This window comes from Astatotilapia calliptera, chromosome 13, assembly GCF_964374335.1.
Source record: "Astatotilapia calliptera chromosome 13, fAstCal68.1, whole genome shotgun sequence".
NCBI lineage: Eukaryota > Metazoa > Chordata > Actinopteri > Cichliformes > Cichlidae > Astatotilapia > Astatotilapia calliptera.
This window is the reverse complement of record NC_137434.1, coordinates 3,330,419-3,396,799: the sequence shown is the minus strand read 5'-3', so window position 1 is coordinate 3,396,799 and position 66,381 is coordinate 3,330,419. Positions and strand designations below refer to the sequence as shown.

Here is a 66,381-nt window from a genome sequence, read left to right as displayed (position 1 = left end):
TTTCTCTCTCATCCACCCTTATTCTGTACTGGACTATAAACAGAGCAAAGAGATGATAGTTCATGGTCATTCCTCCTTTTAGTTTTATTTACCTTTTCCTTACATTTGAAACCCTAGGTTTTCTAACGGTATGTGAAAATATTTAAATAATATTTATTTTAACAGTCAGTCGTTTTTTGAGGTGATTTCATAGAAAAAAAGAGTATTGTTCTCATAAATATATATTGACTGGTGCAACATGAAATATATTTGTCCCTGACAATTTTAAACTTTAAACTTTATACATTCTCTCATGTTTATTCCGATAGCTTCAGCAATGTCCCTCCAGGAATTTGCTGACATTTGTGAATCTTTATAGTGATTCTATGATTATTATTCCCTATTTTAAGAAAATCATTGTTATTGTCTTAATGATATTCAAAAACTGAGAAGAAAAAGTTTCCAGGAATGCATTTGCAGGCTATGTCAACTCAATGTGTAGATAATTTCTCAGGAGGTACATGTCCAGTTACACCGTAGGTTGCAGCTTAGGTTTTAATCGCAGAATTTCAGAAGGGTTTGCAGTTATGAGGTAGCTATGGTGCAGATTTCCCCCTAAAGCATAAAATCCCATTTATTCCTGATACTGTTCGCAATTACTTCTTGTCAGCACTAACTGAAACAGCTGACAGTGAGCTAGTTAAAAAAAAAAGAAGACAACAACAGCTAACAGCTTATAAGCTCATCTTACGCCAGTGAATCTAATGTTCACTTCGAAGAATGTTTCAATAATACTGAATAGCAGCTAACAAGGCTAACAGCAGCATTTAAGTTCATGATATCCTCAACAACTCACCTCAGTATTGTTGTCATTAGACAGAAGTGAGCTTCGCTGACTCATCAACTTCTGAGAATCCTGTCAGGCTGGAGGAGGAGGTTTACAGGCTCTTCCAGATGTGGACACGTATTGATAGCTGAGAAAACAGCAGACTGATTATAAGGCCTTTAGCTTATAATATAAAGTGCTTTGAGGTGACTGTTGTTGTGATTTGGTGCTATATAAATAAAGCTGTATTGAAATTGAATTGCCAGCTTATACACACTGCAACATACAAGAAGTGCCATGGTTAAGACGAAAACATCCTATATCATACTGGTGATTTTCAGTAGGTACAATCAACACTCTTAATTCTCCCTCCTATACACCTGAAGTTCCTTAAATTCATAAGTAATATTGACTGCAGTTTAAAAGAGGTGTGGTTTTCAAATCAGACAGAATAGTTTAAATGTGTTACTTGAAAAACATGTAGTTGTACAAGAAGTACAATAATTTAACAGTCATGACACATCAGTCTGTTATCACTTCCCAGGGCGTCAATGAATCCCGTTTGGTCAGCCTTTAATCTGGCTCATTTTCACAATGTATGCTTTTGTGTTGTTGCATGATGCGCAGGGTGATAGCATTGAGACTTTTCAGTCACCCAACCCCAGCTCAAACTCAAGTATGAAAATGAGGCCAAAAACGTTTAAAACACAAGGGCCTCAACAGGACACAAACCCTTCTCTCCCGGCTGAGAAACCCTAAATATTGAGTATTGATCTGTTATTAGTTTTATTGTTTGCCGTTTATAGATTTATAGATTGTCACCATCACAATCTCCTAAAGCACCTACTGACAGAGATATGCAGGCAGCATCTAACAAAGTGGCAGGACACGTTAGACACATGGGATAGTAGAGGATGAAATAATTTCCCATATTTAAGATTTGTAAGTAGGATGTCCAGTCTGTTACTGTGTTATCTTGGTTCACAATAGTGCCAATAGTGATCAATAATAAATTTTGAAATTTCACAGTAGTGTCTGTTTATTATTACCAGACACAGTAAATACAAGACACACGATAACCTAACTTGAGACTAACAGAAAAAATATGGTATTCATGTAATGATAAAATATTTATCATCTAGGTTTAACCTCTTTAATTCAAATGTATAGTTTTTCAGTCTTTTGCAGATGTATAAATGTACGTGTGTAACCTGTGGGTTGCATTTGTGTCCACACAGTGTTGAGATCTGCAGTGGGGTGAAACATTGCTGCTTGTGTTTTATTGAGCTGTCAGTGTGTCGGAGTTGAATCGACTACTCACACCAGCGCTGTGGACCAAAGCTCTCTGAATATGTAATTAGCTGCAGCAGTACAAGTATCTCATGAATATTCATGATCTTTTTAATTAGGCGCCTCTCTTCACAGCTAGCCGCCACTAAAAGTTACCTCCTCGTCACACACTCTGTGTGTGTGTGTGTGAGGCTGTGTACTAGGTGTATATGTATGATAGCATTTTGGAGTGTGTATGCCTTCTCAGCCCTTTAACTGTTCATGTAGTGAATAAGGAAAAATGAGGAAACTGGGAAAAAAATGAGAACTACAAGAATAAAAGAGAGGTGTTGGAATAATTTCTGTCATTGTATCTACGTACATATGTAGGAATAGTTGTGAGAAATATGTTGGTGAAATTGTTGGATTGTTTTATGTAAGAAAAACATTTGATACTCTTTGAAATATGCCTGCAGATAAAGGTGATATACCTTAATTAACAAAATGTCAATAGATAAAATAATTTGATTAATTTGATTAAAAAAACAAAACACCTTTCAGCTCAGGAACTAACATTCAGCCAATTAGCAGAACACTTCGGTTTGCTGAACATTCTAATTACACATCCGTGGAAAATTCCTTTGCAAGGTATTTGAAGATTTTCTTCAACGTGCTGCCCATTGCAAATTCCCCCTTTAACATTCCAGTGGGATTCAGATCTGGGCTTTTTCTCTTGACTTTCTATTTCTTATTTCTGAGACATTCCTTGGCTCATTTGCTGGTGTGCCTGGGAATATTATCCTGTTGAAAGACTCACTTCGTGTTCATCTTAAAGTTTCAGACAGATGGCCTTACATTTTCTTTGAGAATTCATTAATATAACACAAAAGTCATAGTCAAATTACACAGCAAAAAAAAACAACAACAACAAAAAAAAAAACAAAGAAGCAAAATGCAAAAGCTCCATCACTGTAGTTCATAGTTGGTATGAGGTTCTACTCTGGAAAAGCTGTCTTTACCTTGTACTATTTGTAACATTTGCCAAAGGTACAGATAAATAGAATAAAATAAAATAGAATAGCCCTTTATTGTCATTGTACATGTGCAACAAAATTATGGGGTATTTTTTTTAGAGTTGAATTCAGAGAAGAATCCAAGAATATAAATATGAGGTAGGTAAATCTTAAGGTAGTGATAGGAATCTAGCTTCAGATGGCTGTTAATGCATGACAAATAAATATGTTGTCTAATTAATTAGTGAACTTTTGAGTTTAGTAGGTTGTTGCACTTTTTCACTTTGGAGGTAACCAGGCTGTCTTGTTCCGTCTTTGCTGACATGAAACGATAAGACTATTTGCATCTCACCCTTATAAAGAACACAAAGTGTCTAAAATGCATGGCTCCTTCACTGCAGCAATATCAGAGAGTCGTGCTAGAGCTCCCAAGTGAAACATTTATGGCAGTGCTTGAAGAGTCCCTTTGACTGAAGGGAAAAGGTCAAACTATAAAAAATATTTATGTAAAGTTGGCTTATTTAGTAAAGTGGCCAGTTGAGAGGATGAAGGCTAAATCTAGAGGTCTGATGGTAGTTTGTTACAACAGCCAAGCCATTATCTAGTGACTGATATGTTTATGACTGTCACATGTAAGCAATGCTATTAGATATTGCCAACATTCAATCTCATAAGTGATCCATAATGGTAAGAATGATATCAGCATACAGTTTGGAAAAGTGACTTTTTATAGGCGGAGTTGGTGAGGTGTACAGCATGTGGAGTGACACTGCTGTCCACAAAGTAGCGGAGGTTTATTAAGAAATGGTTGTCTCTACATCAGATGCAAAAGCAGCCAGATTTATTGAGCTTTAAATTATTCTAATGTTTCTCTGAGAATGACTTTTATATGAAAATCAGTCCCAGCATTTCCCCAGTACCAAGATATTACTCCATGTTCTCAAAATTTGTTCTAGAGCAAGATGTTTTATTGGTGGAAATTCACTTTCAGTGTAGCTCAGTTGGATTACTCAGTTTTAAAATTGTTTAATTGTGTATTGATCATCATAGTAGTTTTTTTTATTTGATTGCCCCTTTGAATGTGTCCGTTCTTTATTATTCTACTGCTTGCTGTGTGATTAAAAGCAGCAAGTGTCTAATTCTAATTTTAGTGGGGTTTTTTTTTATTTACTTTTTAATTTATTTATTTTACTCGTCCAGGCAATTAGAGTACTCCTGGGTGCAGATTCTGCATTTTAATATTGACAGTTTTGTCATTCCACCCGTGCAAGGCCCCATTACTTTTCCTCGGGCTCACTGGTCTCTCTTGAAACTCTGCAGTTAAAGCATAAAAAGCACAAACGCTCTGTGCCCGATGCCCCAGTCAATGGTAAAGAAGTGCAGAAGATCCCGTCCAAATGCAGAGCAAGAGCGATCTCTTCTGGACATTCAGTGTCAATACAAGAAGCTGTAGGAGCAGGAGAGGAAGGAGTGGACAGTACATGACACACATTATAATTTTATCAGAAGAAGCTAATGATCTAGTGTGATATTAAACTGAAAATGAGTACCATGAGTTCTAGTGAAACTGTGGATGATACAGGGATCACTGCAACCCCCCCCCCAAAAAAAAAAAAAACAACACAAAAAAGCAAGGCCTGACCCTGACCCAGGATATTGTTATTGATTTTGATCCTAAAGATCTCAGAAACACAGCACCTAACTAAGTAGTGTAAATAGCATTACCTCGGTCTCTCGTACTACTGTTAGGTGTCTTTTTTGACCAGGATATGTCCTTCAGTGTGCACATTAAATTCGTTGGATTTCTTTCTTTCATCTGGGTAGTATTGTAAAAAGTAGAAAGATCAGTGTGATGCTGAAAATCTAGTCTGCACATTTTTTATTTCAAGTCTTATTGTAATTATTTATTATAAGGAAAAGCCTTAATTTCATGCAAAACAGGAACTGAAGTTTTCCCGTTCTCCTATTAAATCTAGAATAAAATCCTTCTTTTTGCATACAAAGTCCTGAATGATCAAGCCCCATAGTATAATTCACCCCAATAGAGCTCTTCACACGTAGACTGCAGGCTCTCTTGTAGTTTGTAGACATTTCTAGAGAGTTTGGGTTTGGGTGACAGTCACTACTCTACTGCTTGGATTCACCTTCAAACTTTACTTTTTGATTAAGCTTAGAGGTGGATTGGGTGACCTGGAACTAAATGGTAAATTGCCTGCATTTGTATAGCGCTTTACTAGTCCCTAAGGACCCCAAAGCGCTTTACACAACCAGTCATCCACCCATTCACACACACATTGGTGATGGCAAGCTACACTGTAGCCACAGCCACCCTGGGGCGCACTGACAGAAGCGAGGCTGCCACCGGGCCCTCTGACCACCACCAGTAGGCAACGGGTGAAGTGTCTTGCCCAAGGAAACAACGACAAAGACTGTCCAAGCTGGGGCTTGAACCCTTTAATTCCCAAAAGGATACGGCAGATGGCTGGCTGTTCCCGTGCTTGGCTCTGAGATCTTGCCTTCAAAATGGAGTTATTCTTCTTCAGTGTCACCAAGTGCTTGCTTATCACTGGGATGCTCCAATACTGTAGGACTTAGAACCCTTGATAATATATTTAAAACAAAGAAAGATTAACTAGACTGATCTGTAACTCTGGCAGATTTTCTGGCCACTCACACATTTGCCTTACCTCTCCCTCCAACCTTTAGTGTTAGTTTTATGGTTGATACATAAGTCAAGTCTCAACCACAGCAGTAGCATATCAGAAAATAGAGTTAGATCTATCTACCAATACTAGACGTAGCCACTAGTGATATTCTTTGGACATTTTGGGGTTATATATATATTTTTTAATGGATTGTATTTCCCATTGTATTTCTCTATGAATCTACACTCAACACATAGAATATGTTTTCATACATATTTCATTTACAAAAGTGTTGAATACTGCACAGTCTCTGCTCAAAGCTCCTTTCCAGCCGTTCCAGGGCAGTTTCTGATCCTTCCTGGCACATCCTCTCATGCTTCATTACATACATGAGTCTGAACTGTCATCCTCAGGTCACTACACAACTCCTGTGGGGTTTAAGACTTTGGCTGGCTATTCAAGAACTTCTCATTCAGTCATTTCTTAGTTGACTTGGGTGTGTGCCTCAGCTTATAAGTCTTGGTAAAAAGCAGATCAGATTGCTGCACCCTGGCATAGTTTCATTTTCAAGACCCTTTCTAGATTTGGCAGCATTCCTCTTTCCATCAATCCTGACAAGTTCAGCTCTGATACAGCTTTGGAAAAGGTCAGTGCATTCCTGATCACCTCCCTGCTCATAGACCTTTTTTCTCAGTTAGGCCAAATGACCAACTCTAGAACTTGATTCCAAATGTTTCCACTAAAACAGCGGTCCCCAACCTTTTTTTACGCCACGGACCGGTTTATGCCCGACAATATTTTCACAGACCGGCCTTTAAGGTGTCGCGGATAAATACAACAAAATAAAACTAGTACTGGTACCAAAAAAAGAAGATTCATTCATAACACATGTGAAAAGACCCAGGAAAACCGAGTCAACGATAAAAACGATAACAAAATAACGCTGAAAACCGATAAAAATCCTGAAAACCAAACATTTCACACCTGAGCCTCAACTCTCGCGGCCCGGTACCAAACGACTCACGGACCGGTACCCGTCCGAGGCCCGGGGGTTGGGGACCGCTGCACTAAAAGACTTGGAAATGGCTCTATGCACTTAAACCAACCCGTGTCTCATCAAATTTCTTTGAAAAACAAAGCAAGGCTTTACAAAAGATTTTTTTTCACATCACAACACATAGGAAATGCACTGTTCCACAATATGCTTCTTTTTTCACTTTTACATGTGTAATTGGAGTCAAAAATGAACTGTTTGGTAATCAAAGCTCACTGAGACTTCACATCCTTTCCTAGTCTCAGAAGTGCAACCTCTCAGGAGAATCTCAATGATAGGTTTTAAATTTTGGCTCAGACATGAATTATTTAGACTCAGATATGAAGGGATTCAACTTTTGGTGACCTTAAGAATTGAAGCAAACAGGATACTCCTAACCCAAGTTTGGCCCAAAGTAAATTGTTAATGACATCGTTTAAAAAAAAAAAGTTTTATTTTATTTTTCTCATTAAGATGATAGATGGGGGAAAAATAGTTTCATCTATTTCAAAATGATATTTCCAACATTTTTTAAAAAGGAAATGCTTTTTAAGTGACTTTATATTAATTTTCTTATCATATGATTGTAACTATGTAGTCATTTTCGGAGAATGGAAGTGATAGTCAGAGCTTTACATACACTCACTGTGGGCACTCACCCATTTTTCTTAGCATTGGTCAGTCCATTGAGCACTGTCAGAAAAGTCCCACGAGAAGTTAATTTTTAAGTTGGCAGAATCTTCACTTATCAAATGAGTGGATAGTAAGAGTATGCATACATATGAGCCTGCAAAGAATTTAAAAGCCCCAAATTACCATCACATTCATGCTCAAATTTCATACAAGGATGTGAATGGCTTCAACCAATTTGTGATGTCATAAATTTCGATTATGATACATATAACTTGAGTAGGTTGCCTCAACAGGAGTGCGACTTTTGTGAAGTCCCATTATTTCTACTGGAGTCAGATTACTATCCCTCCTCCCTCCCCCTTTCACTGTCTAATCATCTGGCCTCATTAGGCCCCGGTTTCTCCATTAGGGGCCTGTGGCTTGGCACAAAATGGCCGCCCTCAGGCCCTCCTGCTGCCTGGCAAGGAGCTGCAAAATAGTGAAACTGCTGTGTGATGTCTCCACCGCCCCAGCAGATCTATCCATCACCTCACCGTTTATCACACTCGTCCACTGGCAGGACTATCCATCAGAACCTAAAGTGTCAGGACCCACTGGAAAACTCAGCAGCTCCGATGGTAAATAAAGGAGAGACACAGCAGGAGAGCAGAGGAGGAGATGGTAGGAGGGAGGGAACAAGAGGGAAGACAGAAAAAAACAGGAAAGGATCAAGAAAGGTGTCAGGGGAGAGAGCGAGCGGGAAACAAGGAAAAAGAGGAGCAAATAGGAAGGAAGAGAGAGAGCTTGAAATAAGGGAGGGTGGGATCAAGGAAGGTTAAAAATTAAAGGCAAACCTGGAAGAATGGAAGACGAGCAGGAGAGAGGAGGAAGGGGGAAAAGAGAAAAGCAAAGACAGACAAATACTGTCCTGAGCACAAACAATCAAGTATGTCTTTGTTAAAAACGTACAAAATGATATATGTATGTGTGTACAGATAAAAATGCACTTACAGGCTACGAACTTTTTATTAATTTCTGAATGACTGAACAAAGATGACACGCCCGATTTACAGCTTCTACGTACAAATGTGTGTAAATCACACATGTGGCAGTTTTATTATTATTACCATTGTTCATTATATACAGCTTATCACAACACTGCGGTAAGGCTGATTTCTGCATGTAAAGAAAATAAAATAATAAATCAGAATGTGTAATGTGTGTAAACCTTTAATTTAAATATATTCCAATATTCCTTATTCTGTCTTAAATGATAATATATTTCTATGACAGGGACTTGTGTCATTGCTGGATGTCAGCACTTACGTTCTAGTTTCTTGTTACTAGAGGAGACTGGAGAACCTGAAATCTGGATTGTTTGTTCCAGTGGAGTGAGTTTGACCGACCATATGCGGCTTGAACTCCGCCTATCTTTTTCTTTTTCTTGTATCTGTTATTTATTTCATATAAGCTGTGACAAAGTGGGTGAAAACACCATTTGCCCAGAGTTTAGGCCTGTTATTCTTGTTTCTATTTAGCCGTTCCTTATCTTTATTCTGTAGTTTACAAACATTTACTATCCTGGGTTTGTTTATGTTTTGCACTTTTACAGATTGCAAACTTTGACAAGTTTGTTAACATTGTATTTATTTTAGCTGTTAGTTGTCCAGTTTACTTTGTTTGAACTCACCTTACTTACCTGTGGCTGTATCGCAATTCAGGGTCTGCAGCCTTAAAGACAGCATTTCAAGAGGGGCGGCTGAAGAGTAAACTTTTAAAAGTAAGTACTGAATATTATGTCACTTATTTATGTGCAAATGTTTAATAATGAAGAACATTAAAACGTTACTGTTGGCCACATGTCGGCAAAGTTATGTGACATTAGTGATGTCTGTACTAATTTGGTTTTAAATCATTTACTTTAAAATATACGCTGTTCAATAGTCGGCCTTAATCTTACAGAGAATGTGATGATTTTATTAATTAGAGTCAGTTAAAGTCAGTCATATATCCAGAAACACAACAGGCTGAAAGTCAGTGATGCTGCTCGTTTTGCAGTCCTGAATATCACGGCACAAGCAGGATTCACTGCACTGTTAATGTTAGCTATGTTATATTGCTGCCTCTCTGCATTGAATCATATCTGTTATTAACCTCTGTCTCTCTTCCACAGCATGTCTTTTATCCTGTCTTCCTTCTCTCACACCAACCAATCACAGCAGATGGCCCCGCCCCTCCCTGAGCCTGGTTCCGCCGGAGGTTTCTTCCTGTTAAAAGGGAGTTTTTCCTTCCCACTGTCGCCAAAGTGCTTGCTCATAGGGGTCATATGATTGTTGGGTTTTTCTCTGTATCTATGAAGCGCCTTGAGGCGACTTTTGTTGTGATTTGGCGCTATATAAATAAAATTGAATTGAATTGAATTGCCTCTGTTCGGTGGTGTCGAGCCAAACGGACTTTAACGTGTGTTTGAACGAGCTGACGGTTCACTCGTTAAGCTGAAAGAAAGATGCTTTAATCACAGGACTCACACATGTATTGTTATATTTTAAAGGCTTTAAAATCAAGTAAACGCTGAAAGTACAAACATCGCTAATGGCAAATAACTTTGCCAACATGTGGCCAACAGTAATGTTTTAATGTTCCTCATTATTAAACATTTTCACATAGATTGTGACATAATATTCAGTACTTACTTTTAACAATTTACTCTTCGGCCGCTCCGCTTCTGCCGTCTGCAGCAAAGTTATCCACACCGACTGCCGCGCTATGAATTGTGGGATATGTTGGGCCACGAAGTCTACACCGCCACAGCCTTAAAATTCAGGGAAATGAAGGACGCATTTGAGGGCCGTATTTCGAGCAGCCTTTGAATTGGGACAGCCTTCGTCGCTTCGCTGTGATGTAATCGGCCTTAAAATGCAGTCTTTAAGGCTGCAGACCCTGAATTGGGATACAGCCCTTGAGTACCATTAAGGCTGCGTACTGTAAGGCTGCACTGTGTTCCACGAGCAAAAGGAGGAAGTGCTGTTTCACTTCCTGCATTTATAGCATCCTGTTTAGTGCTGATGTCACAGGAAGGGAGCGGTTGAAGAGGCGGAAGAAAACTGTTGTAATTTAATAAAGTCAATTTTAGGGGTTTCTTTGCTTGGGAGTTATATGCATTGTTGTAAAATGTAGTGGCTGCACCTTAGAACAAACAAACAAAAAAAAACCTGTTGTCAGTTCAGTATAATTTTGGCACTCACAGAGCCGACAATGAGTGGTTCCTGTAACTCATCCAGTCTGAGGAAGCGCTGGTTGAAGTGTTTGTGTATTTATTAATTTCTTGTAAGTAATTGTGCATTTTTATGTATATTATAGTTTTATATTGTAACAAATATTTTATATTTTTTTTACTAAGGTTTGTGTGCTGTGCTCTGTTTTTTTTTAAATTTTAATCGTAATTTTATAAACTATGGACGTAAAGTCTATCAATAAAGAGTGATTGATTGTTCAGTGGAAACACGTTGGAAAGCTGTGCCTTTTATGCTTCTTCAGCTAGACTTTCCAATGCCTTCTTGCCTTAGAGGTGCAGGCTTCTCTCAACTCTGAAAATGTTTGTCTTTACAGTGATGGCAGTATTAAGGTGGTATTTAGCCTGTATTCAGATTGCACGATCATTTGTTTAGAATGATTCTGACTGAATATAAAACACTTGTAAGAACAAAGCAGGCCAATGTGCACATTTCTTAAATCCAATTGTAATTTTGCATATGCAGTTGATTTTTGTGGAATGTAAGAACATTTCCACATACTTATTATTATAATGATTGAAGTACATATATGCATATACAGTATCTCTCAGCAGAGAACATTGCAAAAATATTGTATAGCTACACATACAGCAATTATTAACATTATTAACATCTAAACAACCCATTGAACAGATTAAGTTTTATGAGTATTTCATGAATGGCCGTGAGACCAAGTTGACATATATTGCCTACACTGTAAAATATAACTTGTTCTTTCAACTTAAAAATATGATGTAAAGGGCTGCCTTAAAATTTTAAGTTAAGTCAAGAAATAGAGTTTGTCCTTGTAACACAACCAAATGGTATCTTGATGAAAAATCACACGTTGTCTAAACTTTTGTCTTAGTTTAGTTGACTGAGGTTTTTTAGTCAGTTCAACTGCTTTAATAGTCTTGTAAACTTGTGAACTTGTAAATCAGTTTTATTTTAATTATCAGAGTTGATTGACTGGATTTAAGTATTTCTTTGAGCTTTTCATCATCCATTTCAGCGAAACTACCTGTTAGGTTTATCTCTGATCTCAGGTTTAAATGTCTACATTCATTTAAATTAATTTTCTGTTGTTTACAAAAAAAATAAAAACCCAATTAACACCCAATTAAAGTGTATCAGATCATTTCATACAGAAAGCTTGTTTTAAGAACATGACAAGACAATAACTCATGAGCACCAAACATTCAACATTTATTGTGCCGTCTTACTCATCTGAGAAACAGAAGAATCAGTGATGTAGCTCATCAGGCTTAGTCACACCTGTTAGCATAAAACGTGAAATATTAAAATAGTACAACACCTGTACTGTTAATTGACAGTAGAGATCAGTTTATAACAATTAAGACTTCAAACTCTTGTATTTGTCTTCATTTACAACTGCAACAAATCCACAGAACCAACTGCTCTGAAAATGAGTGCTGCATGCTTCTGAAACATTTGATAATATGTAAGTTTCAGAAACATCAGTTTCAGTCGGCTCAATTGCAAAACAAAGGAAAAACTACAGACTTGCATGAGATAAGCATTTGCAGAGTCCACCATTATATTGTTGTTCACAGAAGTACGTTTCTTCAACCATGAACAAATGAGTGATTGTCTAATCAGGAATGTAAAGTCTAGTCATTTAGTGACATACAAAAGTGAAATATGAGAGCTTGCAAGTATGTAAAGACAAACAGTAAAATAAAAACTGTCTTTAACGCCGTCTTTAATGCTGTGAGCATACAATTACAGTTCTGCATGGCTTTCCGCAAGAGTCTGTTTCTTAGACCATGCACAAGTGAGGAGCACTGCCTTCCACCAGTGTTCACGAGGACCTTCTGAATTACTTCAAAGGTGTACTTAAGTTCATTTGGATAGTCTATGTTGAGAGCAAAAAGAAGGCCCATCAGCATGGAAATAGCACTTGAGACATCCCTCAGATTAGACAGGATTACTGACGCATCAAGGACAACCAACACATGGATGATGTCTTCTTCTTTCACCAACACAATGCCAACTTTCATCCTCTTAGTAAATGTGTCTTCAATATCAGTGGGCTATAAAAGGGTTCAAAGACAAAAAACAAACAAACAATCATCTAACATACTTGATTTCAAAAAATTACACACTATTCCCTGTGCTTTAGGATTCCTGTCTTTCCATAGAAGAGCCTTGGATGATGGTCATTGGCTTTGGGTAACACTTATTAGTTCTTGAAGTTTTTTCAGAATGAGATTGGCACCCCCATGTTACAAATCCATTTCTTGCTTTAAACAAAGACCATTTTCATAAATAACAGAGCATATCTTCAATTGCAGAATGTGAACAAAAATTAAAATTTACTTGGGCTAAGGGCTCTGAGTCAAATGTGACTGAGAATACATGAAATGTGCAAACTGGAGCTAAACTACAGGATCAGATTGTGGCTCCACAGACCATGCTTCTTTAATTAATAACAGTTTATTTTTTCCTCTTATATTAACAGCATGAAAAAAGAGCATATAGACATGGCTGGACACGTTGCATAACTGGCACTGAATGACAACATCTGCTTTTATCCAGCTGTCTCTGACTCTGGGCCAGTAACCTTTAATTGCTTACCCAGTCCACACAGTCTCTTTTCCAGGGTCCAAGACATTTCACCAAAGTATTGCCCCCCACAGCTCAAATCAAATCAAATCACTTTTATTGTCACATCACATGTGCAGGTACACTGGTACAGTACATGCAGTGTTGGGTAAGTTACTTTAAATTAGTAACTTAGTTACATTACTAGTTACTTCAAGTTACTCGTTACTTTCAAAGTAACTAGTTACTAGGGAAAGTAACTTTGGTTTTACTCAGAATTCTCTTGTTAATGTGTTTCTTCCATAACTTTGCCAGTTTTCTAGCTTGCTTACTTGCCACAAGTGCACTGTGCCACCTACCAAAGGAAAAAATAATGCGCATATTTCCACGAGAGAAATCCCACGCCTGGACTGTCGTTGACCACCGCCATGATTCTAGCCTACGTTACAGCGTCATGTGCGCTTTCTATATCCAACACAAAAACTGCAGATGTGGTGCTTTTGATTGTAGTCAGAACTCAGAAATTCTGCCTTCCGAATAGGAAGATGTAGGTAACACCAGACTGCAGATGAGCTGCATACGGGGCTGGACTGGGACAAAACCACCACATATCCAGCTTTACAGCTGTGGCTCCAGCAAACATCAGCTGATACTAGAAAGTAATATTAAATAAATTCTAACAACAGCTGATCAAACGTGCTGCTGTTGTTTAACGTGACATCCGGTGGTTTCCTCTTTCTGGCGCAAAGCGGACGATAAATAAATAAGAGGGAAAAGCCGATCAGCTGATCATTGATCAGTTTCATGATTAAAGTAGCAACAGGAGAGGGAGGGGAGAGAATGAGAGAAGAAGAGGCAGCTGTGCAGCAAAGACACAGAATAACTCCAGCTTTGTGTCTTTTTCATTGTAGCTGCAGTCCGGGACAAACTGTTCCTTTTCACCTAAATACGAAACGCGTAATAATTTCTCTGAATACGAGACGATTCTGTTTTTTACAGGACGGTTGGCAACTCTAATAATTAACTGTATGAACAAAATAAAGTTCAACATCAGTAACATAGCACCCACCCAGCTGTATAGAAACCCCGTCATGCTAGCTAGTACCCAGTACGAAAAAGTCAGCACAACGAAAATAAACTCCACCTAAACTTGTTTTATATCTGACCCAGATGGACTGCAGGTCATAACTTCTTACCTGAACTTCAGTTCACTTGAAACTCGGACGGGCAGCCGCTTCGGGTCTCTCCTCTTGCCTCCCCTTTCTCTCATCCACCTGCTGGCCTCCACCACTTGCTAATGTTACTGAATCTGTGGAAGCTCCGCGATAGCCACTATCAACTCCTTTGTCTTTGCGACGTTGAGAGTAAGATGGTTGTCTTGACACTAGTGGGTCAGTTCGCTGACCTCCTCCCTCATCACCTTTGGTGATAAGACCCACCACTGTAGTGTCGTCCGCAAACTTCACAATGATGTTGGAGTTGTTAGTGGCCGTGCAGTCGTAGGTGTAGAGAGAGTACAGGAGAGGGCTCAGTACACACCCCTGTGGAGCACCAGTGTTCAGTGTGATGGGGGATGAGGTGATGGGCGTCAGGGCTGTAGCAGCCACTGCAACCCCTTATATATCCTAATATCTCTGCCATTACTATATACAATGTCAGAAATCAAACGCAAAGCTGTAGTGAACAGTACAGCAGCGAAATGTCAAAGACCCTGGGGAAGACATGACTAAACACAAGAAACTAACAATATCAATGCTAGCTTCCCAGTTAGTTTTTCTGAAACCCAGACCAAATCCAGTGTCACAGAAGTCGTAATAATACATTTGGTGAGGAAAAGTATACATGTTGTCATGTGGCATTTACAGGGAGGAGGGAGTTAACCCTTTGAGTTAAGGCTGAAAGTCTGCACTTCACTCACATCTGGATTGTTTGATTTAAAATCCACTGTGGTGCTGTAAATATAGAATTAACTAAAAGTAACAATGCTAACTTTCACAGTCTTGAAAGTGTTTGAGGGATCTTTCTTGAGAAAATGAGGTCCTCTGTCTTCTTCCTTTGTGTAGAGCTCTGGTCAAAGAAGTGAAAAAGAAAACAAAATACTTTTTAAACAGTGTTTATGAAGCATGTAGGCAGCTCCAAATTCACAGCTTCTTGCTACATAATTTCATCAATATATGAGTATCAATGGAGATAACTGGGTCAGTTACACCTGCCTTTTAATGTTTTAATATCTTTTAATTTGAGTCAGGCTGATCAGCGCATTCAAGTAGAATATGATATCCAAAGCAAATTTGCTGCAAAAAATTTGGGGTCTGCCTGGACTTGTATGAAAACCATAGCAGGGTTTCAAAATCCCCAGAGCAGCAGTCAGGTCATTTTAGATGGTTTTAATTCAGACAGAGATTTTGCAAATCCTTTAAACATGTTTTATGCTCGTTTTAGTTCTTCTGATTTTAGCGAGGATATTTTGGAACTGAAACAGAAACTGAGAGATACTCAGCACTTTATCATTGAACTCAGTGATGTTAAAAAGGCCTTTCATACAGTCAATGTGAATAAGAGCCAGGGTCCTGATAATATTAGTGGCCGCCTAATTAAATCTTGTGCTGATGAACTCAGTCCTATATTTCAGGTTATTTTTAACAAATCCTTGCAAACACAACATGTGCCCTCTCTTTGGAAAGAAGCAGTCGTGGTTCCTGTCCCTAAATCTAGTCGTCCAAAAATTCTAAACGACTTCAGGCCTGTTGCCTCACTTCAGTTGTCATGAAAGTCTTTGAAAAAATCATCAGAAATGTGATTATGAAAGAGACTGAAGGTCAGCTGGATCCAATGCAGTTTGCATACAGGCCCAACAGAGGAGTGGAGGACGCACTTTTGACTTTACTAAATCTAATTCTTAAACATGTAGAGAGTAAAGGGACTTTTGCAAGACTTCTTTTCATTGATTTTTCTTCGGCTTTTAATACAATACAGCCCCATATTTTAATTAAAAGACTTTTAGAACAGTTTGAAATCAGGAAAAACCTGGTGGGCTGGATTTTAGATTTTCTAACTGACAGGTCACACAGAGTGAGAATAAATGGGGTTCTGTCTGACCCAGTGTTCTCCTCCACAGGTTCTCCTCAAGGGTGCGTCCTATCGCCCTTATTATTCACTCTCTATACAAATATGTGTCAGAGCAGACATGAAAACAGGGCCATCATTAAATATGCAGATGACTCTGTTATTGTCAGCTTACTGAAAGAGGGTGAAACTAACCACGGTCCAGTCATTGATGACTTTGTTCAGTGGTGTGAGGAGTCTTATCCCCAGCTGAACATATCTAAAACAAAAGACATGGTTGTTGATTTTAGGAAACAACAAAATGGGCACGGAGTCACTTTAATTAAAGGTCAGAAAATAGAGCAAGTACAATCATATAAATATCTTGGGACCATAATAAATGAAAAACTGAACTTTGATCAAAATTGCAAATCAGTTTGTAAAAAGGGTCACCAGCACCTTTATTGCCTTAGGAAACTTGTTCATTTCCACATTGACCAAAAAATTTTAACTTTGTTTTATCGTTCTTTTATTGAGTCTGTTTTATCCTTTTGTTTGGTGGCATGGTTTGGTCAGACCTCTGTCACAGAGAAAAACTCTCTAAATCAGATAGTGAGATGGTCCAGTCGTCTGATAGGTGAGCCACAGTCTTGTTTAGCCTCCCTGTACTCTAAGCAGGTACAGAGGATGGCTTTATCAATCCTTAAAAATGGTTCCCATCCTCTAAGGGGTGAATTTCAGCTTCTTCCCTCAGGACGGAGGTTTCTATTTCCGAGATGCAGGACAAAGCGTTATAAAAATAGCTGAATTAAATAAGAACTGTTTTTGATTCGAAATATTAAAGTATGTGTCACAGTGAGTTTTATATATTTACTAGGTATGTGTGTTTTTAAAGGGATGTCAAATGCTGTCATTTTTCTGTAAAGCAAATTTACCTTGCCTTTAGGTATAAATAAAGTTACCTTACCTTACCTTACCTTCCACCAATATACACAGATTCTGTAAACGTTAACACACTAAATGTCCAGTTGTGAAATATGATGACAGACTTATCAGCTTTCTTTGAATGAGTTCATCAGTTGAAATGGATAACCTAAAACTTGAAGGAGAACATTTAGCAGTTGAACACTTACATCATCATCGAGGCATTTTATGAGCCTAGTTGCTATGCCACTCTCGGTTTTGTACAGCTCCATGAAACTCTCCATATTGGTCAAGCCCAGCAAAGAGGGACCCTTTCAGGTCAACAGATGTAAAACGGCCAAATTCTGCTTCAGCCTGAGCAATGAAAGAAGAGGCGTGGGGAGTACAGGCAGAATTTTTTTAAAATGCTTTGAGACCTAAATTTAAGCAAACCGTCATCTGAGAACCATTAGAGAAAACGCACACACATACAAAAGCAAACAAACAAAAAGACGCATTTTACCTGTCATTCAGAGAACAATATCTCTATCTATCTTGAAATATTTTAAAGCAGAATGAGTGTGAAAACAACTCTAATGTGATGTAAAACTGGAGTAAATGTGGATGTAAAAGAACACTGATCAAAAGGACAAGTAACAATTTCCTTATTCCTCAGATGTTTACCTTGATGAACAACATATTGCTTTAGTCCAACTGCCTCACTAAAGTTACACAACAGGCTTTTTACAATAAAGCCAGCAAGTCCATTACATACTCCTTCTGTGACCCCATGAGCTCTTAAATTAACCTCTAAGGCATTTTTTAGATCTGAAATACTGTGCACATTCTGTGTATATGCAATGTTTGGAAGTCCACCTCATTTAAATGACAAAAACAGATGTGATCATCTAGACCTGTGAAAATAAATTAATGACAAACCTTCAGTTATAGATGCTATTACAACCACAAGAGCCTAAACAGTCTGCTCCATTGCTTTTGTTAATGAATCATTTGTTTGTATCACATCTGAATATTTAGTTTATGTGATCATCAATAGCGCTATATTACTTCTTAAGAAGTACCCTGACACTACAATCTTTATATAATTTGTTCTACAGAGCTATTAAATTACAATATAATCTTTGGTGTTTCCGGTATGAAAAAAATACACAAAAGGTAACTTACCTTACATTTGACTCCACTGACAAAAATAAATACCCAGCCTCAAGTTTGGCTTCACAGACCTAAAAGAAGAAAAAATATATATATATATATATTATAATTATATTGTTCTCGCCATATATGCGCGTGTTTGCATATCATTTTCTGACACCTATAAACAATTTTATTTTTGTTACAACATGGGGAATGCAGTTAAATTAAAAGCTAAATTATCCCACCACCACCAAAAAAAAAGAAAGAAAGAAAAATAAAAATAAAAATCAGAAACAACCTGAGGGATTTGGACAAAAATATTCGTCTATGATGCCAATTATTTTATCACTACAGCTCTTTTAGTACGGAAACTCACACACAATTTCGTTATACTGATCACAAGAGTTCAAAAATAAGTCAAAATGGAGCTGATGTTAAGCATAACGGAAAGAAATAATTGCAGAATATCATTACTGCAAGAAATAAACGCGCTGGATGACTATCTGATAAAAACTAATATAACGCTGGTTTGTAGTCTATATTTTGTCTCAATCATCAGTGCACTCTTGCAGCTTAGCATGCAGCAGTAAATAAACAATAAGTAAACTTAAGTGATTACATAGAGGTAAACAGATGACAACAAGCATAGCAGCCCTGCCAAAAGGTTTTTTGAACCCACTCACTTATTGTAAATATTGCCAAAATGAACTTCCACCAAAATACAACAGCCTGTGAACTTGAAAGAAATTTACAAGTACAGAGACAATATGAAATAAGCTTTATTAATTAGCTGAGTTATCTTACTAATATCGCAACAGTGGTTGAATGTGCAACCTTAAAGCTAGCGGAACAATACTTTTGATTTGGTCTGTGCTACATTAAAACCACAAAAAATGCCATATTTCAGTTTATTAGGTTAAGTTTGGTCATGACACACAAGCTGGACCTCATTAGCTAAAGCAGACCTTCCCAAAGTGTGGGGCCCTCCCCCTAGGGGGGGTGCAGAGCCATTGCAGGCGGGGGGGGAGGGGGGGGGTGTGAAAAGGGAAAAAAAAAAAACAACGCTTGGACACTGCTAGCACGGGGCTCCCACACAAACGCAAAGCAGGAGATGAAGCATCGCTAAATATGTTTCCAAACCAACTTCATTTTAAGCCAAAGACGAGAAAATATGGTGAAGCAAATCTACCCTTTAGTTTCTCCTGCACAAGTGCCAAGGTAGGTCTCCCTGCAGAATTGGTTTTCCCTTCGTCGGGAGCACCGCTGGGCTGTTCAAATCACAGACAAACAGGATCCCACATTCTTGATTTTTAGTTCACAAACACTTCTTGTAATGACTAACTACTCCTGACATTTTGGAGATGTTAGCTCTTTATACAGTAAAGTTACAGCGGGATACAAATAATATCAGACTGATCCTGCCACGATTTGTTCCCCCTGTCTAAATCATGGACAAACAGTATCCCACAGTTGTTTATGTTTTTGAACCCATTTTACACAGAGAGACATTTTTTGAAAAATGTATTGATAGTAATGTTGAATATTATTACACAGGAAAAAAACAACTACATGTAAAATAATTACACCTTGACGCCTCTGCCTTTCTAAATAGAGGGACAGTAACTGCATGTGTGTATGTAAGCGTGTAAAACCTGAAGATAGAGACAAAATACTGTTAATCTGACTATCTGCCATTCTGCAATTCATCTCATGTAAACAATAACGTGGCGCACAGCGTGACGTGAAAAAACCCATATGGAAAAGAAATAGTAAAAACTTATATGTGATTACTCATGAAAGTGGCCACTTTCTCATTACTTTCATACATTGTTTTAGTAAGTATCCAAAACATACAAGTTTCATTATATAATTTTTCAAGGGATCTTATATCTGTTTTCACTCTTATATGCTTTTCATACAAGTTTCACACAAGACAGATACAAACTTTATAAGATTTATATATATCTTTTCCATATGGGAAGGCACATACCTTTGATGTTGTGTGGCAAACTCTGTATTCCTCGTCCACACGTTAAACGCAAAAAAGGAGTTTAAAAAAATCTCAGTTTTTGGTGATTCAAAACGCCGTTTATTGTGTGGACGACACAGCTGCGTTTTCAAAAATACCCGTGTAGGTGTGGACGTAGCGTAAAAGAGTTAGTAGTTTATTTTCGTACTACCTGTAATTTATTGCAGATTACATGTATTTAATTAATTGTTTACTAAATGTTTGAGGTGTGAAATAAACCGCAATAGTGCAAAATATGGGTGTGTGTGGTTGGAGGATGTGTTTGTGCGTGTGTGCGCGCGGCGGGGGGTTGGCGCGAACATTTTTCATGTAAAACAAAGGGGGCCAGCAAAAAAAGTTTTTGAACCACTGGGCTACAGTAACATCTGCTAAAGCAAACATTTCGGTAAAAGAGAAAAACACACATCACGCCATAGATTTAAAACTTATTTTAACTTTTGTAGCTCTCTTTTCTTATAGTTATAATCAATGTTACTCACCTTGAAAGTAGATTCCAATGAAGATGATTAGAAAACGTCCAAGTAAAGTGAACATGTTGTTAACCGCCAATTTCCCATGATGCACCTGGATAGCAGTCACGTGAAGCAGTTTTGAACCCTGCTGTGCTCAACTTCACTGCATTGTCAAGTTCACATAAGTTGCTGATTTAGCTCCACGTGAGTTTTTAAGTTAGCTTTTTTTGGTGTAATTGGGACGTTTTCCACTTGTAATTCTGTGCTATAACAACAACTTCAGTCATCTATTGTCAAACTGATATAGAATAATATGTTATAATATCAAACATCTAGAATTACATGTTACATTGTATACGTAACTTAATGGTCACCAAAAACGTATTGGTCGAGTCACATATATCCTTTGTTGCTTCACTTAGTTGCGTCAGATCCAGCATGTTGAAGCTTTTGATGTCTGTCTGTTCTTCAGCTATCTTGACAGCTGTTCATGCGATCTGCCTCAAATTTTGCAACTATTCACTGGGACCTGAGTGCAGCTCTGAACTTGAGGTTTAGAAAGAGCGGGGATGGTTGCGTGGGGCTAATTTGTGGGGCATACACAATGTTAGAAGGTCTGCACGGTGACCAAGGAGTGTGTGGGCACAAGTTTAGCTCACCGGTTGAGTAGGCGACTGTGCCTTAAGGCTAAATACAAAAGCCTGGGTTTGACTATGACCTGAGGTTTCTTTGTTGTGTGTCTTTCAATCTCTGTCTCCTCTGACTGCATTATATAATAAAGAAAAATAAGGTCTACAACAGCAGATACTGCTGAAATAACTCAACACCTGCACAATGAATTAGCACATTTTGTTCACTCATTCACTGTCCCCAGAGGATAGTTCCCAATCATTAGCTAATTCTAATTGTAGCGATCCCTGAGTGTCTTCCTAATAAAAGTTGTAAAAATCATGTGAAAAAACTATTAGCACTTTTTCTTATGAACAAGTAGGCTTTTCTGCAAATATCTTGACTAATTAGCAAATCTCAGTCAACTACCAGACTAATCCAGTGTAAACAAGTTAATATAAATATTAACATTATTATCACAAGATATTACATTACTTTTATGAGCTATAAGGACCCTGATGTTAGCTTTTAGCCAACAAAAGACTTTTAGAAGTACACAGATAGCAAACTATTTTTGGCTTTGTTTGATTCAAATGTGTGTGTTGCTTCTAACTTCCTTAATACCACTAGTGCATTCTTAAAAGTACAGTAAGTCATTTAAAAGAAAAGGAATGTTGTACTTATAAATATAGACTGATTAGTGTGTAATTACATCTTCCAACAAAAATGGTTCAATTAACTTCAATTAAAAAGATTGGCCAAGATGTACATTGCTATTTTGAACTAATCGTATTTTCTATACGTGTCTAGAGAATGTCCACAATACACCTTAAAAGTTACTTTTAATTTAAAGACTACAAATAGCTCTCTCAGACTATATTTGACCATTTAACAGGTTTTATGTATACATGTTATCATCTTCACCTCATTATGTCTTTTCTCTTCTTCCCAACCACAAGTCTCGTATCCGGAACCATATTCAGAGTTCCAACACATGAAAACGTGCAACACCGTGTTTATTTATTCACGATATTGTCAGCAGATTAAACACAGCACCCTCCTTTCTCCGGATAGCTGACAAGGAGCTGGTTAAACAACAGAAGCTTGTTGTAAACTAAGATTATGCAAGCTAATGACAGGACAGAAGCGAGCTTCACTGACTAATTGATGGCTATCAAACTCCTTTCACAGAGTTTTACAGTTTCCTCTAGAGTAACTGGACGTGGACACCTGGTCTGTACTCACTAATGCTCAATGGTCACCAGAGCTGTTTCTCCTACAGTGGCCAGCTAGGATTATGCGCTTGAATTGGGAGATGTAAGAAAACTGAATTCAGTTGACTGCAATCTGCCATATCCTGACATCTAATGATGAAATGAAAGTAGTGCTTCTAAACAGCGTTTATCAAGTGTTCTCTGAACTATCTTTGGACTTCACAGAGGAAATGTCTGTTTTCTTTCTTAAACTTGACACAGTTGCAGTAAACACACAATTACAGGCTTCTTTCTCATAATACGTCTAAAGCCAAACAATTTCAGACATATGATGAAGAATAAAATAGTGAAATAACAGTACTTCAAAATGATACTTCATGCAGCACTTAAGGACATTTTTCTTGATTACATTCAACCACTGTAATTACTTTCCAGTCTCTTTCATCCATTGTGAATCCAACTGTGTCTTCTCTCTCTCTCTGTCTCTCTTTAAAATTACTGCTGGTTTATGCTGCCACACCAGCAAAGGTGGCCTCTCTCCCAGTGGACTCACTTGGAACTGTTTCCAGAGTGGCACAGATGGGCTGTGAGACACTTACTGATCCTGACCCAAATCTAACACCCCTCAAGGTCACTGGGACCACATGTGTGTGTATAAGTGTAAGTGTGTACGTAAGGCTTGCTCAATGCAGATGTTTGGAAAAGCCATTCATTATGCTCTTAATCACCATTTCGACGTACGTAAAAATACAGAGATTCTTCGTTGGGGTCAGAGTTTATGACCTTCTGCTGACAGGACAGCAGTGCTGACCTTTACTAGCGATGGAAGCTGACATCCTTCTGAAATGTCAAGCTTAATGTCAGAGCGTGAACCTGGGCCAGGGATCAGCATGTCACTCTCCAAGCACTGGACTGTGGCTAAAAAAAGCTGCATTTGACATTCGTCAGCCAGGAAGACACAGTCCACCTTTTGACAGTCAGTTAGGTACTTATCAGTGACCACTGCGTGTTTTTACTTGATTGTGTAAGCTGCAGTGTTAGCTCGTCTAAGCCTTTATTGCTTATGATGACATGCTAACAAAACCACAGTAGGTAAATGCTAGATTCTTCTTCACCTTGTTGCTGAGTGATAGATTGTGTTGTCCAGAAGCAATCAGTTTACCTTAGTATGAAGACTGGAGGCAGGAGGTATCTGCATTCTCCGAGGGCAAATTAAAAACAGACTACACAGAGAAATTCTATTTTATTTAGTGAAAATAGAAAAAACATTGTCATCAGTGCCTTGATATTGTGCTGTGATATTTATGGTCAGCAGAAGGGATGGGCTGCTTGCTAAAGCTTCTTTAAATTCCTTGTTTTCTTCTAACTGTGTGTTGTGTTCATACGATATGGTAAAAAATACATTTAGCTACTTTGGAAATTCTTTTAATACAGTAGCTGAAATAATAATAATGATAATAATAGGATTTAAACTGATAATAAACAATATATATCATTACTACCTGACCCTACTGATTCTCTTCCAGATGCAAGAGAGTCTTATAGAGAGTGATAGCTTTTGTATCTATCCACCTGGCAGTGGAGCTGAATCACTCTGTTGGGCTGTTTAAAGGAAAACTCTACCAGAAGCCAACAAATTTCAATTTATTTCACTCTGCAACTTCACCACTAAAATATTTTGAAGCCACTGCAGCCATGTTCAACTTTCTTCCTGCTTGAATGCCAGTTTTCTCTCACCACTGTTTCCAAGCGGTTTCTCAGAGTATCAATGAGAAAGATTTAAAAGCCTAGAGTGTGAATCGCATGTAACCTTGCCTGAAAGTTATTCATGATATCATAAAGTATTCTCAATATTTACCACATAACTGTCCGATCAATATTCAATATTTGAGGAGACAGTCACTCTAGGCTCGATGTTTACAAGGGAGGTGATGGAAAAAGTTGCTGATACAACATCAACACAACATTATACATTTTTCTTGAAATGTTTGCCAAATAAATAAATAATCTGTTAAACGTTCTTAAAGTCTGAAAAGTAAAAGTAAGGATTTAAAAATAAAATAAAGTATTGATTCAAAAACATTTCACGTGTTTCTGTTTTTTTTTCTTTTTGTCTTCATCTGCTCCCTGTTATTCCTCCCAAGACACAGAACAGCTGCTCAAGGTCATCCTCACAGTCTCCTCCCTTCTTTCTCCTGCCAAAATTCTCCTCTGAAAAAAGGAGAAGACGGAGAGAATTAAAGAGAGACAGGAGTAAAAGTCCTGAGTAAGCGTCGCCTGCTGAGGGAAGTTTTTCCCCTCTATCAATCCTCTGTCGGCGCCTGGCTCCCTCACCTCGTTAGCTAATTGAATAAATGAAAGATTGCTCTGTGCTCCTTGTGTCCCTTTGGTTTTGTGTTTTTTCTTAACTTCTCAATGTTCCTTTCTGTCTTTTCTGTTCTCCCCCGCCAATTTTATGTTGAATTCGCATAAAAATAACATTACAGTAATGTCACTAGAAGTAATGTGTGTCCATGCTGATCTGTGTGTGTGTGTGAGAGAGTGTGTGTACTCCTGAAGGAACAGGGTTTTTTTAATGACACCTCCAGATGTTCTCATGACGAGTGGGGTCGAGAGGGAATGAGGGAAAGAGGGGCGGAAGAAGAGTATAAAAAAGGATATTTTAGAGAACATTATGAGGAAGAAGGAACCAAGACTGGGCAGGAGAGATGAGGCGGAGAAAAGAAAAGCAGAAGAACAGGAGCACAGAGAAAAAGTGGAAGGAGACTAAAAATAAATTCCTGTTTTGTCCTAATTCAAACCTCTCCGGGGAGCATTGAGGGAATCAAGAGAACTTCTTTAACTCTAGCTGCAAATGATACTCTGCGTGTGTGTGTGTCTGTAATGCTTTAACAATAATAAAACAGTACTAAACACTGATGCTGAGAGTCTATTAAAGTGCTCTCACCTCAGTCCTGGACTCCACACTGATTACAACCAGCCACAATAGTGCAGCATAAAGCACCGCCATCCATTAATTTGAATCTTAATGGCGCGTTCACACCAAATGCAAAGGGAATTTTCGCATGTTTTTATTTGGGTAAATTCAGTCCACTGGGACATGAAGAAGTGCTGATAACTGGAAAAAAGTTATAGTGACAGATTTCCACAACTTACCAGAACTTTTCTCCAAGCTCTCTCCTTTTTCTTGTCTTTCTTTAAAAGCAAATTTGAACCAAACACCTCCAAATGCCCTCAAATAGCATCAACAAGCTTGTCCTCTGTTTCTGATTATCAGTGGCATCCAAAGGGAATCCACAGTCTGTGGGAGAATTTCAGCCAGTGGGTTTTTATTTTTATTTTACGATGGGCAATACATGTTAATGATCATCAATATTAAGCAGTAATCAAACATGTAAAGTGTGAAAATGCAATGTTTTACTGAAGCTGCTAATTTTCATCCGCAGTGCCAAGCCACGTCACATAAAACTTTATAATAAGCAAATAAACAAATATAAATGACAAATCACAGAGCAATGACCTAAAGTCCCTGCAGCCATGTTTTTTTTTTCATACTGTGTTTTTAAAATAATCTTTGCTGGCTTTTAATTCACATTTCTCTCGTTCCCAGTGAACTGTCCCAGTCCCTTCCCTATTCTGGTCCACCAATCCCATTTCCCCTGACACATACGGCATCTGCATCCTGCGACATTCAGTTGTGATTTTGGAGGAATCCACTGGAGTACATTTGCAGTGGGTGAAAACCTCTTTCTGTTCCCTCTCCTAACAGAAGAGTGGATGTAAATATTTGTGGGGCCATAAATTGACGATGTTGCCACCTTCCATGGCAAACATAGCTGGACTGGCCATCGGGCATACCGGGCATTTGCCCGGTGGGCCGCTGGCGATTTTTTGTTTTTATGGGCCGATGTTTTTTTTTTTTTTTTTTAGGAAGGGTATATATAATGAAAGGTGTTGGATTGGCCAATTGGTCATGATCGACTCTGGGCTGGACCAATTACAGCCGAGGAGGCTGAATGCACCCGCCCCCTTGTTTAGCAATCACGTGATTTTCGCGCATTGCATGCCGGGAACTCGTGGCAAAACAATCCAAGTACCGCATCAAATGCAAGCATTTGCAGCACCGCAAAACGTTCATTCTTCGATTCCAATAAATTCTTGTTTTTTCTTTGCCGCACAAAAAAGGTATGTACAAAACAAAAGGAGAACAATGCTGGTCCGTACAAAGACAGACTCGACGAAAAGACAAAGAAAAGATACGAGGAAAAAAATCAAAGGTGTGAAAGGGTTACCCTTACGAGCACGCAGAGGGACAAAAGACGTTAGCGTGCTGCCCAACTTTCACCACGCTCAGATTTATAATCATACGGTTCTTGGAGTGAGTGCATACACTCATGAAGTTTAGTAACTTCAGGTCACTGCAACAAGCCCAGGTACAGTTTACCGCCGGATGGGTGCAGGACCTTGAAATGACCGTGTAGAACGAAAGACCATCGTACGAACAAAGGTAAGTTTACCAGTCTCACAAATCGTCGTCATAAATACACATTCGTTAACAGTTTATTAATAGGACCTTTGAGCTCAACGGTAATTAATTAGTAGTGGAAATAATTTCTGGTTCATCACAGAAATGTAGCAGTGACAATAATATTGTATGCTGTAATCGTACTGGACAATTAGTGATACAAAACAACTGTTTTATCCTGTGAATAAAAGTATATGTTTTTGTCAATGTACCATAATAACAGAAGCGAAACGCAATATTGTGTCAGGACAATTCACTATTTATGCACAATAAACAAAGGATCATAGCGCGACAATTTCTGTTCAGCGCCAAACTTGCTTGTAACCTATATCACCAATTATGTTAAGAAAAATGACGCATTAACGACTAAAAAACTCTGACCTTTGTGGGAATGCTTGGAGCAGACTAACATGTGAGCTGGAGTGTTCTGGGACGTTATATTTGGTATATCCAGACCATCCGTCGTCGGCTCTTACTTCGGAAACATGGCTTAAAAAAATTTCTCTTCAACGACGTAATCCGATAAAAAAAAACGATCGGCTTCCCGTGGCTGTTATGCGACCGGCTGTTGCAGTTAATAATACAACAGCTTCTTGACATTTTTTGTGTTTCTTTTTAATCGCTGTGTAACTGAGTTCAATTGAAAGCCTGCGTGCGCTAGTACCTCTTGCCACAAGTTCCCAGAATCCTTTGCGGTTTTACCCCTGAATGACATCACATTTTCAATCTTTATCCTGGTGGGCCGGTCTCTAGTCAAAATGCCCGGGCCGATTTTTTGTCCCAGTCCAGCCTTGATGGCAAATAAGAAAGAGGACTATTTATAAATATGAAGCTCCATTCCTAAACTGAAACACTACAACATCTTACTGTATGTATGAACCACATTTGGATTTTTCTTTTAATTTGTGGTTCTTAGAAACACGACTACATGAAAACTCCACAGCTGACATATTAAATGTGCAAGGTTGCAATATGTTCTGATGGTCAGGGCAGGCTGTGCTTTTCTATGTTAAGAATAGCTGTAAACAGATTAATTAGTCATGTGTTACTGACTCAAATTAACACTCTCAGCTCAAATGGCCTCCACTATAATTGGAACATATAGACTACCATCTGCAGTGTTTTATGACAAAGTGAATATTAAAGACCGTGGTAACAATAATTAGGCCATTTTATTTGGGGACTGCAATTTACATTAGAAATAATACACTAAAGTGAAAAGCATTAAAAAGGGTAACAAGCAACTTTTATTTCCAACAGGTTATTGAAGGATCAACTAGAATCTCAGAAACTCTCGTTGACTTGGCTTTTACAGTCTGGAAATCAATGAAATAAACTGTAGTGATTTTTTTGCAAAAAGCCTGGATAATAGCTATAATGCTTTCATGTACTTCAGAGAACTATACATAGATTTTTATTTTTTTTTTGAAAAATGAAAAGTAAAACAGGCCAAAAAGACTTTTTGCCTTGCTTTAATGGAAATGTACTTTCACTTATAAAACCAAAGGACCATGCTCTAAGGTACCTCTTTAGAATAAAGCACAAAATGGTAGGCTTTTATTTATTATACTGAGAAATAAGGTTGTGAAAGAGCTCAGAATTTATTATTCATGTCAACTGCAAAGCAAAAGGGAAATGCTTAAGAAGTTTGTCAGAATTAACAGGGAAAAACAATTCAATTTATAAATCCATAGAACTAAATACATGCTGGAGATATGGGCTAGACTGGTGATCTGGCATGCTGGGCACTTTTCATTTTTGGGCCAATGGGCCGGCCTGAAGGGTTGCTGCGCATTCGTTTATTTTCATAACTGAAGCTGCACTGCCCAGTCAGATCTCTTAACGGGAGTGGGCCCTCCATTACCTCATGCAGCTTGTAGAAAAAGTGTGCAGAATTAAAACTGTGCAGAAAAGTACTGGAATCAGTACTCATCACCAGGCAGAATACTTGGTTTAATGTGTTTTGCATGTTTATTTTGTTGATTTTAGTGGTTTAGGTTTTCTGCTTGTTTTATTTCATTTTTTCTTTGTATAAAAAATTGATTGGTATGTTTACCCTGCTAGATTTAATTATTGAATAATTTGGCTTTCTGAGTAGCATGACAAAAGGCTGCAAGAACTAACTAGGACATTTTGGTGGCTGTAATTTGGAGCTTCAGGCCTGAAATACAAGTAACATAAGAGAGACGAGCACAATGGACACCAGAAAGACACCAGAGCGGTATGCCAGAGGATCAGCTGTGCTGCCATGGCTGCCGACTAGAAAAAGAGGTCCAAAGCTTCAGCCAGCTCTTGATTAACCTGTTCTGTCTACTTGCACTGCAACTAGTGTCAGGACAACAAGAGTTGCAAAGGGCCATTCCAGATAATTGGAATACTTTTAAAATATTTTTTCCTAAGGTTGGGTTTGAACGCATTCAACTGTTTTTGTTGGTTTTTGTCGCTTCTTTTTTATTTGAAGGTACTTCTGTTTTAATTGGTTATTCTTTTATTTACTGTGGGGTAAATGAAATACATTTTTTCCTAAAACATACCAAAAATCAGGCTGCACTCACACTAGTCACAGATATTTAATCTGTTACAATGACTTTGATGTGTTTTTATTGGACCTGCAATGCCCGTGTTTCATAACCGTGTTGTTTTGTACAGACTGTAGAAACATGGACAAACTAGTCCATGTTTCTACTTCACTACGGAGGTTGAAAAATATAAAAGCTTACCAGCCTGAAAGTGACATTAATAGGACTGGTGTCCACTCATTTTCTCCCTCTGCTGAAGAGATGATCCACATGTCTTTATTAAGGATTTCAGCAATTCTGAAGTCAAATTAATTAGCAATAATCCTGAAGACTGGCTACAGCAACGTCCAATTTGGTGACAGAGCCAATGCACAACAAATTACATAGACTTCACATGTATTTTAATCACATGAATATGGATAATTATCTTCCTTTGTGCAGCACTTTTATAACTAAAGTAAAGAAGAAAAAAACTCCCTTCACTCAAGAAACCCCCCCACCCCCCCACGACTATAGCAAGCACACTTTTATAAAACTGTGTTTAATAGATGTTTCCATTACATTTTTTGTGTGTTCAAAACATATGTATTAGCAAAGTTATGGTATATTATGGGAAACAGAATACATGTTTCCCATAATAGTACAAACACAATAGTACAAACACAATCGTACAAAAAAGTGGTACAAAACATGTTGTTTTGTACCACTTTCCAGTCATCCCGATAAGTGACATGGCTGCAAAGGAAGCATTAAGGAATTTAAGCAGATGTTATTATGGTGGCCATGCTGGTGTGTCTGGGTCACTTCCCTCAATTAGAGAGTTACAAGTGGACTACTCAACCATAAGCCTGGTTTTACACTTGTTTAATCCAGCAAAAAGGAGATAACTAATACTAAATACACAAACTAGTCTGACCACAGTGTGTTCGATCCACAAAAACATATATGCTGTAATGTACTCACACGTTTTCTTACTGACCACTCAAAGCAAGGCTGGACTGGGACAAAAAATCGGCCCGGGCATTTTGACTAGAGACCGGCCCACCAGGATAAAGATTGAAAATGTGACGTCATTCAGGGGTAAAACCGCAAAGGATTCTGGGAACTTGTGGCAAGAGGTACTAGTGCACGCAGGCTTTCAATTGAACTCAGTTACACAGCGATTAAAAAGAAACACAAAAAATGGCAAGAAGCTGTTGTATTATTAACTGCAACAGCCGGTCGCATGACAGCCACGGGAAGCCGATCGTTTTTTTTTTATCGGATTACGTCGTTGAAGAGAAATTTTTTTAAGCCATGTTTCCGAAGTAAGAGCCGACGACGGATAGTCTGGATATACCAAATATAACGTCCCAGAACACTCCAGCTCACATGTTAGTCTGCTCCAAGCATTCCCACAAAGGTCAGAGTTTTTTAGTCGTTAATGCGTCATTTTTCTTAACATAATTGGTGATATAGGTTACAAGCAAGTTTGGCGCTGAACAGAAATTGTCGCGCTATGATCCTTTGTTTATTGTGCATAAATAGTGAATTGTCCTGACACAATATTGCGTTTCGCTTCTGTTATTATGGTACATTGACAAAAACATATACTTTTATTCACAGGATAAAACAGTTGTTTTGTATCACTAATTGCCCAGTACGATTACAGCATACAATATTATTGTCACTGCTACATTTCTGTGATGAACCAGAAATTATTTCCACTACTAATTAATTACCGTTGAGCTCAAAGGTTACATTCATAAACTGTTAACGAATGTGTATTTATGACGACGATTTGTGAGACTGGTAAACTTACCTTTGTTCGTACGATGGTCTTTCGTTCTACACGGTGCGTTTCAAGGTCCTGCACCCATCCGTCGGTAAACTGTACCTGGGCTTGTTGCAGTGACCTGAAGTTACTAAACTTCATGAGTGTATGCACTCACTCCAAGAACCGTATGATTATAAATCTGAGCGTGGTGAAAGTTGGGCAGCACGCTAACGTCTTTTGTCCCTCTGCGTGCTCGTAAGGGTAACCCTTTCACACCTTTGATTTTTTTCCTCGTATCTTTTCTTTGTCTTTTCGTCGAGTCTGTCTTTGTACGGACCGGCATTGTTCTCCTTTTGTTTTGTACATACCTTTTTTGTGCGGCAAAGAAAAAACAAGAATTTATTGGAATCGAAGAATGAACGTTTTGCGGTGCTGCAAATGCTTGCATTTGATGCGGTACTTGGATTGTTTTGCCACGAGTTCCCGGCATGCAATGCGCGAAAATCACGTGATTGCTAAACAAGGGGGCGGGTGCATTCAGCCTCCTCGGCTGTAATTGGTCCAGCCCAGAGTCGATCATGACCAATTGGCCAATCCAACACCTTTCATTATATATACCCTTCCTAAAAAAAAACAAAAAACATCGGTCCATAAAAACAAAAAATCGCCAGCGGCCCACCGGGCAAATGCCCGGTATGCCCGATGGCCAGTCCAGCTATGACTCAAAGTACTAGTTACATTTACCCATACATTCATTCATACTGTGCACTGTAAACCAAATCTGCCAGTCTGTACATGTAAATGTGCTGATTTGAGCTGCCCTCAAAAACAGAGTGTTCCTCTCTGCTGCCATTTTCAACCAACTGTGTCAAAAACATGAATGCATTTCCCTTCCATGATAAAGCAATGCCCTCTACAGGAAAAGCAACAGTACCTCATCCTTCTCTCTGTCCTTCTACTTACAATCCGCTTAGATTTTACACACACACCTCCGATTTAGATGAATAGAGCCATCATTGCAGCAGAAAACCTTTTTTTAAATTGCAAATTAGTAGTTTGTGGCCTCAAAAACATTGAGTTACAACAGTGTCCAATATAGTCAATGTTAATCCTGTTCACATCTTTTAAAGATTGCTTCATTTGCCAACTACCAAGTTACTTCAAGTATTACAGGAGATGTTAGTCCTAGCAAATGAGCCTGCATACATTTAAATCACCATGCGTTGGCTGTTATTTTCATTAGAGTCTACAATAAAACAGTATCCCCATGATGAGTAGCCAGAGTCCGTCCATTCCTCCTGTAATACTCCTGCAGTAATTCCAGGCTGACTGCAGCCACAGAGATGACACCTTAACCCGAGAAGTGACTTGGTAATACAGACAAGACATCATTTGCTTCGAGGCTTTTACCTTGAAGGAAAGAAAACATATTTTGAAAATAACCCTTCACTCTAGTTTCTGCCTCTAAGTGGTAAATGTAAGACCTTTATACGAGTCTCGAGATGGAAATGATTTGCAAAACACATGCTGTTTCTGCTTTCAAATGATGTACTTGAAGTTACAGAGCACCTTAATGGTTTTCGGGAAATGCCACTTTTGTGTTGGAGTGCTGTGAAATGTGTACGCGCTTCTTGTTAAAGGATAACCTTCTCTCCTCGCTCCTGCGCATTAGAGGAAAAATGTGTGTTGCCTATAGCTGTGTCGGCACATCGGGGGAATGTCGCACGCATGTGTGTGTGAGAGTCTGCTCTGATAGCGTGTCAGACTGAATTAGCCTCCGTTTGGCGTGAGCCTGGCACACACTGCTGCCTGCCCTCTGCCCACCACCCCACATATGTGGCCCAGATTAGAATTAATAACCAGCACTGCCAATCATGCTTTAATCACAATAGCTTTGCATTTAGGGGGCAGTGGGAGGTCACAGACATCTGGGCTTTAGGATGGCCAATCTGGAGCAGCTAATAAGGCAAGTTTGCACAAGTGTGTGTGTCGGTGCTCCCCTGATGGACTCATTTTGAGTGTTGGTGGTGGCAGCTGCTCAGGTGAGCCCCAGAGACTGACAGGAGGACTGCAGGGTGTTTTAAAGTGCAGAACCAAAAAAAACAACAACACACCAGCTGGAAAATATAAGACAGATTAGTGTATAAACTTTATGTTTTTGTCTATCTGAATGGATCAGTATTATGAGTAATATGTGGACCAATGACAGGACATCAGTTAGCGCAAAAGACCAGCATTGTTATTAGCAGCCAGTAATATTATGTACATACAGCATTCTCAAGTCCAAATGTCATGGGAGGTATTTCACTTCCAACATTATTTAATTGACCTTTCCTAGATGACGGTCCTTCGGACGGAGGATAGCATCTGGGAGCAGACAGGTAATCTGTACAGATGGAAGGATTTAGAACACTTAAGGCCCATCAGAGGCCAAGAAGTTTCTTCAAAACAGCTTCTTGAAAAAGCACTACATACCATAGACTGTATGTAAAGATTGTTGTAGCCCCTATGGCACAACCCTCTATTTTCAGACTCGGACTTCAAAGCCTTAGTGACAGAGTTTTGACCAGTATTATGGAGTTGTGGAGTAAGTAGATGAGATTTAGATTAGTGGGTGCAGTGCAAGTTATCAGGTAATCCTGATATCAGCAAGCTGAATTCATAAACTGTATGGAGAGCAAAAAAATGCTATGCCAACTCCACTCAGTGGTCAATGGTGGAAGAACTCCTGAAAACAAAGTGAATATCGGGGCCAGTTGCATAAATTCATGAGCCAAGCTTCGTGTAACAGTCGGTGAATATTTTAATTTGGATGTACAGTTTTGACATTTTCATTTTACTGTATTGAAGTTTTGTTTGATGCTTGAAAAGTTCTGTGGTGGATGGATAACAAAAGATCACTGTTCATCACCCATTTCCACTAAACAGATGGCACAGGTTTGCTCACTTCACTGTTATTTTGTATTAATGACACAGAGACCATCTCCCAACCTGGTAACACAAATCAACTCTTTACCCGGTAGGTTTAAATGTTTTGTTTGTTTTTAAAAAAAATAAAATAAAATAAAATAAAAATCGTGAACAGTGCAATAAAAGTGATTCACGGTTAGTCACGAACATACCACCAATGTTTCACCTCAATAAACAGCTATAGAGCAGTATGAGAAGGAATGTGTGGCTCTAAAGCCATTTACAGATTCTTTGTAAGAAAACTGAAGAACGTCATGAAGAACTTCACATGTATAAATCTGACTTTTTCTGAATACCATAGACCTGCCATCAGCTGCACACTTTTGACCACATTCATGTGACTTCATGACGTTTGTGTATGAAGGGACGATATGTGTGCATAATAAAAGGGCCTCATAGATTGCTCAGTCTCAGGCTACACTAATATGGGTCATAACTAATAACTGGTTGTGCCACCACTGCCACCAACTTCAATTAAGTATTTGTAATAACTAAGAGCTACAAATGAGAGAGAGAGGGAATATAATAATAATAATAATAATAATAATAATAAATTGTACAGCGCTTTGAAAAGCGCTGTACAATTCCACTATTCATTCACACACTGGTGGAATGAATAGTGAAGAAAATTATGTCATGAATGAATGAAAAGCAGTTTGGTCTTTGGAGTATTCAAGGTGTCCCAAAGTTTTCCACTCGAAATTTGATTAGTCTAGCACCGTGAGTGCACAGAACACGTCGTCATTTTAATTTGGCTCAAAGAAAAACCTTGCAGAACGTCTTGAGAGCATTTTTGATATTCCCCCCCCACACCCTCAATACAATTACTGCCATTGTAAATAAAAGGTAAGGTGTACTTTATTTTAATCAGCCATTATGGTACCAAGTGCTGAGGAAATGAAGTGTTTCAGGTTCTTCTGCACTCCCACAGTGACAAAATAAAAATACAGATTAATAGTAATTAAGTATAACCTAACGGGAAACCATAATTTCTTCACTTGAACCAAGTTTATTTAGGTACATTTAGTTTACTTTTTTATTTTTATTTTTTTAAACAAATTTACTCCCCCCCCCCCCACCTTCAGAAACATACATCAATATTTAAAAAGTGAAATATTAACTCAGAAATACTAACATTAAACAACAATAGCCAAGATTGCATAACACAGATTGACTGATCAAACCAAAACATAGAACTGCAACATTTGTTGCCATGGTAATATTTAGTTCAGGCAGTTGTTAGCTAAACATTATGCATCAAAGGACACATACCAGCTTTATGTTAGTCAGGGTAAAATTCCAAAATAGGATTTTAAGGTGATTTCTTGATCATCTTAAATATGCTGTGGAACACAGCATCAAGCAGCACAATCCACAACATTACTGCTTATGTTATTGCTACTAAGCTGATCATGAGCTTCTTGGAGTCTTTGTTTCTGGACACTATGACGAACTCCATAGCCAAAGTATACGATCAGACCTGAGAAAAGGGGATAGCATGCCATGAACTTACTGTCTTTATTCCTTAATACATCTATATGCTCTCTACAATGATGCAAACCTGGAAGAATAAAAGCATTTGATAGCAATCCTAGTTACCTGAAATGGCTGAAAATGCACGCTCTTACCAATTGCCATCCAAACAGCATAGCTGACCCAGGTTTCTCCTTCCAGTTGAACCATCAAGTAGGTATTAATGAAGACACTTAAAACTGGAATTACAGGTACACAGGGAACCTGCAGAAGGATATGAACCCATGACTGATTTATGCATGTCATTTTGACTTTAGAAGTTACACTTTTTCATTGTTTTTCCTAAGTAAAAAGGCCAAGTGTTTTCTTTTTCAAGCAGGGACAGACAGTACCAGTACTCTCCTTACTATTCCTTCTTTTTGGAGTTTAACAAGAAGAAGAAAAAAAAAATGTCAGCCAGCATTTGCCCACTGGTTGCCCTCCCTTTAGTAAACATGCTGTACATTTATTTGCTATAAACTTTCTGTGCCCTGCAACAGACCCTTAGTGAGGCCCAGCAACTGACCCCCAAATAAGCTGTATTCAATGAAAATCAATAGAAGCAGACTTTCAAGAAGCATGAAATCCTACATTTGGAACCAAGCGCCCAACACCATCTGCTTTACCATGAAAGAAGCTTTAGTCCTGCTCTGTGGCTGCCTCCAGATGATAACAACGGCAAGGACCAATGTCAGCACGAGGACAGAGACGAGGAGCACGCTCCATAGTTCCCGTCTGCTGAGTGAGTACAAGGCCTCAGACAGGAGCACGGTTAAAACGATTACCAGGAACACTGGGGAGAGGTCGGAGCTGTCAGAAAACATAATACTAGGATTTTGTTTCATTTCTGCATTCTTAATAGCAAAAAATATTTTTAATGAATAGTGTTAGCAGTATCTGCTCAAGATACAAAGTATCAAAGTGAAGCAGCTGTCAGGAGCCTCAGCAAATCAGGTGGGGTGTGTGTGGCGGGGTGATAAAGGATGACTCACAGATAATGATGGTGAGAATGGTGACATTTTTAGAGGTGCGGTGGGTAGCTCGAAATGGAGGCCTGAGCACATCCCTTATTGAGAATGGCTCCAGTCTGAGGACAAAACCAGCATTATCTTTGTACCTGAAACAAACAAACAAAAACAGTCAGGCTTACATCTAATCTGGAACTCTTGTTTGACCAAGTCATTTGCAGTAGAACATACACATGCCAAATGTTTAAAACAGACATTTTACCTATTCATGAAAAAAAAAAAAAAAAAGGCTTATTTTGAATTTGATAGCAGCAACACCTCAAGATTCGGGACAATGCCCTGTTTACAACGGTACACAGTTGTAAACAGAGCATTTGGGAAAACACCTGGGAATTATAGATAACAGTTGCTTGACTTTTGGAAGAGGAACATGGTCACATTCTTCTTGTATTTTTAATGTCAAAGTTGACTGCATGGTGGGCATTTCAGCACACTTGTACTATGAATCTGTGTTGTTGCAATAGCTGCAGTTAAGCATCATCTTGATTAAAAAAACAACAACAACATCTTGCTGAAAAGCATGTGTCGTGCTCAAAAAAAAAAAAAAAAAAAAAAAAGCTGTACATACACTCATGAGTAGGGATGGGTACCGGTGTCCGGTGCCATGATGGCACCGGTTCTGACATAAACTGTAGTAACCAGACCGAAAAGCAGCGCACATTTCGGTGCTTTATTTTGGTGCTTTTTTTTCCTGAGCTGTGATACACTTTAGATTCTAGCCTTCTAAGTTTCCGAGGATAGTAGGCGGGTCCAGGTACGTATGTTCTTTTAGAGCAGAGCTACAAATTAAAAATGCCCAAGGTGAAGTGTTCAAAAGTCTGGCTTTACTTCACAGCAAAATATGTAAACTCAGCAGCCTGCAACAAGTGCTTTAAGCTGATACTGTGATCTGGGGCCTGGATCTCCTCCATACCTGCTTCATACCCTGGAGGGCGGGGCTGTGGCTCCCCACACTCCCTAGCAGATCGTTACATGGAGAAACCTTTGGAATACAAGCATGCTGATCCACACAGGTGTACACACGGGTGTTCACAGACACCTTTCTTGGCTGCTGCCTCAAAGCACATTGTGCGCTGTCTATCTTGCGTGCTGCACAATATCGTTTATTATCTAGTATCTACTGATATCTACTGCTAGCTAGTTTATTGTGATGGTGCCTTTTTTTTTTATTATGTTGCTCTTTGTTGTTTGCTTTCTCTTCTGTTTTTTTTCTCCATACAGGTGACCCAGGTGTTTTGTTTTTTTTGTTTGTTTTTCTTTCTTTCTTCCCCCCCCTTCTCACCGTCTCTTCTCCCCTTTGGTTTTCTCTCTCCCTCTCTTTCTTTCATTCTTTCTCCCTGTCCTATCCCCCAGTCATGTCTGTCCCGTTTGTAGCAACTGAAAATAAAATAAATTCATAATTATAATAAAGGTCAATCAAATGGACCAATATGGCAAGGCCATGATGATCCACTTGGTAAAATAAATCCGCTTGGCATCTTTCTTGGCCTTAAGACAACAATTCTGATGGCTAAAGATCCAAACGGGACGCAAAAAAAAAAAAAAAAAAGTGATACTGTGATACTGTGCAAAGGAGGCAACACCTGATGAAACACCTGGCGACGCATAGCGTTTTTTTTAAAAGCCGAGAAATGCGCCGTATTTGATGGCAGCAGCTGTTCTTCTCTGCGTGAGTAGCTTCATGTTGTTCGTGTGTAATTTACGTTGAGTAGGCTAACCACGTCATTACATTAATGCATTTAAGGTGAACTAGCAAACATCATCGTAGTTACATGCGGCTGTCTTCTTGTTTGATGGCAGATACTCCCTTCACCCTGGCCAAAAAGGCTAAAATGACCAAAGAAAAAGTGGAAAACAGTTAAACATGAGAGGTTTTTGGACAAAGTTTGTGTTTTTTTTTTTTTTCCATTGATTAAGCACTGCTTCCAGCCAAGAGTGATACCATATATGCCCCATAGCTGCAGAAAAGGCTAACACTGTTATATTTTTACAAAAAAACAGCTGAACATGAGAGGTTTTTGGACAAAGTTTGTGTTTTTGTTTTTTTTTCCATTGATTAAGCACTGCTTCCAGCCAAGAGTGATACCATATATGCCCCATAGCTGCAGAAAAGGCTAACATTGTTATCTTTTTACAAAAAAACAAAAAAACAAAAAACAGCTGAACATGAGGTTTTTGGACCAATTTTGTGTTCTCCATTCTTTAAGCACCGGTTTGAGCACCGTTTCAGCACCGGCACCGTTTCAAAAGTACCGATTTGGCACCGGTATCGGATAAAACCTAAACGATACCCATCCCTACTCATGAGTGTATCTTGTTAATCTGGGGTTATATATCAGTTACTTTCAACGGCTCTCTCTTCAGGATAGAATGATTGTACAACATGCATATATAATCAAATGATGATTGGGATGAATAAAATACCATAAACCATTAAATATCAGTGTATACATTTTATAGGTTATCTGTGTTTTAATGTGATTAAAATAAAGGTGTATTAGATTTGCAAATCATTAGTACCATGAAGTTCTGCCTAAAGTTTGTGAGCTCACATAAATTAATTTGTATATATGTACTTAGCATTTTGTCCCAATGCTATTTTGCACCAAGTTTAAAGTTTGCATTGTATAAATGCTGTAAATGTCCTTCCAGTGATGTAGGATACATCATCTATTAACTAAACTCAAGACGATAAGTCAAAACAGTAGTTGATCCATTCTAAAGATATTGGACAGGATGGGCTTTGGGTGCTCGAAGCATAAAAGCACTATCCATCCATTCACCCATTTGCTTCCGCTTATCCTTTTCAGGGTCACGGGGGATGCTGGAACCTATCCCAGCTGTCATAGGGCGAGAGGCGGGGTACACCCTGGACAGGTCGCCAGTCTGTCGCAGGGCTAACACACAGGGACAGACAACCATTCGCACTCTCATTCACACCTATGGGCAATTTAGATTTTTCAGTTAACCTGGGGATAAAAGCACTATGCATGTACAAATTGATTTGCAATCTTTATTCTACTGGCTAGTTTGTTTTGGTTTTTTTACAAGAATATATTGTTTTTTAGTGAACAGTAGCATATGTTAATTTGTTAGGCTGAGTACTAACCTTAATATAAGAAGGCATACTGCAACAAGAGTGTATGCAAAAATGGTCCCAATAGAGCTCATGTCCACCAGTGCCTTGAGGTCAAATAAAAGGACCATGAAAGCTGCAAAAAGAGCAACACACACCCAACTACAGATGACACAAAGGTCTACAATTTAACACTTATCAAAAATGTTTAGACACATATATCAATCACCTGGATCACCTGCTGAGAAAGAAAAAAGAAAACAAGCAGAAGAGAACAAGAGTAATAGAATAAACAACATCACAATGATATATGGGAATATGACAGTAAATACTAAATATTAAACATTATTGTGCAGCACATAAGATCAACAGAACACAGTGTGCTTTGAGGTAGGAGCCAAAAAGGGTGTAGTTTGTGGGTGTGATCACCCGTGTGTACACCTGTGAGCATGGACGCGCTTGTTTTTTTAAAAGGTTCCTTCATGTAATGATCTGCTAGAGGGTGTGGGGGGGCCACAGCCCCGTCCTCCAGGGCATGAAGCAGGTATGGAGGAGATCAAAACTCCAGACATCCAGAGGCCCCCAGAACACAAGAGACCAAGGAAGACCAACAGAGGGGCAGCCGCGCCACTGTCCCAGTAAGAGCTGAGGAGAGTCCCAGATGAGGGCTCACTCAGCAGCCGCGGAGCAGAAGCCAGGAGGAGTTGCAGTGACGTGCCTGTGAGCTCCGCCGGCCCCCAGCTGTGCCTGAGTGACCGAGCCCCAGGCCGAGAGGCCGGGGGCACCCCTCCGAAGTGGCCCGAAGTGGCCCGAGCGAGCCCCAGGCTCCAGGCCCCGTTAAGCGGCCGCCAAGGAGTGAGCCGGTGTGTACCTGGACGCCCATCCCCGGACACAAAGAACCACCAACGCACCGATGTCTGAGGGAGTCCGCCACTGGCAGGGGAAGTGGTGGTGGGGGAGATAGGCCTCCAAACCTTGGAGGGCCTGAGATGTCCCCAGAGAGGTGGCGTCTGATACCCAACCTGACATATAGACACAGACATACAGGCACACACAGACACAAACATCCATTCCCACCCTCATGCTCTCATATGCACTCACTCCACACTCAACCAACGTGGAGACAGACATAAAGAGACGCTGTACACACAATCACACTCCCCAAGCGTACTCTACAAACCGGGTCTAGGTACCCTTGCCCTTGGAGGGGGGAACTGCACCCAGACCCAGGTGGTGTTACCCTTTTCCCTGCGGTGGGGGGAGGCAGACCGTCCCGACTCCGCAGCAGCAGGGAGGCCCCACATTCCAGACCCCAGTCGGACGGCCAACTCCAGGTGATTGATATATGCATTTTTTTTTAGCTGCCCATTCTGTTGGTTTTTGTTTTTTGCCCTTCTCCCCCGTCCCTCTTCTCAGCTGTTTCTCTTTCCCTCTTTCTTTCTCCCCTTCTTTCCTCCAGTCAAGTCTGTCCCGTATTCAGTAAGTGAAAATAAAATAAACAATAAAAGGTGAATCAAATGGACCATTACGGCAAGGCTGGGATGGTCAATTTGGTAAAGTAAATCCGTTGGGCATCTTTCTTCGCCTTTAGACAATAATTCTGATGGCAAAAGAGCCAAACGGGACAGGCAAAAAAAAAAAAAAAAAAAAAAAAATGTTTAGACACTAATTTGCTTTGACATTTTGTCAAGGAGCAACAGAAAGACCCTGTGTGCAGAACTAGAGGCATCAATGACAACTACAACATTAAATAAGATAAAGCCTCAAACGAAGCAGCTTTACAAATTCAGAAAAAGTGAGAAGGTAACAGAAAATCTATGTTAGTCCCAAAAGTTTGATTCTGTCCATCTGGACGTAACGTTTTCAGTGGGAGATTTATTTACCTGGACAATTGAGCATGCATCAAGACACTATGTTAGATTTACTGGTTGGAACCATTTGAATGCTTATGTCAGTAGCCTCCAGCTACAAAATAATTCCAGTTTTGGGTGTTGACATATTGTTGCCCCTCTGCTGCACCTGTTTTTGATTTTGTGAACACCAAAAAAGTTGAAATTGGTTAATAACCTATTTGCTAGGGGTTAAAAAGAGCTGCCTTACCAGCCACAGCTCCTGAGGACAATGTAGCCAAGACAGGACTTTGCCTGGAACTCATGTAGCTGAGTGGCTTGAAGAGCAGGCCGTCTCTGGCCATGGCATACAGCACCCGTGACATTGGCAACATCACTCCCAGCAAACTGTGAATGACGTATCAACTGCATTTTAAACGTGAAATTACAGGTACAGCAAGTTGCACATCACAGACTTCACAGATGAGCCATAACTACAACAAAGAATGAGATGTAGTTTTATATGCCGTTTATTTGGCTTTGGTAGCACAAACACATACAGGATAGACAAGCAAAGCCACTTATAACAAGAGCTGAACTATGATTTCTGACAATAAGGAGAGCTTCTTTCTACCATTCTTTTTACTTTGTTGCCTATAAGATGGTTAGTACTGGACTCTGGATATTTTCCATCATCATGTTGTACTGAGGTTGAATTATTTTCATTTTTGACAACTAATAAGCCAAATAATGGCTTATTAGATTATGTTCATGGAGCTGCAGCCTTAAGCAGTCTGCTATTCCTCTGGTAACTCCAGTCATTGAAATTGACTTCGCAGGTAGTTGTGGCATTTGTGCATGTGAATGAATTAACATGCATCTCGTTCGACAACTTCTCCAGTTTCTGTGATTTAAATTCTAGTATTTAAACAGTCCATTACTTAGCTCTATTTATCATGTGTGTGTGTGGAACTTGGCATACTATGTATTTAGTTTCACATACGATATATACTACACCAAATCTCTGTATAGCTTACAAGGCAATATATTAATCATGATTAGTACTAGTCAGCCTGAGCAAATGGGGTCAAGTATTCCACTGCTTTGAAGTCATTACAGGCTACATCATCACAGATTGCCCTTGCTGCTTTTAGAAAAATGGTCAAATTTCAACACCCCCTGATGCCAGTGAGGGGCAAAGAACCTTTTTTTTTTTCTTCAGGTAAATCAGGCAATTGTGCACAACAATTTAACAAAAAGAAAGAAAAGATTTCTGTAGCACTAAAGTAAATTTAAGCATGCAGTTTTAACAATTGTGTAAATGAATTTAGCAATTGGAACTGACTCAGTGTTTTACAGGTGTACAAATCATTACCTTGTTGACAGTGCACAAAGGGATCCTACAGCAACAGCATACTTTGCAGGCTCCCAGCCAATGTACTCAAAGGCCACAGGTAATGGACTGTGAGCGTCAAGCAGATAGTAGGGCATCATAAGTGTCAGGGAAGCCGACACGCCAAAAAAAGCCACGAAGCAAATAAGCAGGGATACCACAATCCCAAGAGGTATGGCTTTCTGTGGGTTCTGCACCTCCTCTCCTAGAAAAGCAGATGAATTAGACGTACACTTCCTGATTCAGCAAACAATCTAATAATGAAATGATCTACACACAGATGAGCCAAAACAATCAAATAAACAGACCAACAGATTATTTTGCAACAAAAGCACAAACACTATACTGACAAAAGTACTGAGTCACTTGCACATTACACCTACAGGAAATTTATGACATCCTATTCTAGGCCTACAGGCATTAATATAGAGTTGGTCTCCTAAAACGGCGCCGCAACAGAGAAGGGCCTTTTCCAAACTGTTCCCACAAAGACTTCCCTTCCCTGGAACTAAGCGCCTGGGCCAAACACAGACAGTCTTATAGCTTTATCCAACCTCCAAAGCTTAAGAGTTAGTACAATGGAGGCAACATTCTCCTGGCAGTCATCAAAACTAGATTTGTCCACGAGATGTCCAGATAGCAAAGTGTGTGGAGTGATTTTTATTATAATTTTATTTTATTATTCTTGTTGCATGTTGAAGCTCTACTTGGAAGCTTGTTAAGATCCAACCATGCAAAATACGATTTTTTGCCATCTTTCAAGTGGTCTTAAACTTTTGCTAGGGATTTGTATTTATTTATTTTTTTCAATATACATGTGTGCACACACACACACACACACACACACACACGATAGCTATGTTTTGATAACCATCTCTCTATCGTAGTTCTATTTCATCCAGTGCTATTCTCATTGAGATAGGATTTACGATCATCTCACAAATATCATCAAAGCACAGCTTTCTCCCCGTTTGTCTCCCATAGGGAACCATTTTAAAACAGCTCATAGAGTAAAAAGCAGGGTGTCGTCACACTGCAACCACATCACTATTATTAACTCTACAAACATGCAAATTGAGTATTCTGTAGTCCGGAAGTTGCTTCTGCTCACAGTGAATTTTCCCAACACAACATAGTTTTCTCTTGGAAAGCATTTATTTCAGAACTTAAAGGCTGTTTTCTTTCCTTTGCTTCAACAACATATATCCTGATGTTTTCTGAAAATTCACCAGGTAGAAGAATAGGCATACTCAGAATTTACTCAGAAATTTCCTGCCAATTTGTAGCTAAGTTACTGTGGTTGTACTTTGCAATGCCACTTACATTTGAATGTGGAATATCCTGGATGGAAGAAATTTCACAAACTAAACTGAATAATTAAGAGATGTGACCCGGTACTTTTGTCCACATAGTGCATTACAGACTGGAATATAATAAACAACCTCACAGGGCAAAATGTTTGTGGCCAGATGAAAGGTAACAAAGTTAATCCTACTCAAGAGTACCAGTAGCAACAATGCAGTCAAATCCAAAGAAAGCATAGAAACAGGTTGCTGCCCCGGCCAAAGTTCCATCAAAACCAAAGGGGAAAAAGCCGCCAACACCAAAGTCAACAGTTTCATTCGGCTCAAGTTTCCTGCACAAAAGCAACAGTAGTTTCATGACATGATATCACAATGGAAATATCCACATTAATGATGTACATACTATCAGACAAATTGGTTTTCTGCTTGTATAAAAGTTATACATATGACTGAGCAATTTGAGAAATCTTAAATATACCATGAAACTATAAAGAGCACAAAGAGGGGGAAAAAAGTTGTGAATGAAATAAATCGGATTGTCTATTTAGATCAAGTCTCCTCACCATTTGGGATAAGCATTCTCACGTGGTGGCAGGCAGCTATGAATATACAGTACTGTGTAAAAGTCTCCATTACCCCATTCAAGCTACCTCTTCTTACTAAGCTCTTTAGATCTCCATTACCCCTCATTTCTTTATACTTTGCTCCCAAAGTAAGACTGGGCATCTTGTTTTTGTTTAAAGAAATAGTTCTCCTGTCTTCTTGAAGGTCTTTCAAAGTTTTTCTTTGGACACTGGTTGCTTTTTCAATAATTCCTGTCTATTCCTCGTACCTGACTATCTTCAGAGTTTTGTTGATCACTTAACACCAACCTATGAATCATCCAAGTGTGCAAAGGGCATGCAAGGAATGAACCAGAGCCAATGTTAAACTCCAGTATGCCAAAAATAAATACACAATAGAGGAAACTGGAGAACTTGAGAAACAAGGAAGAATTGGCAAGCCTAAACTATCAAACAAATTTAATATTGAACAAATATTTTATTTTAAAGGGAAAAATGCTAACCATCTAACTAAGCCTATGAGAAAAGTGTGTAGTAATTAGTCTAGCAAGAGTTCCAAGAGTTTTGAAAAAAATATTCTGTGGACTAACAAGATAGAAGTTACAAAATGTGTGGCATGACATTAAATCAGGCAGTTCATGCTTGGAAACCCTGTGTGAAGGCTGAATTAAGTTCTGCAAAGGAAAGTCGGCTGAAATTCTTCCACAGATCAAGACAGATCACCGGTTATTGTAAAAACTTGATTGTAGTACATATTGTCCCTGTTATCTTTCTCTAATATCAAAATTTGTTTGATGATCTGAAACATGCTGGTGTGACAAACATGAAACCACTAAGGGGGTAAATACTTTTTCACAGTACTGTGTCCAGCATAGTAAAAATTTTCAAATATAAACTGAAACCTAAAACTGACTTTTGCAGTAGAGATGGACCGATCCGATATTACGTATCGGTATCGGTCCGATACTGACCTAAATGACTGGATCGGATATCGGAGAAAAATAAAAAATGTAATCCGATCCATTAAATATCACGAAAGCACCTCGCAAAACTTGCAACACGCCGTAACTCACCTCAGAACGTTAGCATGTCGGAGCAGTATGCATCACGTGATAGAGCGGCTGTGGCATGCGGGACCTGTCGGTGGTCTGGATAGCATGTGGAGCTTCGCTAGCAACCCGGCATTTCATCTCCAACAAAGTTATCACCGAGAGAAGTAAAGCAAGTGTGTAAGTCCATCTCTGAATTTTTGTAAAGCATTCCTGCGTTAAGCTTAACGAGCGACTGCCTCTCGCTCTCCGGCTGCTACTTCAATCGTGAAACTGCTTAAATGATCAGCTGATCGGCTTTTCTGTCGCGAGTCCGTCTTTGTTTTTGGTCCACTTTGCACCAGAAAGAGGAAACCAGCGGCTGAACAACAGCAGCACGTTTAAGCTTGATAAGCTGTTGTTAGAATTTATTTAATATTACTTTCTACACCAGGATCTTTTTCTACGTAGCTGACGCTGGTAACTGTGCAGGGGCGGATCTAGCAAAGTTTAGCCAGGGGGGCCGATAGGGCATTAACTGGGAAAAGGGGGCACAAAGACATACTTTTCTTTCTTATTCTCATTTAAAATGTCGAGCTTTTAATAAATAATTATCTGACACACAAAGTTTTAATTTGATGTAAAATGAATAGAAGTCAATTACTGTATATAGTGACTATTAAGTCTAATATATATACCCTAGTAAGCTATAGTACTTTTTCCTTTGGGAAGGTACCATCTGTGCAGTCTGCAATTTTGTTGAAGAAAGATGTTGAATCTATTTAATATTTCTTGAAAAATAATTGATTTCTGTGCATTTTTTTTCACACTGCATCAAATTAAGGTTGATTACGTCGATTAAGCATCATGAGGTGGAGCGTGAGGGGTGGTTCCCTATTTTTTATTTATTTATTTTTGTTGTTGCTGGGAGTTGGAACCCTATTAGTTAGGTTGCTTAATATTTACGCTAAGTACTCTTTAAAATACCAGAATAGGGAGGATGGTGTAGGTTTAAGTTTATTAGATTGATCAGTATTGCTGAACTATGAAATATTTTTTTTGTATACAGGTATAACAGAATAGCTTTAGTGTAGTTGTTGTTTTAAACTTGAGTATGAACTTGCAGACTTGCAAAATGCAGCAAGATATTTTAAAAAACAGTTTTGTTGATTAAAAAACACTATATCGGATTCATATCGGTATCGGCAGATATCCAAATTTATGATATCGGTATCGGTATCGGACATAAAAAAGTGGTATCGTGCCATCTCTATTTTGCAGTACACGAAAAAAAAAATCTATCAGAATGTGAATGAAAATTAGCATAAATAAAACTTACATAATTTCCCAAGTTGCATTTAGAACTGTCTTTTTACTGATGTGCCAGTTTTTGAGATCTCCTTTTATAAAGCCAGAAGTGATGATAAAAATCAACACAGTCACATTTACTGCTGTAAAAACAGTATTCACAATTGCAGACTCCTTCAGACCATATGCAAGCACCCCTGAAAACAGAGGGAAAGATATAAACAGATGTACTTTACCTTTAAGAATGTTTTTCCATCTATGATACAAATAATACTTCATGTCAAAATTGCAAATGTCACCAGCAAGCAACATAATCAGCGCAGCAGCAAAGAAGTCTGGGTATTCAGCCAAGCCAGGTGAGTCCATTGGTGTGTGTTCCCCTAGATGCTTAGCCATAACATTGTGTATCAGGTCATCAAATGCTCCAGTCCAGGCTTTGGCTATACTAGATGTTTCTAAGGAGAAGTTCAAAAAACAAGGCATGGAAGATAACTCCATTAATTGTTATTGTAGGGTCTTTACCAATATAAAAGGCCTCAATGTGACTGTTGTGATTTGACACTATACAAATAAAACTGAATAAAATCAGCTTTTACAAAACATTTGAGACTAAGGGTCATCTTGTGTAAAGAAGTAAATATCAAATTTTTTATATTAAATATGATCAAACTCCCTACAAATAGAATCAAATAAAAATAAATAAGTTCAGGCAGTGTCAGCTTTAACATTTGTCTGTTTTTTCACACTTTCTACCATAAACTACTGCAAAAACTGGATTTGATGCACAACTACATCACTTGGCATACTGCATTTATGTATTTTGTCAAATACATGGTAAAGATGTATAGTGCTCCCTGAATTCCACTTACCAATGAGATAGGACAGCAGCAGATTCCAGCCAGTCACAAATGCCCACACTTCTCCTATAGTCACATAGCTGTAAAGGTAGGCCGAGCCCATCTTTGGCACACGAGCACCAAGCTCAGCGTAGCACAATCCTGCAAAGACTGAAGCCACTGCAGCAACAAGGAAAGAGATGACGATACTAGGACCAGCCACTTCCCTCGCCACCTCCCCTGAGAGCACGTAAACCCCTGCTCCAAGCGTGCCGCCAACACCCAGGCCAATCAGATCCAGGCTGGTCAAGCATCGGCAGAAGTTGGACTGCTCACCTGCTGGCTCCAAAGGCTTCTTACGGGCCAGGGAACGGATGAACGCTAACACAGAACGTATTCTGAAATCAGTAGTACTGTGATTTAACAAAACAACCAACACCAGTCAAGGATTCAAGTATTATGTGGCCTCTCTGTGCCTGACTTTTTCTGGCTTGAAGTTATAATGAAAAGGCCAAAACAAACATTACCTGCTACTCATTTCACAGGTGCTTAGATCTGTTTCTGCTGTGTGGACTAGAAGAGGGGAGAAGAAAAAAAATCTCTTCTCTTTCCAGCTAACAGCCCTGCAGACTGCTGCAGCGGCACACCTGACATCAATTCAGCTAATCAGCATGAGGATGTTCAGGCCTCCTGTCTCACTGCTTCTATCAATGAATTGTCAACAGTATGAGGTATATATGCTGCATGTGATGGAAACACTTTAATATGCCTTGCACAGATAGAAATATGAATTTAATACTGTTTCTATTTCACAGTAGAGTGTAGATAATGCTGTTTCCAGAAACTGGGAATTGTTTGTAGTGAACAGACACATAACAGAAAGCCCCAGATGTGGCAGCTAACCAAATACCTCTTGGCCTTCACTTCAATATGTCTCACAGGGTTATATGACATGCCGGATGGTTTTTAATTTCCAGCATTGAACTATTCCATCAGAATTTATCTCTGATTTTCAAGCTGCTGGCAAAATCACAGTGTCCAAGCCTGAGCGGAGTTGGAGCCATGTTTTCCTGAGCCCATATAAACAGGTTAGCTACATAAATCCCCCAAAGTTTTTTGCTTCTGGTAATCCATCAGCTCTTGGAAATCATGTTGACATTTCCACTTCTCCAGCTCCAACTTTTTCCAGGATCCAGAAACTTTAGACAAAAAACTAAGACTGTACAAGATTCTTTCAGCAGTCCTGCAACAAATTGTGCTGGATCCATTTCAAGATGCAAATACTTTCATTGTTGTCATTGGGTTTTTTTCCCCTTTAAATCAGATGATTCATAAATGGTATCATCAGCAGCCTTAAATCCACCTTGAGCATAAAAGCCATGGCCTAAATCTATAACTAGCTACAGTGTCACAATGTCACTGTGATATTAATCTAGTAAAACATTTGTTTTCAGACTTAGAGCACTGCTACCACGAGGCCATTAATTTAAGGTCCATTAAGGGTCAGCATCAGATTGGGGAAAGAAAAACACAAAAACTGTGATTTCTATCATTAATCATATGTTAAGTTCTTCTCACTAATTAATAAGTGGATGCTGTGACATGGTTCAAGCAGAATACATCTTTGTTGTCAGTCAGCCGTTTAGCTTAGCTGGTGTCCACATTTAGTAAAACTGTAAAGAAGGAGTCTGATATGAGTCAGTGACGCTCACTTCTGTCCACTAGCAGCAATACTGAGGTCAGTTGTTATTATATACTGAACTTTTCTGTTGATAATCACTGCTGTTTGCCCATGTAGGTGAAACTTTCTTTGAACTGGCTGTTAGTCGTAAATGAACTCCCATACGATGTGAGAATGCAATCAAATTGTTTATCAGGGGAAAAGTGTGATTTTTTTTTTTTTTTAGGACACTAGAGCCTAACATTAACTGGTTTAATCTTAGCTTATTTCCAAACTAACATAAGAAGAAAAACATACTGAGAAAGAGATCACCAAAATATACATGTACATATGTTAAATGGTCATATATAATGAGAAAGAGCTATTTATGACCTTTAAATTAAAACTAATGTATAAAGTGTGGCCAGTCTCTAGCCAGTTATGTAAAATGTAAAAAGGCGGAGCGGCGATGCCCATCTCAGCCAGTGTATTCCAGATGGTGGGTCAAGATGGCAGCTTCCACAAAATGACACCAGCTCCTATGTATTTTTAATAGATAAATGATAAGTTTGTGACAATGTATCAATTTGTTGGAACACATAAATTGTGTATTTAGAAGTACAACATTTTTCTTTTTTTATCAAATCACCTAAAAAAAATTACTTACTGTACCTTTTATGGACATGACTTTCAAAATGATTCTTTAACCCTAAAGGGGTGGCTGTGGCTGCGGAGGTGGAGCAGGTCATCTACTAATCAGAAGGTTTTTGGGTTGATCCGTGACTGCTCCAGACTGCATGCTAAATGTCCTTGGGCAAGACATTATCCCTAAGTTTCTCTCTGATGCATTCATCAGTATGAAAGGGCTTCTATGAACAGGTGTGAATGAGTCAATGAGGCAACCTGTATAGAGCGCTTTGAATGTTCAGGTAGAGTAGAAAAGCACTAAATAAAGTTGGTAAAAAAAAATTCTCTATGTTGACTTCTTTAAGACCTCAAACTCACCTTGGAGCAGGTTGCCTTATTAATGCTAAAAACCCAGAATGGAAACTGACCTTACTGCTTCCTTTAAGCATCTAGAAGCTGCTTGACATCTTTACAGATCAATCTATAGCTTTGAAAACTGTCTATAATATTCCTTTACAAGTTTACATATTGTAATTTTGCTGTTTTTAATTCATCTTTCCATCTGATAGAAGAATCCCTCCCTATTATGATTTCAGTTTCATCACTGCATGAAGCTACAAACATTTAAATTCATGCCACCAGCATTCTCTATATCCAAACTATTCCCTAACATATATATTAAGCTTGTCAAACGTCTTTCTCATCAGTTCTTTGACAACAACATGACTTTAAGGTTCTTCTAGTCTGCAATACCTGGTAAGGTCACAAGATGGCAGCAAAAGTATTCAGAAAAGATCCTAAACTGCTCGGTCCCTCTCTGGCTTTCTAGTTGATGACATAATCCCTTTGTCAATGAAAAGGAGGGAAATCTGTTTGAAATCCAGGAAGATGGAAAAGATTGGCACCCTAACACCTTCAGTCTGTCAGGTACAGAGTGATGGAATTTGATGGAATATCCTTTATTTGTTCAAATAATAAAGTGTTTATAATTTAGTGAATTCAGTGTCTGTATCATAATGATCGCCTTTTAAAACACTGGACTCTTTTCCTTCATGTCTTGCTGTAGGCTGTGTGAGGGATGTCTTTGCTCTGCAGCTTTAACAATTCAGCCTGCAAAATTAACATGCACACTGTGACAGTAGAAATACCTCTGAATAAATTCACTCACTCTGCACAGCCCCACCTCCAACATTTGTGTGTGTTAGTAGCTGTGGCGATGGCAGGCAGCCAGCAGTGTTTTTGTGTGTGCGCTTGTATGTGTCAGGACTGCTCTAAAGTTGTTCTCTGCACTCAGTTAGCTCTATTGTAATGGAACGGTAATTGTTACGAGTGCACTTTCTCAGAGTAGAAATCAATGCTTTTTCTCATTGCTCTCCCCACACTGTTCATAATGACACCTTTGTGGTGTGATTGCATATATCTGTGTGTCTAGTGGCAGATCAGAACTACCAGAGGTATTTTCGATTTGACCAATGGGTTGTTGGGAGGCTGGGTCAGTCAGTCAGTCAGTCAGTTAATATGTCACACTCTGAATAATGAGTGACTTAGGATCTCATTGATAGAAGGTTTGTGAATTCCTTTAACATTTATTAGCAAATCACATGCCAATAAAACAATGACCAATAAGAGCAGAAAATAACTAAATTAAAGAAAAATTATGAAATTTATAGCAACACAAACAAAATTACTTAGACATCACTATCATATTAACAAGGAAAAACTCCCAAAACGCTTGCCTGGGGAAAGATACATTTCTAAGGAAGATTTCAACAAGAGAGCGCTTTTGTTTTTGAGTGTCTTACAAATAAATCAAACAATATGCATTAATACAATGAAAATTACAGAAAAAAATACACAATGATTAGAAGAGAAGACATAGTCATTTGCTATCAGAATAGTGTGTACACACACCACAACAAATGAGCAGAGCTATAGCACCTTCCCCCTGCACATCAAATCTTAGGTCACTTCTGGAGCATTTTTAAAGAATGAACTTCAGTAGACAAAGCCCTGAGAATCCTGCCCCAACAGAGAAGCAATGCCATGTATTTCTTCTATACCAAACAAATATAAACATCACTATTAAACAGAAATATTACCAAAGTGTGTGCAGAAGCCATGAGTTTAAAACAGTATTAATCACAGTAATGATCCAAATTCCTAATCCAACCCACTTAACTCTGCTTCTCTTGAGTAACATGTCTATATAAATCATTCAAAAATCAAAATGTTATGGCAGCAGTGTGTGGTTTGTTGCCTCTCTGGCTTTGTAGATTTCCTCAGTGTACTCTGGCTTCCTCCCATAGACCAGCAGTCCCCAACCTTTTTTGCGTCACGGACCGGTTATGTTCGACAATATTTGAACGGACCGGCCTTTAAGGTGTCGCGGATAAATACAACAAAATAAAACCACTACCAGTACCAAAAAAAAGATTTATTCATAACACATGGGAAAAATCCCAGGGAAACCGAGTTGACCATAAAAACAAAAATAACACTAAAAACTGATAAAAAAAACACTGAAAACGATAAATTTCACACCCGAGCCTCAACTCTCACGGACTGGTACTGGTATCTGTTGCCCGGGGATTGGGGAGCGCTGCCTTAGACCAAAGACATGCATATTAGGTTAACTGGTGATTCTAAACTGGCCATGGATGTGAGGCAAATAAAGTGCTTGAAGCACACAGAATGTAGTGCTGTATGAATGAATAGCAAAGATGTGACTTGTGGTCTTGGGTCAGTAGGAGTACAAAAGTGTTTTATAAATATAAGGATGTGGCAGGGCGTGGTCTGCGGTGCCACTGCAGGTGAGGTGGACGCACCTGAGCGGCATCTACAATCACGCCTCGCCAGTTTTAACGTTTAAACTGGGTCCTGTCATGGCGTTGTTGTTGTCGGAGAGTGATCTGCGAACTGGAAAGCTGCAGCTGTAGCTGTGTATTCCAGCAACTGTTAATAAAAGTGTCTTGAAAATTCTGAAAAGCATGAAACCATCATTGGGTCTGTCGTGGTAGATTTTAGGAATGGCAAAGAGATCAGATGTGTCACTTGGGTCAGGCGGCTCTGTAGCTGAGACACTAGGTGTAGCAGAACGCAGACAATTCTCATGGCACCAGGTACTCCATTCTGAAATGCTGCCCTTAGCCCAATAAATCTGTGGGTTGTGCTTGCTTAACCAGGGGTAGGTGAGAACTACTGGAGTACTGGGGGATGGAAAACAAACACACACTCCTCCACGTGGTCACCAGACAGAGACAGCTGAGTGTTCGCGTGAGTGATGTCAGAGAGTAGGATCCCATTAAGAGCCAAGACTCAGCCAAGTTTTGCTCCACTCTGGAGTCAACTAATGCTTCCCATGAGTGAGTTTGCGTCTAATGAATTAGCTTAGCTAAACAGGTGAGTCGTGGTAGGGAAGAATCTTGAATCGTGCCCACCAGTATCCCCACAGATAATTATCAGAATGTTAAAATGTATGTATATTTATTTATTGGGATTGTGTACTGTACAATGTTTATGGAATGTTAGAATTTGGTAAACTCACCTGAGAGTAAATATTGGTTTAGTCATTAACAGCTGAGAGTATTTAAGGCTGCCATTTGTCATTAGACAGAGGAGTGATTGCTGTAGAAGGCTTGACCTGCTATTGAATGTCATGGCTTTAGATATATGTAGGCAAATAAGTGCCTCTTGCTTCCACCATACTTTGTCTCAGTCTCCATCTTCACTGTAAATCAAGCAGCAAAAGGCTGCTTGATTTACACCCACATAGAGGAAAGCAGGAATCCAGGAGAGAACATAACAAAACACAGCAAAAAGGGTTGGATGGTGAGGACTGACAGACCATGACCCTTGTGACCTTTGATCTTATTTACTAATGAGCTGAAATGCCAAGCCAATGCCATATGTTTGTTTGGGAGAAGGGGAGGCAGGTTATGAAAGCACATTTTAAACCCATAAATACAAGAGATTTACAGAGGAAAACTGAGTCCACCAGTGAGAGTCATCAGTTTCAAATGTGCCATCAGCTAAGCAGCAGTCGAAATTACTGTGGTAATGGGCATTCTGTGTGACTGGCTAAAATCAATCAAAACTGTAAATCGCATCCAGTTAGCTGTGAGTGTCCCAAGAAGTTTCTTTGCATATCTGTGAATTTTTCCTAGTTCTTAGTCTTAAAAATGTGGTCAAAAGAGTGATGGTATGATGGCACCTGTGTTTGCGTTTGTCCTGTTTTTGCTCCGTATCAATGATGTATTGGCTGCCCTGGATAGACGCTGTTATCTATCTGATCTTCAATGATGGGTCTCATCCCCTTGTGTCGGCATTTTCCATCCTCTGCCAGTGCCTGGATTCCTGTCCAGCGACTTCAGCTGTGTCCTCAGACCATGGAGAAGGAGAAGAGCAGCTGTCCATGTGAACCTCAGGCTGTTCTACAGCAGGGTCTGTCTGGTATGCGACATCGACATCTTGTTACCTGTACTCAGAAAATTTGAATTGAGGGGAATTCGTTTTTCATGCCCCTGCTTGGATACACAGGGCTCAGGTCTCTGGGATCATGCTGCCTCAAGAGGGTCCATACAAGCTCTCCTCCTGGCCGGCCTTTTATCCCCTCGGTGAGTGGAATCTGCGAGCATAGTGGCCCAAACCCTGAGTATTTACACCCCCTAACTCGAGATTCTGCTAATAATGAGGCTTCTACCTCACAGACCATGGCGCTTTTTAATGCTCTATCTATAACTAATAAATCTTGCTGAATTATTTGATATTTTCCCAAAAAATTCATTATTTATTTCTGACTGAGCACTGGCAGGGTGACTTAGACTATTTGTCCCTCATTGAATTTTGCCCAGATAGCTATTTCTTCATCAGCGAGCCTCGGGTGTCTGGTCATGGAGGAGGTCTTACTGTGTTTTACTATGAAGCAGTCCAGACTGCTAATAGTTGTTTATATTGATTACTTATATTTTAATCATACACGTTGATGATGACGTCAACCCCTTTGCCAGAGGTTTTATCAGCATCATGGATTCTTTTCATTTTAGCCAGCATGTGTCCAGCCCCACACAAAGCAAAGGACACACAGGACCTTGTTTTCACTTTGAGTTTAAATATTGTTTCTATTTATTTTGAGGACATTTTTATCTCTGTTCAACACTTTTCTTTGGTAAATGGCCTGTATTTATATAGCGCTTTAGGACCCCAAAGCGCTTTACACATCCAGTCATCCACCCATTCACACACACATGATGGCAAGCTACATTGTAGCCACAGCCACCCTGGGGCGCACTGACAGAGGCGAGGCTGCCGGACACTGGCGCCACCGGGCCCTCTGACCACCACCAGTAGGCAACGGGTGAAGTGTATTGCCCAAGGACACAACGACCGAGACTGTCCAAGCCAGGGCTCGAACCGGCAACCTTCCGATTACAAGGCGAACTCCCAACTCTTGAGCCACGATCGCCCATATTTGTCTTTTATTTCTCTCAGCCTCTATCTACTGTTTGCCAGATGGTCTCAACTAAAAATGATCTTTTTGGACTTGCATTTGGTTAACTTCCTTTTGTTTGCTTTATATGTTTTAAATGCTCTGGTATTTTTCTGTGAAGCACTTGTGATCTCTATCTCCTTAAAGAAAATATAATAAAACCATGGGACCACAAACACAATAATAAATAAATAAAACAAACAATGGAAAAAATAGGGAATAAAAATGCAATAAGAAACAGAAAAAACAGTTTTATTAGGGAAGTGATCAAATATATGCATCACATTTGTCTTAATAACCACAGGTTAGAAAGAGAATGTGCTTAGCTACACTGAAGTCCATTCAGGACATAAATTCTCCATTATCACTTTTGCAAAAACACAAGTTTTTATCAGACTGGTCTCACATGTGCCAAGTTGTGTCTATGTACATTTTCCACTTTAAGAAGGCAATAAAAACACACTTGTAATCATCAGTAGTGGATTATTTCATCTTGCCACTCAAACCAGAATCCCAGGTTGTGCACATCAACATTACAGATTTTTACAAATAAAGTTTATAACAAAGATATGTTACATGTTAAGCACTGAAAACAGCTTGGTTGTTGTTTGGAACGTCATTTAATGCTTGTTGTTTTGTTGCCATGGTGACATTTCCAGGAGTGAAATTGGGGAGCAGAGCAAGAATAAGACCATATTAGTGGTTATTTGTTTTAATAACTTTGGGTTCTCTTCATTTTTGCCTAACAATCACAAGATATGTATTATATTATGTGTGTGTATTCATTTTTGAGCTTTAATCCTGCAAGAAGGCCAAGATGAATCTCTTAAGAGTAGAATTTTAAAGTAACTATTAGAATAAATGAAAAAATTAAATAACACATTGACTGCTTTAGTTTTTTCACTTCTGTCTTGAGTATTTTTTTTTGTCTCCATATGAAAGATATCTAAATCTGAGCATACAACTTAAAAGTAAAAAGAATCTATGTACATTCTGCAGTCTTTCAAGCTAAAATGACATCACAGCATTTAAACATCTTTTGAATGAAAACACCAGCATATGAACACAAAACTGAAGAGACACTGCAACTGTATGAAAGAGGACAACTATTTAGTGAAATTTCTACATTTCCCTGAGGATTAACTGCTCTGTAATTTACATTATTACCATCTAAGAACTAAAGTAAGGTCAAATTTCAGTTTACAAACTTAAGATAATTTACTTAAATATGAAGCCCAATTTTCCTGCTTGCCAGAACAGTATTTATGTACTTTACATTGTGCAAGTCTAGACTACATTTTACATCAGAGAGGATGATTTGGATCTATTATTCAGAAAAACAAATGGAGACTTAACTATTTGTCAGCTTTATACATAGATTTGTTAGGTATGGCTGTGTGCAGTAGTGATGGGACGTTCTGTATCGAGGCTTCGGAGCGTGTGTCGAGTAATGGAGGGGGCGTTTCCGCGAAGCGCGTATCGAGGCTTGCTTCATTTATGGGAGGAGCTGAAAATGATGACGTCCGAAGCCTCGCTGCCCGGCTGTACCACGTGACTGGTTCATGAAGCGGTTCGAACTTTGCCGCAAATAATCATTTTCCATACTGCCAGCATAAATATACACAGTATACTGCCATCACTACAATATACATGTTTTACACACTCCTTTTGTTGTTGACATTTACAGGCTGTGTGCAAAATGCCACACTCTTCAAATTCATGCCAGCTAATTATTTTTACGTCCAGTAGGTGTCCTGCTAGAGCAAATGAAGCTTCATGAAGCTTCGCGTTGGGGTGAACCAATTGGATGAAAAGCTCCAGTGCTTCATGGGGCTTCATCTGCCCATCACTAGTGTGCAGACAGGAATAGGACCCAAGGTGCAGACTCCAGAGACAGAACTTAAACCAAAACAGATTTAATGCTGAACTCAAACATAACATAACTGGGGAAAAAGGTCAAAAATAAACTAACACCGGCAGATTGACAAAACACACAGCAAAATAAACAGTAGATCACGACACGGAGAAACACAGGGCTTAAATACACAGAAGGAGCAATCAGGGAATGAATAACAGGAGGGAAACACAGCTGGGGCAAATCAGAACTGACGAGACAAAAGGAAGCGTAAACTGAACACACTGAGATAAGACAGAGACCTTCAAAGTAAAACAGGAAACACATAACACAGACTCACATGCAGGCACTACAGAGGGAACAGAGACGTGGGACCAGGGCAGACACAAACACTGACTGAACACGGGGATATAGGAACTAAGGATACACAGAGACGCAAACTAGACAAGGGGATACAGGTGATAGGGGAGACAGAGCAACTAAAGAAGACAGAGACATAAACCATAAGACAGAACTCAAAGAAACCAAAGACTAAAAAGTATAAATAATATAATAAACTCAAATACCCTGGGTCAACGACCCAGGCATCCTAACAAGATTAGAAAATGTACTTAATCATATCTTAAAGTCACTCCGAGAAGCTCTTTTTAACACGATTATTTCTGAGATGATCTTGTTAATTTAGGAAAATAGAAAACATCTAAGTTTTTTCTCAAACAGACTATTGGAGTATTTTTTGACAAACTGAGGCTATGTCCACATGTACGGGTATTTTTGAAAACGCAGCTTTTTCTATGCGCTTTTCGTTCATACGTTAACGGCATTTTGGATCACTGAAAGGTGATATTTTTAATAACTCCTGCCAGAGTTTAGATTTTTGAAAACTACGTTTTTGTGTTTAGGTGTGGACGAGCAAAACTGAGATTTACTGAGGCAACGTCAAAAGTGCGCACCATTTTTGACGTCACACCGTGGCCACGTTATTGTTTACATTGGACAGATTTCTACAATAGCGGACACAGACAAAATACTGTTGCTGTTAATCTTAGTATCTGCAGTTTTTACATGCTTACATATACACACAGTTACTGTTCCTCCATTTAGAAAAAGAGGCATCAGAGTGAACATCAGACGTGGCTTCTACATTCAACACAGACACTCTCACGACCCAAATCCTGACTGATTTCATTTTTTTAAAAATTACATTTATGTATGCATTTTGTCTATTCCAAAGTTGTGAGTCTATACCAGCCAAAATGCTGTCTTTAGTTATTAACGTTTGAAATGATGAAGGCTTGAAAAGTAACACAAAATTAGCTGCCTTTCAAACTTTTCAGAAGTACTTAAGGTTTTGTGAGGGCATAAAACCCTGTTTACTCTTTTCCTCCCAGGCTTCTAGACTTATGATTGGCCAACATTTCTACACGGTTAGGATTTGGCATGTTCTTGATAGCGTTTGACTTCATTTCTGGCGTTCACATGTGGAAGGAGATTTTTTTTTTTTTAACTGCACGGGTGGACGGGATTTAAAAAACCAACAACCCCAAAACCTAAAATGTCAGTTTTCAAAATTACCTGTGTACGTGTAGCCTTACTTGAAGGTAATTAACTTCTGCACAAAATTAAAATGCTCACTACTAGTGGTCAGGTTCTCAACTGCAATCCTGCTAACAAATGCTGTCTGATTACAACCAATGTTGGTCAAGTTACTTTAAAAAATGTCATTAGTTACTAATTACTGATTACTTCTCCAAGAAAGTAATACAGTTACTGTATTTTTCGGACCATAAGGTGCACTGGATTATAAGACGCATTAAATGAAACAAAACAGTCAGATAAGTCAAACTTTACTCAACTCATTCCTCTTGCTTCCTCCATTTCCATACCATTGATTCATTAATTTTGAATTCTCTTGCAGCTGCTCTATTCCCATGTTGTTGCAGTGTTTTTCTAATTTTTGCAATGTAACTTTGCACTGTCCACTTTCTGCTGTAACAAAACAAATTACCCATGTGTGGGACTAATAAAGGTTATCTTATCTTAAATTAATGACTAACCTCATATTGTGGGTGGATTATCTCAGTCGTTCTCCCCTACTGAAATTTGGTCCATTTATAGCATCTTTCCATGCGATTGCATTTGTCAAAAACCATCCAGAACTTTATCGAGTGGAAAAAAGTTAGCATTCATCCTCCAACTTCACTGTGTTTATGTTATGCCAATATAGCTGTGTCGCTAACGATCACGTAGCACAGCATTATATACCAGCTAGCCCAACTTCAGTAACGGTACAAGCGTGACTGCAGTGTAGTTTTCTGTCTTCATTTATGTTGGAAGTGATATCAGAGCTGTATGTTTTATTTTTTTTCCAAAAATCTTTCGGTCAGAACATCGTATATTATGTTTAGGTAACTAGCGAAACTAGCGAGCTAACTTCCTGCTAACTTCTAACTCCATTAAATTTAATAAATTCTGTTTTCATGGATGCCTGGATGTTAAACTTAATTGTTACACTGGTAAAGCAGCAACGCTGATCATTTTTATTAAAGATGAAAGAATTTAGACAGTTTTTAACTCTCAGTGTTCGTTTGACTTTGGGACCTGAAGTGGATAGAGATGGTAAAACACTTCCTTGATATTTTCATTTAAATGCCTGTCATATTTAATATATAAATCACTACATGACAGAGTCTCTAAATAGATATAAAAGTCCTAAATGAATAACAGAATAATAAATAAATTACATAAATAACTTACAAGGGAAATGATCTCATTCTTTTAACTCATCACATTCATTGTTATGTTAGTGTCTAATTTTTAAAACATCATTTCTATTGGCTAACTTTATTTTGGTTGCGTCTCTCCTGCTTTCTTTTCCCTTTGAATACAAACATAAGCAACAAAACCGGAATCATCCTGCTAAAACATGGACCGTGCAACATGGAAATGTTGTCTCTCAATTGCATGTCATGTGCACATGAGGCATATGGTGTCACAGCTTTTGACCAAATGCTCTTGTTGCTTTGGGCCTGAATTGAGCAGCAGATCATCCATGTTGACCACCATGTGAACACACACACACACACACACACACACACACACACACACACACACACACACACACACACAAAGTGTTCCAGTAAGTTGGCACTGGTGTTCATCCATATAGCAGAACAGAGACTTGGTGTGACTGGAGCAGATGGAGCAGTAAAACAAGCAGTCAGACAGAATGTTAACTTGAGTAAACCAGAATTATCGGAGGTCTTTTTAGAAAACTGATGGAGATCTGCTGGCTTTACTGCAGGCATTCTTATGGTGTAGCAGTTCTACATAATTTGGGCTTCAGCGTCAGTTTGTCCTGGTTTTTGCTGCAGTACTGATGAGATGAGAATACTTTTAGAAATGCCTTTAAACTCCTTAAAAGTTAAGAATTAACATTATGGTTTTTAGAAGAAGTTATATGCAGTAGGCCGAGTCTTTGAAGGCTGTTCAACCTTAATACATACACCTCAAGAATGTTACAATGCTCAGAGAGTAAATCAGTAAAGCTTTTTAAAAAAATTTATGTACATAATATACTGTACAGTATGTTTGTGCTTACATATAAATACACATACTGAATACTGACATTTTCAGTTTTCTTTAATGCCCCCTAAAGTTTAAGGTTGATTAGAATTAGAAGTCAAAAGCAACACCAAAACCATTCAGCTATTGCTTATAAATAATCAAAGTAATAAGCATCAAATCTGTAGTCAGTAGGAGAAAAAAAGGTTTAGGACACCTCAGTGAATTAGCCTAGGGACTGGATATCATTAGAACAGGAGATCTGGTGTAGCAAAATGTGAAAAGAAAATGTTCAAAAACATGCCAGAATACAAAAATCCCAGCAGTGAACATTAAACCATTATCTGTCTGCAGCTGCCTGTGTGACAGAAACAATATGTAATGTGAGCTTTAAAATAATTGATTTGTTAGTATATAATGATGACCTCTCTCCATTGTCCCACTTTACAACTAGGGTTGCCAACTCCCTGAAAAATAAATAAGGGACACCTCGTGGCCAGGGCCGGGCAACCCAGTTGTCTTCACCCTTCCCAGTGTGGTAGCTCTTTTTTTTGTGTGTGAAATTATTTTTTAACCATTTGACTTGAATTTGATTTAAGCAGATGCATATTCTTTGTGATATGACCATATGGGAAACAAATGATCATTTAGCCATTTATTTTTAGCTCAAAATGACAACATTAACACAGTAAAACAGGTCTCTTTCTTAAACAGAAGCCTGTCATGCTTAACTTTTGAGAATATAAGTAAATCTTTCTTTAAAAGAACTCTGTCCTGCTTAACTTAAAATTATAGAAATTAATAGAAAACAATAGAACAAAGTCATTCTTGTAACGGTGCACATATAGTGCATTTAGTACAATTGGCTTCAGTTGAGGTATTATTTCAGCTTTTCTAAAGCTAATCAGCTGCTCCTGTTTGTAAACCCACTTGTTCCCATGATTACGCATCATAACTCATCATCATTATTCATCTATGTATTACTTTTATGTATTAGTCATCTATTTGTTGTAATCATCTATCCTTGCAGTTGTTTATTACACAAAATAAATTATATTATCACACTTCTGGCCACATAGCGCTGATATTCACTGCACATGCCCATATTAACCTTAACCAGAGGGTTTAAAAACAACAAACCAATGTTTACATACCATATCTGCTTCTGCCGTGGCCTGGTGGACAAGAAATTGGTTAAGGGTTCCCCGAGCTTTCACGCCCCTCATGTTCTTCATGTGCCCACCACTAGAAGCATGCCTATGGAAAAAGTGCGCCGGCACATAGTGCAGTGCGCTTTATAGGTGTTATCGTGCACTTTTCCAGCCAGGTGTTTTCCTTTTCCCATTCCTCCCCGTACTTTTGCAGCCTTTTTTCTTTCTCTGAGGGGAACAAACATTGCTGCTCTAATGCTGGGCTCACACTGTGCAATTTTTGGCCCATTTTGAGCCGATTTTTGAGTCGTGCGGCCGATTTGGTGATCGGCCCAATTTTGGCCTTCATCGTGCATCGTGTAGTATACGCGGGGTAACGAGAAGCGATTAACACCTCACGACCAGCTCCCGATCATCAATCGCTCGTGAGGGTGTCACCACAGCCGCTCACACTGCTCGCGCGCAAACACGTAAACGTCGGTGAAAAAGACGGAGCAGCACGGCTGTGCAGCGTGTGATCTGGACACAAGCGATGGAGGCACAACTTGTAGAACTTTGGAAAGCTCATCCGAGCCTTTTCGATGTGGCATCACAAAATTATCACGACCACAACAACCGTGAAAATAGTTGGATTTACATTGCTGCTTAATCACAGCTGCCTGATTAATGTTTTTCATTAGAAATTTAGCAAAGTTGATGGTGGTGGTGTGCGTGTCTGTGTGAATGAAAGACAGAGAGGGAGAGCGAGCGACAGAATTTCTGTTATAACCTTCATTTTATGGACGCACAGTGTGAGCACTCAGGTCGCATCAGAGCATCGGGTGGTATAGTGTAAGACCTGCATCGTGACCTACCAACTTCTAACCCCTGCGAGTCAATCGTGCAGTTTGAGCAGGAGCTGAATAACGTGACTGAAAAAAAATCGCACAGTGTTTGCCCAGCTTTAGGTGTACTGTCGTCCGAGACTTGCACCGCAGTGTCGGCGTTTGTTTCCCTGTTGGCCATGCTTCTTGTTGTGGTCATCTGTTGTCTTCCGGTATTTTCTCCGCAAGCGACCTTTCCTCGACCAATGAGATGAGCGGTAATCTGAATTGTCATACTCGAATTGTCATAAGTGTGCTGTCAGCTCATTGGTCACAAAGCAGGAGAGGGGCTGGGAATTATGTTTTCAAACAAAGCGTTAATTCCATAAACATTTATAGACTACTTTTGATTCTCACTGTATTACAGGACAAAGTGCGTCCCTTATTAGCTCAATACGGGACGTGTACTTTTGTTTCGAAATACGGGACGATTCCGTTTTTTAAGGGACGGTTGGCAACCCTATTTACAACTAGGCTTTAATATCTCAAGAAAAATATCTGATTCAATCTGGGTCATGACTCATTTTGAGAGAGACCTCCAAAAACTGCTTATGTTCAATCACAAGAGTGCCCTTTCACCATAGACACTTACTTGCTAGCTAGCTTAACGTTATCTGCTTGCCTGACTTTGATGGACATACAGTGGCTTGAAAAAGTACTGGGCCCCCTTGAACTTTCCCACATTTTGTCACATTACAGCCACAAACATGAATCAATTTTATTGGAATTCCACGTGAAAGACCAACACAAAGTGGTGCACACGTGAGAAGTGGAACGAAAATCATACATGATTCCAAAACGTTTTTACAAATAAATAATTGAAAAGTGGGGTGTGCGTAATTATTCACATAGGGTTTTGCATTTTGCCCAGAAAGTTCCATTTTGGTCTCATCTGACTAGAGCAGCTTCTTCCACATGTTTGCTGTGTCCCCCACATGGCTTGTGGCAAAAAAGAAAATGGGACTTCTTATGGTTTTCTGTTAACAATGGCTTTCTTCTTGCCACTCTTCCATAAAGGCCAACTTTGTGCAGTGCACGACTAATATGGACAGATTCCCCCACCTGAGCTGTAGATCTCTGCAGCTCGTCCAGAGTCACCATGGGCCTCTTGGCTGCATTTCTGATCAGCGCTCTCCTTGTTCGGCCTGTGAGTTTAGGTGGACGGCCTTGTCTTGGTAGGTTTACAGTTGTGCCATACTCCTTCCATTTCTGAATGATCGCTTGAACAGTGCTCCGTGGGATGTTCAAGGCTTGGGAAATCTTTTTGTAGCCTAAGCCTGCTTTAAATTTCTCAATAACCTTATCCCTGTCTGGTGTGTTCTTTGGACTTCATGGTGTTGTTGCTCCCAATATTCTCTTAGGCAACCTCTGAGGTCGTCACAGAGCAGCTGTACTGACATTAGATTACAGACAGGAGCACTCTATTTAGTCATTAGCACTCATCAGGCAATGTCTATGGGCAACTGACTGCACTCAGACCAAAGGGGGCTGAATAATTATGCACACCCCACTTTTCAGTTATTTATTTGTAAAAAATGTTTGGAATCATGTATGATTTTTGTTCCACTTCTCACGTGTGCACCACTTTCTATTGGTCTTTCATGTGGAATTCCAATAAATTGATTCATGTTTGTGGCTGTAATGTGACAAAATTTGGGGAAGTTCAAGGGGGCCAAATACTTTTGCAAGCCAATTCAATTCAATTCAATTCAATTCAATTTTATTTATATAGCGCCAAATCACAACAAAAGTCGCCTCAAGGCGCTTCATAGATACAGAGAAAAACCCAACAATCATATGACCCCTATGAGCAAGCACTTTGGCGACAGTGGGAAGGAAAAACTCCCTTTTAACAGGAAGAAACCTCCGGCGGAACCAGGCTCAGGGAGGGGCGGGGCCATCTGCTGCAACCGGTTGGGGTGAGAGAAGGAAGACAGGATAAAAGACATGCTGTGGAAGAGAGACAGAGGTTAATAACAATAACAGATTCAATGCAGAGAGGTCTGTTAATACATAGTGAGTGAGAAAGGTGACTGGAAAGGAAAAACTCAATGCATCATGGGAATCCCCGGCAGCCTACGTCTATTGCAGCATAACTAAGGGAGGATTCAGGGTCACCTGGTCCAGCCCTAACTATATGCTTTAGCAAAAAGGAAAGTTTTAAGCCTAATCTTAAAAGTAGAGATAGTGTCTGTCTCCTGAATCCAAACTGGAAGCTGGTTCCACAGAAGAGGGGCCTGGAAACTGAAGGCTCTCCCTCCCATTCTACTTTTAAATACTCTAGGAACAACAAGTAGGCCTGCAGAGCGAGACCGAAGTGCTCTAAATGGTGCCACTGTAAATAGAAGAAGTTGGCAAAACAAAGAAGAAGAGAGGGGCTGTGTGAGTAGTTAGGGACCAACCCCAACTGTATGTAAATAGTGTAAATTAAATGTTCAGTTCATTGCTTACCAGTGTACATTGACATGGCAACTCATTATCCTTCAGTGCAGGTTGTGTTTTACATTAGTTTACTATTAGTCTAATGCTGATCGCTAAAGACAAAACCAAAAACACACAACTAAAAATGATCGTATGAAAAATGTAGAGAAGAAGAGTTGGATCTCATTCTGAGAAAAAACATAAACAAAGAATGTGACTCAAAAAACAAATAACATAAGAAAAAAATCACTTTACAATTAGAATGATGAAATCAAGTCAGGAATCCAAAGCAACACAATTACTATACAGGGACTGCAACTCAGATACACTATGACTCATGATTACTATGACGATAATAGTAATTAAAAAAAAAAAAACTCCAACAGAAACCAAAACTTCCAACACTTACAATAACAATAAAGCTTTTCAATATTTTCAAAGAATTCACAACCCATAAACAACAAAACACCTTTGGCCATGACCATTA

The 66,381-nt window shown here is 39.1% G+C and overlaps 1 protein-coding gene and 2 long non-coding RNA genes across 4 annotated transcripts; 1 reads left to right on the top strand and 2 right to left on the bottom strand.

Annotated features, from left to right (window-relative positions):
* Positions 1–34,329: 34,329 nt before the first annotated feature.
* Positions 34,330–48,964, bottom strand: LOC113035341 (cationic amino acid transporter 2-like). 2 transcript variants are annotated; one of them, XM_026190862.2, is made up of 12 exons: positions 48,796–48,961; positions 48,302–48,666; positions 47,732–47,887; positions 47,464–47,629; positions 44,735–44,865; positions 43,212–43,434; positions 42,108–42,244; positions 40,041–40,143; positions 36,896–37,020; positions 36,530–36,696; positions 36,020–36,128; positions 34,330–35,871 (listed from the first exon to the last, which is right to left on the bottom strand). In XM_026190862.2, the coding sequence occupies exons 1-12, from the start codon at positions 48,804–48,806 to the stop codon at positions 35,750–35,752; spliced, it is 1,815 nt and encodes a 604-aa protein (XP_026046647.2). In that variant the 5' UTR covers positions 48,807–48,961; the 3' UTR covers positions 34,330–35,749. The 2 variants fall into 2 exon arrangements, with proteins under 2 accessions (XP_026046647.2, XP_026046648.2); XM_026190863.2 differs by lacking the exons at positions 44,735–44,865; positions 47,464–47,629 and having other exon boundaries at positions 47,669–47,887; positions 48,796–48,964.
* A 4,851-nt stretch (positions 48,965–53,815) lies between these two features.
* On the top strand, positions 53,816–56,144 carry LOC145419630 (uncharacterized). The gene is made up of 3 exons (XR_013900938.1): positions 53,816–53,954; positions 54,898–55,004; positions 55,092–56,144. It is a non-coding gene; the product is annotated as an uncharacterized LOC145419630 (long non-coding RNA).
* A 131-nt stretch (positions 56,145–56,275) lies between these two features.
* On the bottom strand, positions 56,276–59,122 carry LOC145419631 (uncharacterized). The gene is made up of 2 exons (XR_013900939.1): positions 57,891–59,122; positions 56,276–57,433 (listed from the first exon to the last, which is right to left on the bottom strand). It is a non-coding gene; the product is annotated as an uncharacterized LOC145419631 (long non-coding RNA).
* Between the last annotated feature and the right edge of the window lie 7,259 nt (positions 59,123–66,381).

What these genes read in the sequence shown, in the direction of transcription:
- LOC113035341 (XM_026190862.2), bottom strand. An exon ending in CTTTGTGCACTGTCAACAAG is followed by an intron (nt 42,245 to 43,211) that starts GTAATGATTTGT and finishes CGTCATTCACAG; the next exon opens with TTTGCTGGGAGTGATGTTGC. An exon ending in CATTCTCACCATCATTATCT is followed by an intron (nt 36,697 to 36,895) that starts GTGAGTCATCCT and finishes ACCTCTCCCCAG; the next exon opens with TGTTCCTGGTAATCGTTTTA.